This window comes from Gobius niger (genome assembly GCF_951799975.1).
Source record: "Gobius niger genome assembly, chromosome: 18".
Taxonomy (NCBI): domain Eukaryota; kingdom Metazoa; phylum Chordata; class Actinopteri; order Gobiiformes; family Gobiidae; genus Gobius; species Gobius niger.
Window position 1 is genome coordinate 25,189,384 of NC_136869.1, and position 71,348 is coordinate 25,260,731.

The 71,348-nt window shown below is 41.0% G+C and overlaps 4 protein-coding genes across 4 annotated transcripts in view; 3 read left to right on the plus strand and 1 right to left on the minus strand.

Moving 5' to 3' along the window:
• Nucleotides 1–8,050: 8,050 nt before the first annotated feature.
• On the minus strand, nucleotides 8,051–21,098 carry impa2 (inositol monophosphatase 2). The gene is made up of 8 exons (XM_079575981.1): nucleotides 20,969–21,098; nucleotides 18,495–18,628; nucleotides 15,651–15,755; nucleotides 15,410–15,455; nucleotides 15,105–15,213; nucleotides 13,308–13,416; nucleotides 13,092–13,243; nucleotides 8,051–8,560 (listed from the first exon to the last, which is right to left on the minus strand). The coding sequence occupies exons 1-8, from the start codon at nucleotides 21,029–21,031 to the stop codon at nucleotides 8,448–8,450; spliced, it is 831 nt and encodes a 276-aa protein (XP_079432107.1). The 5' UTR covers nucleotides 21,032–21,098; the 3' UTR covers nucleotides 8,051–8,447.
• Nucleotides 21,099–26,981: 5,883 nt separating this feature from the next.
• Nucleotides 26,982–36,758, plus strand: LOC306977607 (ADP-ribosyl cyclase/cyclic ADP-ribose hydrolase 1-like). Its single transcript, XM_079576002.1, has 9 exons — nucleotides 26,982–27,082; nucleotides 27,180–27,303; nucleotides 29,707–29,833; nucleotides 29,932–30,067; nucleotides 32,383–32,465; nucleotides 32,557–32,630; nucleotides 32,705–32,797; nucleotides 32,873–32,959; nucleotides 36,650–36,758. The coding sequence occupies exons 1-9, from the start codon at nucleotides 27,064–27,066 to the stop codon at nucleotides 36,726–36,728; spliced, it is 822 nt and encodes a 273-aa protein (XP_079432128.1). The 5' UTR covers nucleotides 26,982–27,063; the 3' UTR covers nucleotides 36,729–36,758.
• Nucleotides 36,759–38,398: 1,640 nt separating this feature from the next.
• Nucleotides 38,399–53,497, plus strand: LOC306977586 (ADP-ribosyl cyclase/cyclic ADP-ribose hydrolase 1-like). Its single transcript, XM_079575980.1, has 8 exons — nucleotides 38,399–38,614; nucleotides 42,262–42,388; nucleotides 42,469–42,604; nucleotides 47,337–47,419; nucleotides 50,837–50,910; nucleotides 50,983–51,066; nucleotides 51,210–51,293; nucleotides 53,229–53,497. Exons 1-8 carry the CDS (start codon nucleotides 38,427–38,429, stop codon nucleotides 53,284–53,286), a joined length of 834 nt encoding a protein of 277 aa, XP_079432106.1. The 5' UTR covers nucleotides 38,399–38,426; the 3' UTR covers nucleotides 53,287–53,497.
• Nucleotides 53,498–64,689: 11,192 nt separating this feature from the next.
• LOC306977582 (TNFAIP3-interacting protein 3-like) overlaps nucleotides 64,690–71,348 on the plus strand; it is a 7,213-nt gene continuing 554 nt past the window's right edge. Inside the window, exons 1-9 of the mRNA XM_079575975.1 lie at nucleotides 64,690–64,732; nucleotides 65,770–65,845; nucleotides 65,940–66,034; nucleotides 67,625–67,687; nucleotides 67,765–67,830; nucleotides 69,481–69,582; nucleotides 69,689–69,811; nucleotides 69,907–69,984; nucleotides 71,114–71,239. Coding sequence (XP_079432101.1) covers nucleotides 64,730–64,732; nucleotides 65,770–65,845; nucleotides 65,940–66,034; nucleotides 67,625–67,687; nucleotides 67,765–67,830; nucleotides 69,481–69,582; nucleotides 69,689–69,811; nucleotides 69,907–69,984; nucleotides 71,114–71,239 — 732 coding nt within the window. The 5' untranslated portion in view covers nucleotides 64,690–64,729. The remainder of the gene's footprint in view (nucleotides 64,733–65,769; nucleotides 65,846–65,939; nucleotides 66,035–67,624; nucleotides 67,688–67,764; nucleotides 67,831–69,480; nucleotides 69,583–69,688; nucleotides 69,812–69,906; nucleotides 69,985–71,113; nucleotides 71,240–71,348) is intronic.

A 71,348-nucleotide genomic window follows, 5' to 3' on the forward strand; every position in this document is an offset into this window, starting at 1 on the left:
GCTGCGGAGAATGACTCGCTCTGAGACCAGCCTTCAGTGACCGGCTAATAATCCACAGAAAATAGTCCCGGTCGTCTGGCATATTTAGTGAGTTTAGTAAATGAAACAAATATTTATTATAAATGTTACGTTTGTGGGACCCTGGTATAAGCGGATTAAACAACGAGGAGCCGCATTAGACGCTTATAATGTTACCACATTCCGCTACGCGTCGTGGTGTTCTTGACTCCGCGTCGTGCATTATAACCGTCGAATGCACGGCTCCTCGTTGTTTAATCCTTACGAAACCAACGGGGACTTTACACGCGTCAATAACAACTTAAAAACTGGCTCCTTTTTTCATAAGGTTGGTATCATAATTTAAACATGATGTCTTTTGTTACATGGAATTCAAATGCTTTAGCTCGGGGCTTTGAATAACTGTGGAGGCTCGTCGCTGCTTTTTGCCCTTTTAAAGAGCATGCGGGTCAATTCACAAACCACAGCAGCCCATATCCACGTAGGGTAACGTCTATTTCTATAAAATACTGCATCTATGGCAGGGTTTATACAGGTCGCAGGGAGTCAAGTGGAAAACTTTTTAATGCCCAAACACTGTGTTTGAAATGCTACAAACATCGGTGCAGATTTAATTTCTAAAGATTTGTAAACGTTCCATCAAACAGAGGAGGACACTTTGTCATCCAGAAGCAAATTGGGAAACTTTTGAGTAAAAAATAGTGCGTAATTTCAGCCAAAAACTGCATCTGAATGTGTGTCAGATCAGAATTCTTGTCATTTGGACAAACAAGCAGAAAAAGCTACGTTAGAGTCATTTCCCAAGAAGTTAAGATTTAATGCCTGTTTGAATCAAAATGCTTTTTTAACAACATTACATGCCTTACTTTTGGCACAAGTCATTTACTGACATAACCCCTTTTATGTTTTTAATGCAGGCTACTAGTTACTTTAGACATGCACTAGCCTAGCACTAGCCTAGCACCACTAAACTCTTCAAATACAAGGACTGCATGAATTAAAAATATGTATATCTCCAGAAATCAACAACACTCTGGATAACAAGGACATGAGGCCCTAAGTCAAAATCCTGATATACTGTATCCCTTTAAGCGTTTTTGCCGTGTTTTGGTCACCTGGGACTACAGATTAGCTTGAAAAAGCTATAGTCTGGTACAAGCATCTTTGCCCATGAGCATAATGTAACTGTACATTGTCCTGATGAAATAAATCAATAAAAAATGAAAAAATGAATAAATAAATCAAATAAATAAATTTCATCGCATATTCGTCACCATTTTGTCACTCCTTTGAGGCTTTGTTGTGGATTTTTGGTTGCTTTTTCATCACTCTCTAGTCATGTGTTTTGGCCCATTATGTCTTATTTTTTGTTGTCACTTTTTCATCTCATTTTTGTCAACTTTTTGTGGTCTTTCGTTATGTTTTTGTTGCCTTTTAAAATTGTGTTACTGTTGCTTTTCCGACCCGTTCTTGTCACTCGTTTGACACTTTCTTGCTTTTAGATTCGGGTAAAGCCAAACTGGAGAAAATACGCTGGGTCCGTGTGTGTGGGGGTTAAAGGAACAGGCCACCGTTTTTCCATAGTGAAATATGTTCTTACCTGAGCTTAGACGAGTTGATACGTACCTGTGTTAGATGTTGTTAGCATTTGGCCTCTCCCAATGTATTCCTATGGCTCCAAACGGGTGGTGACCTTGGAAGCCACCACGCTCTCCCACGGGCCCACACACAGACCAGACAGGTACGCATCAACTCGTCTAAGCTCAGGCGAGAACACATCTCAAGTGTTGAAAAACGGTGGCCTGTTCCTTTAAGACCTTAATGAAACCCTGTATCAGAACAAGTGCATCCTCCCTCCTCCATGTGGCGCAAACGTACTTTCTCAAATAAAATGGTTGGTCCTTTTCAGCCAAAGTACATCCCATTGAAATGATGTGTCTGCCTTCCTTGCACGTCACAGGCTAACGCTAGTACATAAATACAAGGCCGATACGTCTCTGTTGCAGATTGCCATTACCGTCGCTTTATTGCCGAAAGTTCTTTTTGTGACCCGGAGCAGAAGTGCGAGTTGTCAACCTGTTGTCCCCGCGCCGCTCTAAATATAAAGCGTCTGTGGGGGGGGGGGGGGGGGGGGGGGAACGCCGGGAGACGAGCTCGGGGTGGCGATAGGACAGGCAAAAAACAAATACATCAGTCCTGCTGTCGGGCTGGCAGGTCTGATATGAATAATTTATCCCTCCTTGACGGATGTTTTGGATGTTGGGATCTCGCGGCTGACGGTTTGGGAGATGACGCTGAAGTTTGCTGAAGGTCGACGGAGCACACACACAGACGGATGATTGCGAGTTTGAACTGAAGACGTCGGGGTCGGCGTTGCTAAAAGCTGACAGGAGAGCCATGTTTCATCTCTCAAGTCTGTCAGTTTTTCGAGGTCGTTTTCCCCCCCACACGCGCGGAAAGTTTACAGCCGGCAATTAAAAACGGGGAGATAATCTTGTATTATTTATCTGGTCTTTCGCGTCATCAATCACAACAGGGGAAAATGTATCTGGAGCCGAGGAGAGGGATGAGTCTGAGCTCGGCTTGTGGGAGCTGTGAGTGTAGTAGGGCTTGTCCCGTGAAGTTTGGTTTGGATCTTGGATCTTGGTTTGGATCTCTTTTCGTCTTTACTTCAGCTCCTGTAGATTTTCTTGTGTGTTTTGTAGCAACTTAGCGAGCAGCTACAGCGTTTTCATTGTTCTGCTGCAGCTCATTTTGGCTCAATATAAACATGCTGTATCTCTTTATTTTGGATTTTCTGGGTTAGTTTTTCAAATGAATAAACCCCTGGGCATAAAACGGCGTCAGAATGGCCAAAACTGTTAGCCGCGAGTTAGCAACGTTAGCCTGTATGTTGTAAACACTGCAGACGCTGCAGCTCTAACAACATTTAGCTCTGGTTAAATCCAGCTCAGACTCTGGTTTAGAGAGCGCAGTCTGTAATAAAGTCAGCTCTATGTGGATTATTGTATTTACACTAAAGAATTCTCCAGTTTGTTGCTTCTTCTCTCCTCAGCTGAGAGGTGCGCCTCGTAGCTGCGCTGGCCGCACGTCAAATGGTATTGGTTCCTGGTATCGGGACCTCATGAATGAGTACGAGTACGAGTACAAGCATGTGGTATCGGCCCAATACCCGATACTGGTATCGGTGCATCCCTATCCAGCACAGATGCTTTAGATTAAAACAGCAAATTGGGCCAGAACGATTCACTTAGCCCCCACCTGAACCCAGCACATTTTCAACAGTTCATCTAAAAGCTTCCTGAACAAAGCGTCAAGAAATGAGACGAAAACGAGGAAACGCAACAAAAGAGCAACAGACAAGTGGCAAAAAAGTTACAAAAATGTGACAAAAAAAGTAACAAAAACGGCCCGAAAAAGAAATGAAAAGAAACGCAGTAACAATGCAAGGAAAAATATCTGTAACACATTGAGTGCTGCGCTGTTTTGGGGATTTAGCTGTCGAGTGCTAACAATCCAGACCATTTTTCATTGTATTTGTAGCACCACAGCGTATTCTATGTTATAACTATGGACACATGCTATGGCTCGAATGAAAGGAGAGACTCTAAGTTCTCTGTAGGCGAAAACAGTTCAATTCTATGTGTCTCGGTTCCTGAGAAATCCAAAGCTAAACAAAGGCTAATTTGGATCAAAATCACTTTTTTTTTCTACAAACGGAGATAACGTGGGTTTTATGAAACAATGTCCTTTCTGATTAACTCCTCTCTCATCTCTGGACAGACACTAACGTTATAGGCAAATGCTTAAACATCTCCTTTTCAAGTCAATTTTCAATGACAACATTGTTGACATGTTTTGAAACACGCGTGTTCTCGATCGCTTTTTATGGCGTGTGCATTTAAACAGCCTGGTTCTCGGACTGAAGACTTTAACAGGATGTTTCTCATCGTCCTTGGACCGATTTTAACCATTTAAAAACTCAGAGAAATTTTAAAATCTCAAAAGTTTGGATATTTCCAGAGAGCGAGAGAGAAGTGTCGGCTTTACAGCTGTTTGCTACGCAACACCACGTCCCTCTGGACAAAAAAAAAGAAAGAAACCTTATTCACCTGATTCTGGACGTTCGCGTGGGCGCTGCCATGAATTGTGCCCGCCCCTTTTCTCCTATCAGTTAACATGGGACTGGAGAAGCCAAGCTAAAATCAGGCGCTACATGAAATCAAAGCCGATTTTAGGCCGTGCAGAGAAACTGTGCAGTGTTGACATGTTGTTTCCATCGTTCTCCGTTTAATAAATGGGCTTCGCGCTCGACCGGAAGTGTCAGGACAACGTAAGTGCGGAGACAGAGCAAAAAGAGGCAGACGTGGCAACCCGGATTACCATGGAGGGATGGAATTGAAAAAGGGCTGACTGGCCCGGACATAAGAAGTCTGTAACTTTAGCAGTTCTGTTTGTCACTCTCTAAAATGGTCTGAATTTGAGCGGCTGTATGTTACTGGGAGCCAGTCAGTCATGGCTGGTCAAAGACTGGGGCCAGAGTAGCGTGTAATTATATTGTGCATGTTATATTAAATATCAATGGTCTGTCAGTGTTCGTGGGGGGGCTTTTTGTCTGTGTTGAGCCCCTGGCCCCTGAAAAAGCCTGTACACGCCACTGATGCACTGAAATGTAAATGATCCGATAAAGGATGGAGGCGGTAGAACAGAGAGTTGGTCCCAGAACGCTTCCACGGCCTCGCTTTAATAAACACACGCCACTACAGTGATTTCAACAAATGATCTCACACACAACCAAAAGGTCTTCTCTCCGTGCTCTTCCTGCGACCCGTCACTTCGCATTGGCATCGCGTTTTGATGCAGCATAATCGCTATTGAAAAAGCTTGTGATTTCATAGAGCGCGTGTGCCCGGGGGGGGGGGGGGGGGGGGTTTGGGTACGGCGGGCGGTAGTATCTTTTTCCACCGAGCCGAGTGAAAGGCCAGGGGAATATAACGGGCTTTTATCTCGACACTAAATCACTGCGGCGGGGGGTTTATGGAGTGTCACAGCCCTGTTTGCTCTTTATTACGTTTCCCATTTTGGATCTTTTTTTAGGGTGTTGTTTTAAATTTACTGGAGGAAGATGAGGCCCGATTTATTATTGTTCTCGGTCTGAAAATGAGCAATTTGTTTGAGTGCACAAGCTTCCAAAACGCTACTTAAGAAACAGCAGTGGAGACGGTAAAGACAACAGTGAAGAAGCAAGATCACAGAATACTAATTACTGTGCCTTTATAGAGTGACTCTCAGTAATGATTAGCATTGGTAAGAATCCGACTGCTGCAGATACAAGACGACTGATGTAGTTACGCTGCTTTCTGTTCAGTTTATGATCAATTCAAACATTGTCCAGTACATTACACCAGTCTGGAGTAGGGCTGGATACCATTAAATGACACCAGTCTGGTATTGAAAAAAACTAAAGTATCTTTTTTATCTCTTAAGGTCCAAGTTTTGATGCTGTTGGTTCAGGGATTTGGTTGTTTTAGTTCAAATAAATGATTTTCTATTAATTTTACCCTATTTTTTTTCTAGTTTTTCCAATTTTTATTTAAGAATAAAAAATAAAATAAAAAGTCTAATATTTTCCCATTTTTTTCTCATTTCCGCCCATTTTTTTTTAGATTTTTTTTTCATTATTGTTTTTCTTTCTTTTTTTGTATTTTTTTGTATACAAATGTTGGCAGCACAAATAGTTTAGCTATGTCATTGAGCAGGTTCCCCCTCTAATTTTGAAAATTTTGATTTAATGCCCGTTTGAATCAGATCGAAATTATTTTTAATTACTTTTAATGCATTTGGGCAAAATTTATTTAATGACTTTTAGTGTTTTTTATGCCCTGCAGAACAATGTTGTAGAGTATCTTCCTTCCATCCATCCATCCATCCATCCATCCATTTTCTTCCACTTGTCCGTTGCCGGGTCGTGGGGGCAGCTGTTGGAGTTGCCCAAATCACATTGCACCAGCCCCTATGGCTCCTCCTGCAGGTGGTGGGTCTACAGAAGGACGGCCTCATGGTTCTACCCGGGCCTGTTGGTCTCTCATAAGGGGCTTCTGAACCGCTCTTTGTCTGACCCGTCACCTAGGACCTGTTTGCCCTGGGAGACCCTACCAGGGGCACGAAGCCCCCGACAGCAGAGCCCCCAGGATCATTCGGGTGCTCAAACCCCTCCACCACGTTAAGGTGGCGGTTCCAGGAGGGGGTAGAGTATCTTATGAAGACATTTGCCCAATTTGCTTCCTTACTAATAATAATATTCTATTGCCCATTTATTATTTTAAAATAAATCAAATCTGTGGTGTGAAAGAAAAGAGACCACTGCTGTATAACTTTGCAATCATGAACCTGTAACTGACAGGTACTTTGGGCTCGGAGGATCGGCGGTTCGAATCCCACAGGTGCACACTGTCACTGTGTCCATGGGCAAGACACGTCTGCCACCTTGGCTCCAGTGTGAATGAGAGTGAATGGGTGACTGGGTCCTGGATGTAAAGCACTTTGAGCACCTAAAGCAGGTAGAAAGGCGCTGTATAAATGTGAGCATTTACCACTAGCTCACGTTTTTGGTTTGCAAACAGGAGTGAGCTCTTTAAGAAGCTCTTCCACACAATGTAGGAAGTGTAATATTTTCCCGTGCCGGTTCATTATCTGGGGCTGCAGCTTTTGTTCTGTGAGAAAGTCCTAACCACGTGGAAAGTCATGTTGATGCCTGTTCACACACACCGTGCAGACAGATCTGTGAGAGCAGTAAAAACATGGCCATTAGCAAGAGCTGCTTTTCCCGTTTGTAGGCAAATTTATTGCATAAGAAGGAAAAGAACAATGATTTAAAAACATTACATGATGAGTTCAGTGCATGTTAAAAATGGGGCCCATTATCCGTTGGTACATCAGAGAAAACAAGCTGCGTCCTTCATGGTTAACACAAGAACAAATCCTTTCAAACTTCAGCGGATTATAATGACCCTTTGGTGGTTAAGATTTCATAAATAATAATAAAAAGGATTGAGATTCTCTGGTGTCTGGGTTTAAGAGACAAATATTAAACTCGTAATCGTCACACGCTCTGCAGAAGAAAACTAAGCCTTTTCTGTCACAATATACAAACATGGCACAACTGTCATTGCATTGCTTAATATGTTTACGTACATTGCAATATTTCTTTTTAAAGGGGACATATCATGCAACGTTTTTTTACTTTAGAGATAATTATCTATTTTTCAGTCTTGACGCAATCTTAATTTTGGCCTGGAGGTCCTTGGACAATCTAGTAGATAATTCCCTCAGCTGCCATCAGAGGGAGCTCCAAGCAACATACAAGATATTTTTACTCCTTTAAGTGCATATTAGACAATATTTTTGCAAAACGTGTTCAACACAAATATGTTAAAAGAAAACTGGGTTTTTCAAAAAATCTTAGCTGAAAACTATAAACGTCACAAAAATGGTCCCCAACTGCTTATTGGACACTGACAGGAAGTGGCATACATAGTTCAGCAAACAATAGGCTCGTTCGAGGCAGCTCCTCGCCTGGCTGATCACTGAGCCCAATGGGGGGGGTCACACGTTTCTGATCACGACAGACTCATGTCCAATCATCTGTAATATTTTCCCATCATGCACGGGGCCATGTAGCTGCTGCAGTAGCTCTTGGAGAAGAGAGCAGCTGACCCAGACGACTGGTCTCGTTGGGGTCTCACAAGCTTCTCGTGCCCCACGTGCCCGTGACATCAGAGCGAGTCTGGAGCAAGTCGGACAGAAATCTAACCAGCACCGTGCGTCTGCAGACGGCTGTCAAAACCGCGCCCGTCTGGCTCGACTCCAACGAGCCTAATTATAAACGGCAATGGAACTTTACTTTTATCTATGTCACTTCCTGTCAGTCGTTCATTTGCTACGTCACTGAAATAAAATGAGTTATCCATCGAAATAAGTCATATTTACAAAAGCATTATAGCCTGTCATACACTTCAAGTCTATTTTCCATTCAGTTAAATGACAAAAAGTGAAATATCAATGCTGAGAGGCTCAAGAAACAACTTTGTAAACCACAATGATGATGCATGATATGACCACTTTAAATCGCTTCGTAATTTACGCTCAGAACACGAGACCTCCAGATAAAGCACTTGACAAAAGATAAACACATAACATTTTGCAAAATGGGCTCACATATGTAAAATATCCGATGTGAAGGTAGTGGAAACATAAATAAACACACACGTGTGGCCCCTAATACCTACTGGGCTTGACTGATTCCAAATGGACGATACTTTTGTGACTGTCAGTGCAAAACTACAGAATACTGCTCATTTGGAGAGATTAAGGCAGAGTCCTGAATGAACTGTTCAATACAGTACGTGATAATCAGGCTGCGGAGGTTTTCACTGGTCGTCTCTCCCGACCGGAAACTCCCGGATCTCCTTCACCAGGCGATCGGCGATGGCCCTGCTGCTGGCTATGATCAACCGCCGGGACATGAGGTCGAACGGCCCGCCTGCGAGGAGAGGAGAAAAATAATCATTTTAATATTAGCTGTTACATATTGAAGTAACAGCCATAGAACTCAACAGTGCCAGCCCATGTATGAACCTGCTCTGGAAGGAAGGAAGGAAGGAAGGAAGGAAGGAAGGAAGCAAGGAAGCAAGGAAGGAAGGAAGGAAAGAAGGAAGGAAGGAAGCAAGGAAGGAAGCAAGGAAGGAAGGAAGGAAGGAAAGAAGGAAGGAAGGAAAGAAGGAAGGAAAGAAGGAAGCAAGGTAGGAAGGAAGGAAGGAAGGAAGCAAGGAAGCAAGGAAGGAAGGAAGCAAGGAAGGAAGGAAGGAAGGAAAGAAGGAAGCAAGGAAGGAAGGAAGCAAGGAAGCAAGGAAGGAAGGAAGGAAAGAAGGAAGCAAGGAAGGAAGCAAGGAAGGAAGGAAGGAAGGAAGGAAGGAAGGAAAGAAGGAAGCAAGGAAGGAAGGAAGGAAGCAAGGAAGCAAGGAAGGAAGCAAGGAAGGAAGGAAGGAAGGAAAGAAGGAAGCAAGGAAGGAAGGAAGGAAGCAAGGAAGCAAGGAAGGAAGGAAGGAAAGAAGGAAGGAAGGAAGCAAGGAAGGAAGCAAGGAAGGAAGCAAGGAAGGAAGGAAGGAAAGAAGGAAAGAAGGAAGCAAGGAAGGAAGGAAGGAAGGAAGCAAGGAAGCAAGGAAGCAAGGAAGGAAGGAAAGAAGGAAATAAGGAAAGAAGGAAATAAGGAAGGAAGGAAGGAAGGAAGCAAGGAAGCAAGGAAGGAAGGAAGGAAAGAAGGAAAGAAGGAAGCAAGGAAGGAAGCAAGGAAGGAAGGAAGGAAGGAAAGAAGGAAGCAAGGAAGGAAGGAAGGAAGGAAGCAAGGAAGCAAGGAAGGAAGGAAGGAAGCAAGGAAGGAAGGAAGGAAGGAAAGAAGGAAGCAAGGAAGCAAGGAAGGAAGGAAGGAAAGAAGGAAAGAAGGAAGCAAGGAAGGAAGGAAGGAAGGAAGCAAGGAAGGACGGAAGGAAGGAAGGAAAGAAGGAAATAAGGAAAGAAGGAAGGAAGGAAGCAAGGAAGGAAGGAAGGAAAGAAGGAAAGAAGGAAGCAAGGAAGGACGGAAGGAAGGAAGGAAGGAAGGAAAGAAGGAAAGAAGGAAGCAAGGAAGGAAGGAAGGAAGGAAGCAAGGAAGCAAGGAAGGAAGGAAGGAAGCAAGGAAGGAAGGAAAGAAGGAAGCAAGGAAGGAAGGAAGGAAGCAAGGAAGCAAGGAAGGAAGGAAGGAAAGAAGGAAGGAAGCAAGGAAGGAAGCAAGGAAGGAAGGAAGGAAGGAAGGAAAGAAGGAAGCAAGGAAGGAAGGAAGGAAGCAAGGAAGCAAGGAAGGAAGGAAGGAAGGAAAGAAGGAAAGAAGGAAAGAAGGAAAGAAGGAAATAAGGAAGGAAGGAAGGAAGGAAGGAAAGAAGGAAGGAAGGAAGGAAGGAAGGAAGGAAGGAAGGAAGGAAGGAAGGAAGGAAGGAAGGAAGGAAGGAGCACTACGACTGGCATGTGTCTCGCTGTTTACAACTCAGAGCTGACAGAGGGACAAAGCCAGTTTCAATGATATAAATTAAACTCCACAGCGGTAAGATCTTGTCACACACAAACCGTGCGTTCATTTGCACTCGCCGCTGCGGGACACAATATCCACCTTTTGCTTTGGCGCGCACCGCCCTGAACAGGAGGGAGGAGACAGGTATCCCGCATACGTCGCTCTGTTTGTTTGTTTGTGTGTGTCCTTCACAAAGCACATGGACCAAACAGAGTGAGTCAGTCTGTTCATCTCAGAGCTCCCAAAATCACACATAAGGTGTATTAGAGTGTCTAAAAAACAAAACAAAAAAAAACACAAAAACTATTTTTTTTGTTTTGTTTTGGCACTCAATGTGTTAAAAGAGCTTGCAGTTACAGTAGACCAATCATAAGTTGATAAAATCCATCCATCCATTTTCTTCCACTTTCCTGTTGGAGCTGCCAACCAGCCCCAAATGGCTCCTCCTGCAGGTGGTGGGTCCACAGAAGGACGGCCTCACGATAAACCGGGCCTGTTGGTCTCTCATAAGGAGCTTCTGAACCGCTCTTTGTCTGACCCGTCACCAAGGACCTGTTTGTCATGGGAGACCCTACCAGGGGCACAAAGCCCCGACAACAGAGCTCCCAGGATCATTCAGGTACTCAAACCCCTCCACCACATTAAGGTTGCGGTTCCAGGAGGGGAAGTTGATAAAATGTAAATTCTTATTCATGCTAATGATATGTTCTACTCCTAATGCAACAATATTGATGCTTTGTTCATTCTTATCGGATGTAACAGTATTTAAAGCACCTGTAGGTTTCATATGTGTCCTCACGTTTGAGCTCATGTGTCCTACTTTTCAGTGTCATAGACCTGGTTCCCTCGGTGAGGACCATGCAGCAAGGAAGGCTCACAGACGGGGAGCATTGACCTTAACACAGATATTATTGCATTTTCTTTAATTGTTGAAAAAAAAATTAGGGCCTGGAATCGATAAAAAAAAATGACCAAATTAATCGTAAATCTAAATTTAAATTAATCACAATTAATCGCGATTAATTTAAATTTAGATTTGCAATTAATTTGTACATTTTTTCAATCGATTCCCAGTGCTAATTGTTATTTTTTTCAACAATTAAAGAAAATGATTTGACCATTGACTCCAACGTGATAAGACAGAAAGGACGAGAGGCGTGTGAATGCTTCCTGAGCCCTCTCCAGGTCTAAACACACATATTTGCACCATCTTGAAATTCAAGGCTGGTTGGATTTCACAAAACGTTGCCTTAATTTCTCATCCTGTTTTGCAACAAGCCCTGGCTACTTCCTTTTTTTCTTCTTGTTCTTCATGTACAAAGCCACCAGCTGCTGCCTCTCGCTGCGTTTGCCGTGCAGCTGCGCAAGGAGAAAAATCCAATAACAAGAATTAGTCAGGATAAATAATTCATCCGCATTAATAATGTGTTTGCACTGAGGGAGCAGCGGGGTCCTCTCGCCGCTTTGTTCTCCGTAAACAATCTCCAAATGCCCACCGCTCGCTGTTTTTTAACATTCCAACGGTTCCTCTGAAAAGTTTGTGAAGTTCTTTCAACCTAAAGTGAAGTTAGGGCGAGCTAAAGAATACGTCTGTGGTGTGGAAACAAATACAATACAATACTGCGGGCGGGTGGCCTCGCTTCTGTCAGTCTAACCCAATAGTAGCTTTCAACACCACTGAGAACGGAGTGAATGAATAATGACGACAGAGCGGCGCGTTAAGAAACTTGGTAACGCAGGCTTGTAAAGTGCAATACAAGCGTAAGCCATGATGATAAGGAGTGCTCCGTCATAAACATCTCATATTTATCATGGAGGGCCGTCCGCTGGCAGCTGGGGAACCATGTAAACACTAAAAACAAGCCTTCATTTTTGGTCACAAATGTCACATTAAACAAAGGAATAAAGGGGAATTTGAGCAATGGAACAGGTTTGACCAGAATTGTGGTATTTTTTATGCAAAAAGTCATCTATAAATTCGTACAATTTCCTTGAAAAAAGTAAATTGGTCCTTGATTTGAGTAACCGATTTCAAGAAATCTGACCATGAGGCAAGTTTTTCTTATTCTTATGGTCTTTCTATTAACCACATTTTACAAAAACAAGGATGAATATACAACAACAAAAAGGTGAATGAACAAGACGGTGGCAAAAACATGATTTGAAAGTGATGAAAGGGCAAAAAAGAGCCACAAAACACAAGACACAAACACAATTGACAAAAATGTGATGAAAACACAACAAGCAGTACTAAATAACTCTTCCCCCTAGAGGCCATAAGCCCAACTGCAGATGTCGTAGCAAGTTATGATTTTTTAACTTATTAAGCGAAGGGAGAGAGGGTTACTGTGCATCCAATTATACAATGGAAATATTTTTTTTCACTCAAACTTGGCTGTAAATACTGTTTAAAGTGACGTTAGCCCGCAGTTAGCTTTGCCCGTTAGCATGTTAGCTTCTTCTTCGTGATTCCATTAGTGTGTATTGGTGGCTCCGCACCGGGGGCAGTCAAGTTGCAAACCTGGTTTTCTGGCCAAAGACACCAGGGGGAGATGAAAGACCCTCCAATCATCCCATAAACACTTGTATTACCCCCACAGGGACTACGAAAAGGAAAGCAATCAGAAAGCAAGGAAAAAGTGATGAAGAGAGCAAAAACACGACAGACAAAAAAAACAACCTATAAAAACAAGACAAAAAAGATGAAAACACATGAAAAACGCGGCGACAACACAACAAAACAGTTACAATCAGTTTTGTAAGTCTTAGCTTTCAAATGAGGCCTTACTCTGGCTTCAGTCGAAAAGCTTTTAGATTTGGGTAAAGTGGAAGTGGAGAAAATGCACACTGTAAGGCAGGGGCTAAAAGATTAAGGACTAAAATCTCATTGCACTCAAAATAACTTTCAAAAATGCAGACCAACCAAACATCCTCAACAACAAAGATGAAAAGTGAAATCAAAAGTGTGTACCTGAGATGTCCATGATGACTCCCCCCGCCTCAGTGACCACCGCGGCCCCTCCAGCCATGTCCCAGCAGTGGATGCCCATGTGGTAGTAGGCGTCTGCAGAGCCACAGGCCACCAGGCACATGTTGAGGGCGGCGCTGCCAGGAGAGCGGACTCTGCGGAGGAAGGCGGTTCAGACGGGTGCTAACAGAACGCTCTGGGACACGGCGCCACACTCACCCGTGCACCGGGATGCTCAGGATGGTTTTCACATTGGCCAGCATCGTGTTGAACCGCTCCACGTCCTTCTTGAAGTTCATTTCAGTCAGCACCATGGATTTGGTAATATCTGGGGAGAGAGGAGCGTTTGAAACTTCAGTCCCGTGTTTCGGATGGTTGAGTCAGCATCTGGCTTTCAAAGCTTCCTAAACACAGTGTGATGTATTTACGTGGTAGCGGGATCACAAGTCATTAACTTTGCAAATCCAGTGACTACTTAAAGCAGCTTAATCATGGAGAGACTGGCAAAACGGATGTTTCCTTCTTCTAAGACACCGGGTTGATACAGGTAGCAGCAAGTCTTACAGGCCTTTTAATGCAAATTCCATGCACAAACACAAGACTTCAAATGCCACAAGTGCGACAAATCTATGAATGAGTAAAATGTGGATATTTTTAAGCACATTTTAGAAATTGGGCAACTTTAAAGTAAGAATTTGTGTTTAATACACTAATCGGAAGTAATTTGTCAAAACAAAAACACAAAACACTAAATCGGGAAGAAACGAGGCCAAAAGTGTATGTGTATGCAGTATGTATGTGCATGCAGTATGTATGTGTATGCATATGTATGTATATGTATATACTGTTGCCCATAAATACCCTGCTATTGGTGATGTTGTCCACCCTGCCTCTCCTTGTCATGTGTGTCATGTTCTGTTTTGTTGGTTATTAATTTGTGCATGTATATTGCAAAACATCTAACGTTGGCAAATAGCTGAACATGCTTTAAAACGTTAAATAAAATTTGGACCACAACTAACAAATACATAAATAAATAACATTAGTTGAACTAAGTTAAATTTCCTTGAAATAAGTAACTTTGTCCTCGATTTGAGAGTCTTATTTCAAGAAGTCTGTACTTAGGGAAAGATATTTATACTTCAAGTTGTTTTATCTTGATTCAAGTGTAAAAACCTTACCTCTCTTAGCCTTTCAAAACAAGGACAACATTACTTATTTCAAGATTCCTTTTTGCAGTGTTTGAGTTTGAAAATGTTTTTTGTTGTTGATGTTGACTGGTGTATGCTTGATGTGTACCAGGGCCTGGGCATAGGTGACCCAGGCGGCCGCCATCAGCTGGAGAGGGCGCTGAATTGCGCTTTTATTTTTGAACCCAATGCATCCGCCGTCTACAACATCCCAGATTTTCAGACATAACTTTGGAACAGAAATAGAAATAGAAATAGACTTGCGGAAACTAGAAATTCTCAGCATTCAGATGCCCCTCCCTGGTCCTTCTACACCTCCGCTGTGTAACATCGCAGTAAAAATGTGTACATTTACTTCAGAAGTAGAGGTTCTTCTTCCAATAGAACACATGTTCTGATTTCTTTTAATTATTATTAATAGTAATCATAATATAATATAACAATGATAATAATAATAATAAAAAATAAAAAAACGAAGCCTTTTCCATATCCAAAGTGTGTCAAAAGAATTGGACTAAAGAATGCTATTTGGGTCAAGGAAATTGAGAAAAAGGTTTTGTGCATGTGTGGCACAGAAACACACAGAAATATAGATTAATACATTAATATTAATGGGTTTATTTTTTCAGGGGGGGTTCAAGCCCCTGATGTAACCAACGTTTGTCATTTCCTTCAATATGCCGACACATAAACCTATGGGATTTAACTTGGAATTCAAACTATGTGAGTGTGCACAATGTTGAGCTCATCAGGTGAACTTCCATGTGCTCTTGCCGCCCCCTGCTGGACTCCTTCACCCACTGCGTCGCCTCCTCAGCTCTGTTACCTTGCTGCCCGGACACTTTGATGGGAACTCCGTTGCAGAACGCGCCTTTGCCTTTCCGGGCTGTGTACATCTTATCCTCCACGCAGCTGTAGACGATTCCAAACTCTATCTGCCGGAGGAAAACACCAGTAAGTCGGCCGAGGAGGGCTAAGAATAGTCACGTTTTAATGAGAGAAAAGTGTGTTTAAACTGGGAAATGAAAGAAGAAGTCTTGTGTTCTCCACTGCCATTACCGCCTAATCATTTCACATAATTACAGATACAGCGTCATGTACTTTCATATGTTTGAGAACAATGGGACCTACCACTTTCTGCACAGTGAAGCCGATGGACACGGCCACGAAGGGAAACCTGCACAAAAGCAACGTCGAATTAACGAAAACTCGAGGGAATCCATTTCTATTACCGACTCGGTTTCATCAAGCGCGGCTAATTTCCCCGACGCGGAGCTAATTAAAAGATAAAAATAGTTGGGAGACGAGCGAGAGATGGGATAAAGTCGGGCGTTATCGCAGTTGTTAATACGATGTCGCGGCGCGTTTTTACCTGTGCACGAAGTTGGTGGTGCCGTCCACGGGGTCGATGATCCAGGTGGGGGCGTCGGTCAGGATGCTGGGGGCTCCCGCTGCCACGGACTCCTCGCCGATGAAGCTTGGAGGAGAAAAACACACACAGTTATTGGGGTGTTTATATCGGAGTGTTATGTGGTTTGGGTAGATGAAGGAGCTATTTTTGTTGCAAGTAACAACAATAGTATGAACCCAGTAATTTGGTAGATATTAGGTTTTGGGGATTCACTGAGAAGCAATAAAATTAAAATTAAATGTCTCTGGAGAAATTATTACACATTTCCCTTTAGGAACCATCAAGTCCACAGTAACTTTGACAGTTTCATAATGACTGGGCCGTAGACTGTAGAACAGCGATGATGGACTAAGGCTGTATCCGAATGTCCACACTATCCCCTAACCCCTCATTCACTACATAGGCCCGCACTATATAGTCACTATATAGTCATTGATTCTGTTGGCGATTCGGACACAAGCCACTACTTTCCCCGCGCTGCGTGACGTCACGCGCGCTGCGGCGTGCAGATGTTTTTTTTATTTTTTTTTATCTGAATTTATTTATTGTTACAAACGTTTATTTTATGAAACAGAACGACTGTTTTGGCACTTTTACAGGCGTTACTATCATCACCAAAAAGAAAGAAAAAAGTCACCCCAGCGTGAGCTCAGAGACGCCGAAAGTCGGTCACAGGCCGGTGTCCGAAGCGCCAGCAGATTGAGTGACTACATCTGCTAAAAGTTCGTGAAACTCCGGGAATAAAGTATTTCTGCGATAAAGACCAACCAGACTCAAGAGACAGTGGAATATTTATGGATAAATACGAGTCAGATACGCTTTTACTTCACATGGATTTTACGTGAATGGCTCTGATTATTCGAGAGGAAGCTGTCGGTCATTTAGCAGCTCCAGCTAAAGGTTAGCAGCTAACGTTAGCATATTTTCACCGTAACCGTTTATATTTTGGTCGTTTATTCATGAGAAACACAAACACACGACTGAAACAGCTGATTTACTTCAGTCGTGTTGTTTAATTCAAAGACCTGTCGCTGTCAGGCTCTTCTCCGACTCTCGCAATGCATTGTGGTCTATATTGACCCGTTTAGTGACCATCGATGCTCACTACTTTTCGAGATGCATTGTGGGAAATTTCGAGTGCACTACTTTTTTCTCTCTGGACATTCAGACACCCCTACAAAATGGCGTGAGCACTATATAGTGCACTATATAAGTGCGAGTAGCTTCACCCCATACCCACAGCGTTCAGCGCGAGCTAACTAGGTTTATTTAGAATAGGGTGAAATTAAAAATGGGAAAAAAAATCTGACCATGTTGTGAGTGTTAAGAAACGCAAAGGTCAGCGTAACGTCCAGAGCCAGTTGCCATATCCTACTCGGGTTCCTGCAGCTAACATCTATGCTACGTCCATGCCAGTGGTTCTCAACCTTTCGCGCTGGTGCAACACGACACGTACTTCCCCTAGCTTTCACTAAAATGACTAAATCTTCCAACATAAATAAAGCATATTCAGCTTGAAGTTAAAATAAGAATTATCAGTATGTTGCAGAATATGCAGAAAGACCAATGTCACGCTCTCCCCTCTGTCTGCTGTCCCAAACGTTATGTGAAGAGGCTAAATGCCCAAATACCTTCTTTTCAAGTCACATTTCAAGAAAAACATTGTTGACACGTTATGAAACGCGCCGTGCTTTGCCGCTGATCAATCACTAATTATTGTGTGCACATGTAAACAGCCTATCCCTGAGTGCAGACTTTAACAGGATGCTTCTCAGCCGTCCATGGGCCACTTTAAGCCAAATAAAAACTGCTAAACTCTCAACTGTTTCAATCTTGGGATGGGAACTCACAAACATCTATTATTTTATTCCGTGGCGAAACCAACTTAAACTAGTATCTTACTGGTCTTATTTTTGATAAGTTAGCCCTACTTGGGTTTGTCATATAAATCATACATTTTCCCATGGTGCCCCTGGACTTGCCCCAGCACCTTGTTTGAAACCCCTGCAATGCCACACAACCTGTTACTTTGCAATGAAACAGTATAATGCCTAGAAAATACTGAATTTCTAAATGAAATGATTAAATTGTAGCTTGAATGTACTATGCAACTTTCTGAATAAAACTTTCTGAATACATTACATTACTTGCATCATCAATTATGTAGCCAAAAAGTGAGAAGAAGTTAAATTGAACCCAAAAGTCAATTCTTCTCCCCCGTGAGTCTCTTTTTGGAAACAAAAGTGTCAGAAAATGACTTATGCTTCGAAGACACTTTTGTAACTTTGTAACTGAGGTGGAGTTGACCCTGGAGAGTGAGTAGCCACGGTAATATTTCTACGCAAAAGAAAATGTCTACGTTTCTCAACTATCCTAATACTAAATTTAATTCAACACACAGAGCAAAAAGATCATCACACTTCTGTAGAAATGTAAAGTCTTGGGGGAGCTGCTCGACTCGACTGCACCGGAAGAAAACTGACAGTCTTTTGCAACTAAATGTCCAGCAATTGCAAGTTGTCTGAGACATTTTATTCAGTAATTCAGAAATATATATTGTACAGCCTCCTCTAACTGTTGAGAAATGACAAACATGCACCAGTGAATCTGCTTGTAATATCAAAAATGCCTTTGTAAACACTGCACCAGAGCACGGAATATGGGATTTGTTTTTCTTGCTTGAACAGCTCCTTGAAGAATGATACGACTCCATAATGTAAGTGAGAAATGCGAGAGTTGCACTTCTTGTTTTTTTCCCCCCCACTAAGGCGCTGAAAGCATCCCGCTCTCTGCCCATATTTGTACCTGTGAGTGGGGTACTTTTCTCGGATGGATGAGATAATGAGCTGCTCCACTTTCTGATCCGTCTCCGTCACCAGGTCGACCGGTGAACTCTTCTCCATGATGGTGATGTCCTTTTCCAGTGCGTCACGGATCATCTGGGGAGGGGGAAAAAACAGAGAGAAAGGATTTAGCGCTTCACTGGACGTGGCCAAAGCTGCGACTGAAAGCGGGATTGAAAAGCCAATGGCATAACCGGCTGAGGTATATACACATTTCTATATCACGCTTTGTAGGCACCTTTTGGAAAAATGCAAAGTCATGAAAACTCTTTAAATACAGCTGCACATGTAACTGAATATGCCGTCATTTAACTTTATTTAATACAATCATTACATTCCAACAACTACGTATAGCTGTGAACTCCTAAAGAATATTCGATTTTTTATCCTTAATCATTATATCTAGTTATGTTCAGTGGTGGGTACTCAGATACAGGTACTCAAGTAGTACATGTACTTTTTGAGTAACCTTTTGAAGATATTGTACTTCTTACAGTGGTTTTACCATGCGGTGCTTTTTACTTCTACTTGAGTAAAATTATAATGAAGTAACGTATTCGTACTTGAGTAAAAGTAATCGTTACTTTTTCCACTGTGACTAAATATCTTATTTCCACCGGATAGGGCTGCTCGATTATTGAAAAAATAATAATCACGATTACCTTTGTCATAATTGAAATCACGATTATTCAAACGATTATTTGTTGCCTTTAAAAAAAAGACTCTCTTTATTTTGTTTATTTATTAATCAAAACACTATGATGATATTTTCTGTTTTCTGGACTGTCATAAAAGTACAAATGATTTCAAGTACGCCCTGTTTCACACCTGCCCCCTGCTGGCCGGCCCTCACACCTGCGCAAGTAAACTGAGCAGTGCGGCCTGATGACATCATCACACAGCGCCGTTTGTTTTTATGTCAGGCAAAAGCATGAGCCATGGCACGAGAAAAGCGAAGGGAAAATAATCCCAGCGCCGTGAAATTATGCAAGTCTGCTTGGCAAAAAAAAAGAAAAATTGGAAAAAAAATATATATATATATATAATTGATTTTTTGGCGATTATGCTAATTTTGTAATCGTTTACTGTTGTAATCGAAATCGTAATCGAATTTCGATTAATTGCACAGCCCTAACACAGGATTTTATGTTTTGCTTCACACAATTTACAGGGTCATAGAAAATAAATCAGACTTTTTCACTCAAACAGTTAATACTCACAGTACTCGAGTAACAATTTCTCCAAACACTTTTTTACATTTACTTAAATAAAAGTGTTTGGATTACTACTTTTTAGTCTTACTTGAGTAAGAGTTTGATCAAATCTGTTCGTCTTTGACATCAAATTACCTCAGGAATAAACGGCCCAATCACACTGCTCTGCAACACTCTGGCCAATCAGATATCAGACGATAAATATCGAGCCCAAAGATATATCGTTTATCTGTAATGTATTGAACGATAAGTCGACATAGTAATTATCGTGACAGCCCTATATATCGATATCGAGATATCTGGCATGAAAATCGAGAATTTTTCCGCATTGTTCAGCCCTAGTACGCGCCCTCCATCCCTGTGTACTGCGCATGTTCATGTTAGAAGCGCCCTTAACTTAAAGATCGTTAAATGACGCCATAGCTGCTGAACTCTCCCCTTCCCTCCCTCTGCTGCCCCGTATTGTAACACATATTTATGATATAGCCATATAGTGTTATTCTTAAAGGAACAGGCCACCATTTTTAACATACTGAGATATGTTCTTACCTGAGCTTAGACAAGTTGATACGTACCCGAGTCCCGCAAAATGACCAAAGATGTTGTTAGCATTTGGCCTCTCCCAATGTATTCCTATGGCTCCAAACGGGGGTGAAGTTGGAAGCTACCACGCTCTTCCACGGGCACGGACAAAGACCAGACAGGTACGTATCAACTCGTCTAAGCTCAGGTGAGAACATATCACAGTATGGAAAAACTGTGGCCTGTTCCTTTAACTATTACTTATTTGCACCTTTGGGATAAAACCTTTTTGATTCTTTGTAGCCTACGCTTCACATAGCCTGCAGGGTTCATACAGGCAGCGGCAAGTCAAATGTAATGCTTTTTAATGACATTTAAGGTCTTAATTGTGACTGAATTCATGTAATGACTTCTAATGCCCCGCGGAAACACTAAGTTTAAGCTTGACTATGTATTTATTTTTTCATTCTTTGCTTGAATAGAACACATACAAAACATAAAAACACATTTTGCACAGATACATTTACTGCTGTTTCTACTTTATTATTTATCTGACAGTTCGATGGGAAACAGAGCAAGGTTTATCAGCTTTGGCCAATTCTCAACTCGCAGTAGTAGTTGAACTGAACGCAAACTAAACTATCCCCCCACATGCCCTGCCTTTTTTATGATGAATGATGGAATAAATGGGCGACTTCACCTGGCCAGCCCTTTTGGTCACTTCCACACAGAAGTCCATACACTCCTGCCAAGGGTCGCTCATCTTCACCGGATCCGCGAAGCTTCAGAGAACCTGCCTTGTAAATTATAAAATGAAACAAAACAAAACAGCAAATGCTAAAAACTAGCTTGCACAGGTTTAGCCGGAGGCGCGGGTTATACGATAAATAACAACTGCGCGCTCAAGTGGTTCAAAACGACGACTGCAATGAGCACAATGATGTTCAAAATGTCAAAATGCAAAGATATTTAGCAGCGGGGGACGAATTCATCATAAAGTTGCCGCAGCAGTGAGCTCAAGCAGTGTAAAAAAACTACAAGTGCGCGGGGGTGTGACGTGCACTCTCATTGGTCAGCCAGCCGGGGTCACGTGATAAGACCGCCGTTTCCTGGTTGTTTCAATTTTATTTTTTTATTTTATTTTTTTATTTGTTTATTTATTTATCTATACCTTTATGTTCTTACCATCCAGTCACCCATTCGTTGATTTAAATATATAATTTTCTTTTACATGATATTAGGTTGTAAACGCAAACTTCATTATCGCCAGCAGATGGCAGCATTGAGTCCCCTAGTTCAGGCTGTTGCTGGACGCGCTCATAACGCTACTGGATGCGGAAGTTATTACTCGACCACAAGCCCCGTTTTGGCATGTATGGCTTTCAATTTTTAAACTGTACCGTGGCTGATCTGAAACAACACGTCATGCATGATCAGTTACACTTTTCCTCTGAGGAAATTCAAACTATATTAACGTTTAGGTCCTATTATTAAGCTTGATTTTGGGTTAACAACTTCTATGCACCCTTTTTTTTTCATAGTAAACTTAAATATTGTGTGTATCAAATTGTATTTCTCCTCATGCAATAGTTTATTTATTCATATTTTATTTTTTTTCACACATTTTTCTTATAGCACGTAGAGACAAAATGTTAAGTTTAAAGGCAATTTAGTCATTATCTCGCTCTGCCCTGACAAAAACCGAATTAGTCGAAACGTGTTGGTGTCCCTCCATATAATAAAGGATTTCCGCTTTTAGAAGTCGGTTGCGCCTCGGACCTCCTTTCTCCTCTCAAAAGAAAGTTTACCAAATCTAAACGCTTCTTGAACAGTGACAAAAACTAGACAAAGAAAGCAATGAAAAAAAATAAAGCGATGAAAAACTAAAGAGCTACAAAAGACCAGCAAAAAAGGGATGGCAACACGGAAACAAAAGTGAGGAAAAAGATCCATTTAGCTCAGTTGTGTAGCTTTCACATGAGGCGTCGCACTGGCCTTTAGGCTGTAAACTCTCCAGGCAAGGTTTTAGATTTGGGTAAAGCCGAAGTGGAGAAAATGCGCTCTGTGTAGGTGGGGGTAAGAGGTTAAAGCCACGCTACCACGAGAGCAACTCGTCTGCTTCCATACTTTTTTTGCAAAGGGCCAATCAAAAGAAAGCATTTGGAAGATCAACTCCCCCTGGTGTCTCTGGCCAGAAAACCACACTTGCAGCTTTCCTGCACCGGGTCAGAGGCCCCTGTCACCACCCTGGCCGTCCCGGAGGCACGATTCTATGCAACGCCCTGAGGCATTCACGTGACTAGGTAAAATATAGTTCAATGGGTGAAATGCGAACATTTGATGATATTAGTTAATTATATTTAAGGAGCCTTTCAGGTCGGGCAAATCGAAGCCCTAAAAGTGATATGCAAGAGTAAGTTTTTATTTTTATTTTATTTATATTATTTATATTATATATGTTTTTAGGTCAGTTTGCTCTCACCTGGAAACAAATAGATGTAATATTTTATTGTATTTATTTATTTATTTATTTGATAGGGACAATGCATATTAATGAACAGTTGCACATGAGCACTGTAAATATGCTAAATTATAGCAGGAATGCTAGTTTCCATCTGTAGTAGGCAGGCAGCAATTTATGGCAGCAACACTCCAATTTACAATAAGGAGTGTATATTCACTGATTCGCCGTTTCTCCTGGGGGAAATTGTAAGTTCAAACTGCATTTTTCACACATTGTGGTGAGCAGAGATAGGTCTATATCACAAAGCACCACAAGAGGACAGAGAAGGGAAAACAGAGCAGAAAGATGTGTGTTATGTTTGCATTTCACCGAGTCACTTGAACGCGTGAGCACATTCGCTGCTGATTCTAATGCTAGCAATGGAAAAAAGTATTCTTGTCGACATTTTGTTTTTGCCCAATATTGGCCACTAAATAAAGAAATATCAATTGAAATCACTGTAATGAACATTATAATTAAAAATAATGTTTAATACAATAAGTATGGTGTTTATGCCTACAGACCGGATGCCCATATATAGAACTTCTGGACAGATCGCGCCTCCGGGACGGCCAGGGCAGTGACAACCCCAATACACGCTAATGGAATCACTAAGAAGAAGCTAACAGGCTAACGGGCAAAGCTAACTGCGGGCTAACACCACTTAAACAGTATTTACAGCCAAGTTTGAGTGGCAAAAATGATCTCCATTGTGTAATGGGATGAACAATATCCCTCTGTCCCTTTGTCTTTTCTTTCAGAGTAGTATTTACTCTCACGGACAATTAATAAGTAAAAAAAATGCAACATGCTACGACACCTGCAGTTGTGCTTATGGCCTCTAGGGGCACGAGTGACTTAGTACTGCTTTAATTCATTTCATTTAATCCATGACACACTTTTAAAAACTTAACATGCATGTTTAAAATGCTTAAAATTCACATTGGCTTTTTATCAAAAGGATATTTTTCATAAAGCGATTCTATTGATTAGAGCTCGTTCACACCGGTTAATGACCAACTTTTTGACTGGAGAACAGAACAGAAATCAAGACTGGGCTCTAAAGTATTTGTTCTTGTGTACAAAGGTTGGTGACCCCTGCTTGAAATCAACATGCACGTTGTTTAAAATAGCCTTTAATCACCTCACAAGTTTGTCAGCAGATTGCATCTTTTCACAGGCATGCAGTCAACAGTGTATTTCCGAGGCTACGGAAATTTGCCATTGGTTCCACCTTATTAAAGACTTAAATGTAAGTCTCTATGCACGTCCGTCAATGCTAGGCTTTATTGGTCCTTGTGGGAAATGAATAAATGCAATAAATCGATACTTATCTTCAAGCATATAAAGCACTGCAATAAAATAAAAAGACAAATACAACAGATTTGTAAACATTAACAAACTAGATAAGTCACACAGTCATTAGGGTCAGTGTTTATGGAGCCCGTTTGCCTCAAAGAAGCCAGAAGTTGAACACTTTTAAATGAAACTGGACTGAGTCACCACCTGGGTCTGGGGGCTGCTTAACCTCTTAACTCCCGCCTGAACCGAGAGATCTTTTTCCTCACGTCATCAGATTTTTTTGCCATCATTTTTTTTGTTGGGTATTCTACTCATTTTTGTAACTTTTTTTTGGTTCATTTTTTGTCAATTTTTCATCACATTTTTGTAATTTTTTCATCAATTTTTTGTAATTTTCTCGTCAAATTTTTATCACATTTTTGGTGCATTTTTTTTGTCACATTTTGTCACATTTTTGTCATTTTTTCGTCACATTTTTGTCATTTTCTTGTGACAAAAATGTGACATTTTCATCATTGTTTTCGTCTCAGTTTTGTTGCTATTTTCACACCTTTTTACCAGAAGCTTTTGGACTGGGGTAAAGCCAAACTGGAGAAAATGTGCTCGGTTCAGGTGGGAGTTAAGGGGTTAAGGGCCTCTCTCACTGGAGAGAGAGGTTGTGCTTAGTGGTTTATTTGAGCAGTATTCCTTCATTCTTGATTTTAAAACCCCATCATTACATAGTCATGAAACCTGAAAAGGTGTAGACCGAAGTAAGAAAGCTTAAGTGCCTATATTCACATTAACATTCAAGCGAGGGCCAATACAAAGCACCTGTCTATCACTTGCACAGAGAACAGTCCTCTAAAGTTATTCACTGAGTATTTACATGACTGACGTATGTGTACTGCCGCAAGCATTCTCATAAAGTAATAGTACTGCAGCATCTCGTACTCCTAGTTTTAAATTTCATAAACACTCACTGAGTTAGTTTGTATCATCAAAACAAAACAAAAAGACCAAATCGATTTTTCACACCCAGGCACCTACACAGGTACCACCGAACAACGTCTTTGCAAATCAGACTCACTGAGACAGGCCTGTGAGGTTCAGCAACACTATGTGCTCCAAAAAAATGAGATCGGCTGACGACCTGGACATCCTGAATGACCTGGTTACCAATGGACTTCTTCTTCCCTGATGGCAGGGGCATATTCCAAGATGACAATGCCAGGACTCATCCTGGTTGTGCTGTGATTAACGCTAAAGGCGCTCCAACCAAATATTAGAGCGTGCAACTTTTTTTTTGTGTGGCAACTTTGTGTGAAAAGTAGCGCTGAGCATTTCTTAGTATCTCTGGATACCTCTTTGGTGGAGAACAGTGCCCATCCTTGTCCTGAGCAAACACTCTTATTAGAGTCATGTGGATCCACACCGCATGCAGCCGGACGCTGGGTCAATAGCATCTTGTGTCTGTAGAGAACATAAGCGGGGGAACTGCAGGACAGCGGTGGATCAGATGGAGACCACTAACTGAGCGACAGAGCGGTTCTAGTCTACATCAGACCACAGCTGCATTGTACATGCTCCATGTCTGACCTCAACATGCTTCTGGGACCTTAGACTCGTCCATATGGTAAGTAGAAGCTGAGGGATTTACAGTTTTGTTCTACAAGTCTAGGTAACTGTGGTTTGCAATATCCCTTTCCAAACTAAGACTGGAGAGATACAATGATTATTAACAATTCCCTCTACAACAATATACATTTACCTGTTTATTTGCCATTCATTAATTAGAATTCCTTCGACCTATAGCTTTGTTTCAGTCACATGCCTTTGTCCAGTTATGGGCACTATTTGGAGTTTGGACCTCTTTTCTAGGAATCTGTGGGACACTTTGGACTGTTTTGGGTTTCCCTTTAGGGTTCAGTTCAAATTTTTTATTCAGCCATGGCGTCATTACAGACATAATAATAACATCAACAGCATCAGCAAAGTATTCAGTATCCTTTTTTTTTCAAAAATCTGAGCTGGCTCTGAACAGACGGCTCAACGTTTTTGATTTGTTTTAGCCTATATCGAGGTACAATAATACTTTACATCTAAATGACTGTTTCAAATTTGTCAAACATTGGTTCTTATGTTTCGTTGCCTCCGTATTTTCCAAGTACATTTTTTTAGGCATTTTATTGAATTGAGTGATTGTGTTACATGATTTTTGAACAATGTCCAAAGAATTCCATAAACTGATCCCTTTTACAAGAAACCCCTTTTGTTTTTGTGAAGTGTGTGAATATGGTACCCAGAACTATCTGTGATTAACATACATTAGTTTTGGATATGTACTGGCACCAACTTATTTTTCACTCTCCACATAATTTGTAGTATTTTAAATTTTAAAGGGTCCTAACCTCAATGTCAGGAATCACAGGGCTAGGAAATTTTAAAAACCTTAAGATTTAGTTATGTTTTTCCATTAGAGCCCATATGCTAAACTTTATTTTCTTTTCTTTTTTAGAGAATTTCACTTTCTTCACGAGTGTTTCCTCTGTTTTTGCTTTGTGGTCCAGAGAGCTTTGATCATTGAAGAACTGAAATTGCAACCACTACAAGTACACTGTTGTCTTGCTGATGACTAGCAGCTTTTCTTCTTATCTTATTTAAACAAACAGCTTCACTGTATTTTTGTAAGCAGTTTCACATGCTCATAAATTAGGGCTGGATGACTCTTGAAAAGATGGTGCTAAGTGATTGTGTTGCCGTCTTTGAACTGCAAGTCGCAACACACTATAACGCAGGCAGCCGTGCATTACAGTAGTCATTATCTTAAACCCGTTTGCGTGAAAACATCCTGGCTGACATTTAAGACACATATTTCCTTGACATTTACGCTTTTGATAATAACCGTGACATTTCTGTTTCACCAAAGCCAAACCTGGCGTGCTGCAACCTGCTCCATTTGTATCGTCCAATGCCCGGCTGCGAAACTCACCGCGAATAGAAGGCAAGCCATGTCCCGCGTGCTAAAGCGTGAGTATTGTCGTCTGGTCCTGGGAAATTTTTCATATCTTTTCATGTGCCTCTCCCAGAATTTGATATGTGGTTCTTTGTGTGTCCCTTTTCAAAGATTTCATAATGCTCCTGCTCGGCTTTTGTCCATTGGGAGACCAGCTTGGGACTACCCCCAACATTAGAGACATTGTGGTGGGGCGATGTTACAATTACATGACGCTCGTTCACCCGGGCACAAGGTGAGAGGTGGGAGCGGTGATGAAAGGAATCTGAGTATCGCCATATATTTCATTATGATGAAGATGAGTTTCCAAAGATCACATTAAATATAAATCCAACACTGAGTAAAACATTGGCCGTCACATTTTATCAGGATCCTCTTTTGTTTAAACCAATTAGCCCCAAAACAGGTATTAATTATATCAACTCAAAGTCAAAAACATACACTTCGATACGATGCGTGCATCACCACAAAGACAATTTTCTACCCCAGCCCTAGAAGAAACAGTATTCAGTACTGGGTTGTCTTTAGCAGTAAGGAAGTTTCACTTCTCATCTTAAAGGCTCTGTACCTCATTTTTTACGTTTTTCGTCAGATTTTGACTAAAAGGTATTATGCCAAAATACTTTATTAGCCAGTATTTGACAAGTCCCAAGTAAGTGCTGTATTTGTCATTGTAGAAAACAAAATTGCGTTCAGATGTTGGGTTAGTCCTAGCCTGGCAAACGCCAGACTGAAATAACAAGTGAAATTTAGTCTGGGGACCATCAATTCATTTTCTCGTAGGAGAGGTGTGGTTTACGTTTATTGGGCGCTACAAATGTCTATCATGCGTCTGCACGTAGCCATAGCCAATCGAATCATCGTATCTGATGACGTATGACGTGTCGTACCCTCTGTAAACTTCCGAGCGAAACTATTTAGAACATGGTCTAAAGCTTGATCGTCGGTGTTGTGTCTGCTGCTGTCATGTTTGATCCATAAATAAACCTTTTTCTTTTATACGTAAAAAAACTACAAGCTTCCATATATCGAATAGCGCGTCATCATCTTGCCATCCCTCCTCGTTCTGTGATTGGTCCCAAATCCATTTGGGAAAATTTCAGCCATTGAAATGATTCGAGCGCACTCAGCAGTCTGCCGTTAGCCAGTCAAGGCTCGTCCTACCTCATATGGAAATGTGGGTTGACCATAGACAACTCAATCAACAGAATCACAATGTTATGCATGCATCTGTTCTTCTTTCCCCACAAATTTACCTTTTCAATATAATTTTTTTGGGAAAAACGATTTCCCCCTTAAAGTAAAAAGGGAATACAAGCTGCTTTATCATCAACAAGCAAACTTATATCAACAAGCTGGATATATCTTGATCACATTCACTCTGATCTGTTCTGATGTATTCTGGTTTCAAGAGTTCTGTTTGCCCTGACCTGATATCTCTCTACCAGTCACTTTTCTCTTTGACTCTACCAGTAAAGTTCATCAGTTGCCCACGATGCTTCTTAATGTGAGAGATGAAACGCTACAATGAAGGACAGTGTGAGAACCTCTGATGAAAAGCTCTGGCATTCTTGTTTGTGTATGTTATATGAAATTGTGCAAAATTTGGGGTCAGTAGCATAGTCAAAGTATGTTACGTCACAGTGAGATTGCATCTAGGAAAGTGGTTCAACAAGCAGAAGGGAATCGGTGTTTGAGAAACAAAATCAAACGGCATTTTAGGATTATGCAATTTCCCAGGATTTGAGATCCTGCGATTTCAAAGAAACAAATTAAATGGCCCGGTTTTGCCATCTCACAGCAAACTTGTGATTCTCATCCACGGCACCAATACAAAGAAATGGAAAGCCCTTCTCGGATGTAATAATTCAGATCAAACGTAGGACTCGGGTCAGTGTGCCGTTGTTTGAGTTTGACACAAATTAAATTACAACCAGGTGGGGCAGACTCAGACCAAAGACCGAGATGAGACAGATCGTTCTCTGGGTGGATAAAGGTTGGTGCTGTAGGATGAAGGACGGGAAAGCGAGTGTCGTAGTATAAAGAGTACATGAATGAAGGTGATTCGTTGAGAGTTAGCGTTCGCAGGCTGTGATTGGCGGTCAGCAAAAGGTAGGATAGTAGTAGGACTTGGAAAATACAACTGAAGCCTTATGATGAGCTCACAAAAAGTAGAAGCTTGACTGAGTTAGCATTTAGCTCAGAGGACACTTTTATACGCTAATTTGTATCGTAAGTAAAATCCCAAAAGGTCTGTGCATTCATGAAGGATTTCTAGTGAGGCTTTAACCTACATGTGGTGCTGTAAACTGGATTGTTCCTAATTTGCGATGTTTTGGTGGCTAATGCTAACGGCTATAGGAAAAATACATCAAGCAGGCTAACTCTGAAAAGCCTCCGGGACTAGCCTACTTGCTAACTGTCCGCATACGTTAGGATCGAGCACCGTTCCTCCGTTTTATTTCTATGGTTTAGATCGATATAACATTTTCTAACTAGCAAAGATAGCGGTCATGGAGAGGCATAAAACAAGATATCAACAGTTGAGGAAGCCTTTCAGAAGAGAGAATAGATTCAGTACTGATGACAACTGACTTGAAAACTTTCTCTGCAAGGCTTTAAATTGTCATCCTCACAGGTACGACTGCGAAGACATCTGGACGCACTTTGAGGACACCGTTTTACGCCAACCGTCGTGCAACGTCGCAGTGGAGGACTACCGTCAGATGTTCCGCTCCATGACACAAGCCCCGCCTTGTCACACGGTAAACCCCGCCCCTTGTCATCTGTTTACTGCTGTGTACGCGTGGTAGTAACTACTTGTCTGGAGGGTCTGTAACTTTCCATGCTCTCTTGTGCTCAGTCTCTCTTCTGGAGTAAAACCAGGCCATTGATGCACAGCTACGCCGCAGTCATGAAGCACTTGTGGACTCTTGAGGACACGCTGGCGGGATACATGTTCAATGACCTCGTCTGGTGCAGGCAACAGGAGGACGCTGGTAACTTGTGCATCTGTGAAACGTAGCACACCGCGAGAAAACAAAACAAAGACAACGGAAACGGGATAAATGGCTATAATTCGGAATAATGCTTCTCGGGCCAGGTGGGGCCGTTGTGGGTGAAGTTTGCAAACATTGTGTCCTCAATCAACCTTAAACATACAAAATTAAAAATTAATTGAGGTACTTCTGACCAATTCTAGCTCAAAATCAGGAGATGGTTCCCAAGGCATTACGTTCCTGACATTCACTGCAGTTACATGAGGCAGGGGTAATCTCCAGCCATGGTAACTGGAGAGATAGGGGTGTGTGATTCGACTTTTCCCTGAGCCGATAATGACCTGCCGGGGCAGATTGTAGTCAGACTAGAGCAGCATGTAACAGCGGAATCAAAACATTGAATTAGCTCAAAGTTTCTGCGCATGCTGTCCCTGCCCCAGAAGCCAAATATCAGGCTGCTGAAAGGAACATCAGGACAACACTGCGTTAGCTACCTCGAAGAGGCCGTGATCTGTGCAATATTTGTTCAATGTGGGCGACTGGAGAGCTAATTTAAAGGCACTATAAGGAGTTTAAAAATGTTAAAATTAAGTATTTTCCTCCACCTACATGTTCCAGCCATGTCCTAATGTGTAGAATGAGCTCAGACCTGTTCACCACAACTGCCTCTAAAATCCTGTACGGTCACTCAAAAATGTGTCACTTCGGCCCGAATTGCCGTCATGCACGAGCTTAATATAGAAGGTGCAGTTACACATATGGCCTGAGGTGGCAGTAGTGAGTATAAAAGGGCGAACTTGCTTCCAGCCCCTTTAAGATCAGTGCAGAGAATGTGTCTGGGGGCATTAGACAGACAGAAGATTACATCAGCTAACATTAGCCCAAGCTACAGCTAACATTAGCTCCAATAGATCATAAATGATAAGCAACAATAAAACCTACGACATATAAACATAGCTGGGTGGTAATGGAATACATGTATTTAAAATACATATTAGAATACTCAAATTTCAAATTAGAATACTCAAATTTCAGCTTCATCCAACAATGCACATGAGCGCCGTATATGTCATGTTTAGTTTAGTTTAGTTTATTTGAGCAACAGATCCATACAGGTATAGTATACATATAACATACAGAATTTTTCACAATATAAGAGGTATTAGTGCTGCACAAAGATAGTAGGAAGAAGTTAGTTATAACTTATAAGGCCCTACCCCTCCTTTTAGACTTAGACAACTTAAACTACTGCTCACGGCACAATCATTTTTAATATATATTTAGGCTTTAACCATGAGATCTATGCGGCAATTCCAGTCTGAGGAATCACCTTAGTAGCGAATTAAATCAACAAACGGCTCCTCTTAGCAAATCGAAAACAGTAAAGTCATTAGTTCATAACATTCTTGTGTGTGCACTTGCATAAGGTTGAAGGTGCACATTCTGGACATCACATAATAAATCCGGGTTCATAACGTTCATAATGTGATCTGCCTCACCCCGGTGTGCATTTGCAAAGTGTGTTTCTGTGTTTCTATTAACCATACCATACCATACCAACTTTATTTATAAAGCACTTTAAAAACTGTACAGTTGGCCAAAGTGCCGCACACAGAAACAGATACAAATATTTACAGTAAAAAATATGAGGTAAAAAGTACAACAACAGCAGGCAACATCAATTTGCGTTAAACGCCAGAGAAAAAAGGTGCATTTTTAGGAGAGATTTAAAAACAGGAAGGGACTGGGCCTGTCTGATCTCTAATGGCAGCTGGTTCCACAGCCGCGGGCCAGCAACAGAGAAGGCCCGATCTCCCCGAAGTTTTAAGTGGTGAATAAGTTCATAACAGACATAGGCTACACGATTTTAATCTTACCCTACATATATACATACATATATAATGCAAATCAACGTATTCTCAGTATTCAGAATACTATGAAAAAACTCAAAACATTCTCCCCAACACTGCTCAACAACAAAGAGCCATGGCCTGGTGTAGCCTATAGCGTCATATCATGCAGCCCACTGACCGGAGACCCTGGCATGTGAGTAAAGACCCAGAGGACATCGCAGTGCAGTCTGAACATTAGTTTGTTTGCTTTTTGCCCAAAATTGTGTTGCCCTAGAATGCACATGACAATTTTTCTTATATATTCATTCAAAAGACCATTTCATATAAAACAATATGAGTTTTATGTTCTACAAATAGCAAACACAATATCGTAATCTGCACATTGCTATACTGATGTGAGACAATACTTTGCATACTCCAGTCTCTAGTGTTTGTAACTCACAGCTGTATCTTTGGGCCCAGGTTTTGACTTCAGCGCATGTCCGGAGTGGTCGGCCTGTACAAACCATCCGGTCTACTCCCTTTGGAGACAGGCTTCACAGAACGTAAGACACATCCCCAGCTGTGTCATGGCTCGACACCACAAAAGTCTCTCTATGCCGGCGCCTTGTCTGATCTAACTAATGCTTTCTTAAGTTCGCAGAAATGGCTTGCGGCAACGTCACGGTCCTGCTGAACGGCTCCATCAGTGACGCCTTCAACCGGAGGAGGTAACCCGACAAAACCAAGGTGATAATGTGCATCTCAAATCGAGCGTGTCTTCCAAATCCTTCTCATTTCACAGTATGTTTGGAAGCGTCGAGTTGGACAGCCTTGATCCACAAAGGGTGCATTATGTCAATCTTCATGTGGTGGCCAGCCTTGGGGGACCACAGATGTGAGTAGGAATTCGGAAACGTTGCCGAAATAGTGTTAGGAATATAAAAGTGACTGTCTTCTCGTGTGTCTGCAGAGAGGCGTGTGGCCAAGGATCCGTGATGGACCTGACCCGCACACTGCAGACCAGGGGTTTCCGCTGGACATGCACGGATAATGACCAGTACAGAGTTTGATTTCTCTTCAAAACAGTGGAATGGGAACACGGATACTTGAAAGTCCATTAGTGGATAGGTTTAGATTTGGTTTAGTCCACATTAAAGTCCAGGTTAAAGATGCATCATGCAATATTAACTTTTTATATGGGGGTCAACAGTGGTCTTTATAATAACATAAAATAATTTATATGAGGAAAACAGTGTTAATTTTGACAACATATTTGAATTTTTAGTTTCAGTTTTAGTCTTTTGACAATTTCAGTCAAGATTTAGTCAAATAATTCTCTTCAATTTGAGTCTACTTTGGGTCGACTAAAGTTGCATGTAAATATTGTCAGCTAAATCTAAGATTAATTTAGTCGACTTTGCATTTAAAATATGAATCATATTTAATCGTGGTCCTCAGCTTTATCCCTTTAATACTTTGCTCAGCCGTTTGGTAGAGCCCACTTTATCGAATCATGTGTTGTTTCTAATTCTGCCTATCACTAGCTTTCGGTTCAAGTTTGTAATACTCAAAATATCCAGTTTGGACTAGCATAGGTTGGGGTTGGGCTAGTTAGGGCTGATTTATGCTGGTTTAGAGCGGGTTTCAGCCTGTTTCGACCTAGTTTGGACCGGTTAAGAGCAGTTTTGGACTGGTTTGGACTGGTTTAGAGCAGTTTAAGACTGGTTTGGACCAGTTTGAACTGGTTTGGACCAGTTTAGAGCAGTTTTGGACTGGTTTAGCCCTGGTTTGGACCAGTTTAGGCCAGGTTTGGACTGGTTTGGACCGGTTTAGAGCAGTTTTAGACTGGTTTGGACCAGTTTAGACCTGGTTTGGACCAGAAGGAGACTAGGTTTGGACTGGTTTAAACCAGGTTTGGACCAGTTTAGGCCAGGTTTGGACTGATTTAGACCAGGTTTGGACTGGTTTAGACCAGGTTTGGACCAGTTTAGGCCAGGTTTGGACTGGTTTGGACCGGTTTAGAGCAGTTTTAGACTGGTTTGGACCAGTTTAGACTTGGTTTGGACCAGAACGAGACGAGGTTTGGACTGGTTTAAACCAGGTTTGGACCAGTTTAGGCCAGGTTTGGACTGGTTTGGACCAGCTTAGGCCAGGTTTGGACCGGTTTAGGCCAGGTTTGGACTGGTTTAGACCAGGTTTGGACTGGTTTATGCTGGTTTTGACAGGTTTAGAGCTATTTTTCACTGGTTTAGAGGAGGTTTTGATTGGTTTCGACAAGGTTTAGAGCAGGTGTGGTTTGGACTGGTGTGTGCTGGTTTAGATCAGGTTTGGACTGGTTTAAGGCAGGTAACTCAGAGGTCTATCAAAAAAATAAGTTTGATGAAGGGCTAAGACCCCGAAACGTCACTCTGCCGGTGTGAACAATAAAACCTGGTGAGCATTTACAGTTGTGTGGATCTCCTTTCCACTTTTCCACTATCAAAAATATAAATAAACATAAACTAATTACATTGATGTTTGTCCTCCAAATGCTTAGAAAATACCAAAAAAAGGGTGTAGGGAGTAACAATAAAGGGTTATGGAGCTTCTCCCACAAGAACACAGCACAGACCTGTTCCTTTGACAGCAGCTTTAAAGGGGGCCTATTATGCAAAATCGACTTTTTCAAGCTTTACATCATGTTATTAAGTCATTCCCTCATTAAAACCATGCCTGAAGTGTTGCCTGGGCACATTCACGTATTTTCGAGTAATCTGTAGAAACTCTGATGGCAGCCATTTTAGGGATAAAACGCCTGATTCCTTCAGGAAACGCCCTCGACCTCCAGGATACGCCTCCGACCTTTCGTCACCAGCCGAGTAACCAACCACTGCCCCTCAGCAGAACCCCCTCCCCGCAGTGTCTAGCCCTAAGATGTAAACAGAGTCATCATGGAGGATTAGCTTCATGTGTTGTGAACCGGAGCCACAGCAGACTTTTACAAAGACACACGTCAGTGTTTCTGTTACCGAAACACCCAGGATTAAAACCGGTGACAAGAACGCTTATTTCAGTGTCTGGTTCTGCGCTGGGCCTTGATGATGCACAGAGCCTCCGGAGAAAGCTAATGCTAAGCTAAACCTCGAGTCATCGCGTGAAAACGAAAAATATGCACAAATAAAGTCAATAAAACCACCACACACATAAAGAACCGTTTAACAATGATCACACACGGAGCCAGGCTTGTTGATTTGGAAGTTTATTGCTCACATTTAATCTACAATGGGTCATAGCCGAGTGGTTTTCTCCCGGAGCTAACAAGCTAGCCGCGACAAGCTAACGGGAAAATTCACTGAATACAAGCATATTATGCATTGAAAACGTCACTAAAACAGGCAACTGCTTGAAGCAGCCTTTATGATGATCACACACTGAGCCGGGCTTGTTGATTTCGTAGTTTATTGCTCACATTTCATCTACAGTGAGTCGTAGCCGAGTGGTTTTCTCCCGGAGCTAAGGCACTATTAGCCGCGACAAGCTAACAACCTTCACCTTCACAACATTCATTGAAAACAGGCAGCATATTATGCACAAATAACGTCTATAAAGCCGGCAACTACTCGAAGCAGCCTTTACGATGATCACACAATGAGCCTGGCTTTACACATTTGTGGTTTATTACAGACTTTTCATCAACAATGAGCTGTAGTCGATTATAACAAGCTAATGGGTAACCTCGAAAAACCACTGTCCACCTGCACAGATAATGTCCGTCTTTGAATCGTATGGGCTCCTGCAGATCCTGGTGTCGTCCATGGGGGTATAGTTAGAGATCCATAGGGCATGGCAGATGCAAAGAGATAGCCTCCAAACAGCAGTTATTTTTCAGGCAAGAGCCCCTTCCAAGCGTCCGGTGTGGAAGGTTTGTCTCCAAATAATATCCTGTGTGGCCATTGTTCACAAAGTGATAAACAGTAGCTCCTTTCCAACAATAAAAATTAAAATGCACCGATCGTAGTTTCAATACTGTTGAGACGAGCGCAGTGTTGTTGTTATGCCACAGACAGCGTGTGGAGGGGGCGTGTCGGAAAGGGTCAGAGGTTCTTAAAGAGACAAAGGCCTATTTCAAGTCATTTGCTAACGCCATTTTGAAAGAGCAATTTTATACAAGGCAGTTATTCTAATTTACTGCATTGACAGACCAACAGAAGGTTTCGTCATCATTGTAGTGTGCTATAGACTGGTGCTATGTGGCTGAAAAAAGCATAATACCCCCTCTTTAAAGACTTTTTCAAACTATCATTGGACGTTTCGATGATTAAGTTTGCATCTTGTATGTTGGCTGGAGCGCCCTCTGCAGACAGCAGTGGAAATAATACGTCTTCAGGCGGACAATATAAGCTTTCATCCAATCAATGCCACCGTCAGGAACGGCGTTTGAAGACAGACCTGCTCAGGACAGGTTAGATGATGGTTTATGGACTCTAAGAAAAACCTAGGTTGCCGTTTGGCCCAGACCAAGTCGAGTTTTAGTCCCAGCTTTAGTCCCAGCTCTGTTCTAAAAGAATGATATTGACCACATTTTGTCCCAGTTCCAATAAGTAGACGTGTTCAGCCAGTGAAGTTCATCAAGCAGCAATTTTCTGAGATCAATGTTTGTGTGATGATTAAATAGCAGATGTAAATCATTAAATAAGGGGTTCCCACGACACTAAATATTTCCAATTTTTAGGCTCAAAGTAAGACTGCTGTTTTTCTTTCCCCACAGGATGCTCATGGCGCTTCAGTGCATCCAGAGCCGCTCTTCCTGCAGTCCGACAAACCTGAAGAGCATGCTGTTCAATTAAGAGTTATATAGTAATGTTAACAATTTGTACCGCCTGTGTTGAAAAGCTATTCAAACCCACACAATCCCACAGGTAAGGCGGGGTAAGTGCCTTGCCCATGAACACAATGACAGTACGCAGCGGTCAAAGCTGGGATTTGTACCGTTAAACTTTGGAACTCGTGTCGTCCCATACTGTGTGTTTTTACTACTTTACATTTTTGAGATTTTGTGAATAAAAACAATAACCATCCCCCTGAGAACTTTCAAGCAAGTGTTTTAGTCAATTCACCCCTAACAGTGTATGGATATTCTGATGCCGGAGTCAGTATCAAAAGTACTGATCGATTACTCATCTTAAAGGCACACTGCGCAACATTCTGGACTATGCTGTTGTCGGCAAAACAAAACATGCTCCTAATGACCAGCTCAACACAGAAAATGCTGTTACTGCAGTGGGTGATCAAAGAATGGATTTAGATGAGACACTAACCTGTTTAAATCTCAAATTCTGCATCTCCATGGTGACGAGCTGGAGACGTACCCACTCCCGGTAAAGTTTACAGTCACATCTTAGGAGAGGGGAGCCTCATAAATGTTTGTTTGTACATTTATGAGGTGTTTTTCAATGATGAAAATATCTGTCATAAAATAAATGCTTGAATTTCAATTTTATTTATTGGGTAAAATTCTACAGGGTGTGGCTTTAATACTGATCCTTTAATACTGATCCTTTCATTTCTTTCAAATTCTTTACAAATGTGTTGAAATGATTGATTAAAGTTTTGATGTTCTGCTGATGTTTGTGTAGGCTCTCAGTCGTCCAGGAATTATAATTCCATTAACTAAAACTACTTTATGACAGTGAGCAGTCAGTGTGAAAGATAATGGGCCTGCCCTTAGAAATGTGCATAGTTTCAGGATCTGAATTGTGAAAAGGAGCCGTATCTTTTTTTGGTCAATTTTATCCAGAATGCCCCTGAACGAACACAAGAATCAGCCGAGCAACAAAGGCAAGGCAAGGCAACTTTATTTATACCGCGCATTTCGTACACAAGGCAACTCAATGCGCCTTGTGCAGGCCACACAAGTGAAAGCTAAATGCACTAAAATGATTTGTCAGAAAGTTGCAGCCTCTTTATATTATGATTTCTTTAGAGATATTCACAAACACGTGTTCAAAGTGTAATTATCAGTCCCATTGTCATTTTAGATGATTTCAATAAAAAATGGCAGCCATTATTCAAATTTTAGCCATAAATCCCATTACTACCCTTATATCTGCTGGGTCCTCTACCAGAGGCCTGGGAGCTTGAGCGTTCTGCGCATATATATATATATATATATATATGTGTGTGTGTATATATACACACACATACGAAATGTTTTGTTTAAAAAAAGTTTTACAAAAAAAAATGTTTCTAAAACTTTTCAAAAGCTTTATGTGTGTGCTTTATGTGTGTGCTTTATGTGTGCTCATGTATTTTCACAATGATTCTATTAGGTGTTTATGAAGTACAGTTAATAAACAAGTCCTTAACGGTACTTACGACTTACCTCATTGGCCTGATAGTAACTCTGCTTCATTTCTCTCTCCTGATTGGCCCAGCTCAGCCGCACGCGCTCACCCCGCTCCCGTCCTTGTAAATAAATATCCAGAAGCGACGTGAACCTCGGTCAGGGTGCACTGACGGTCCCACAGCTGCGGCGGCTCATTTCAATGGAGGAGCAGCAGCAGTACCGCCAAAAGTCCCACAAGAGGAGATTCCGCCGCGCACTGATCATTGCCGTGGTGGTCGTGGTCCTCATAGCGATAGTGGCTTTGATTTTGGGGCTCACACTCCGCGCAAAGTCGGAGCACGACACTTTCAAGCAAGTGTTTCTGAGCAGATGCGAAGCGTCTCAAAGGTACGTGCGTGGCTCTGATAATGTGACGGCATGACGCTGTAAAGCGGCCTCTGTGTGCGCGTGGAGCTCCGTCTCACATATCGTTACTTATGAATAGCCTATATGTGCAACAGTATAGCCAGGTCACGTGGGGTGTCGCTAGTGCAAATGTGGGGAGAGTAAACAAAACATTTAGCCTACTCGAGTAAGTTAGACTAACGTTACTTTGATTACTTAAGTAGAAGTAAATGTAGGCTAAATAAATCCAGATAATTACATTAAACTCCTATTTATAGGCTACATAGCTTATATAGCCTACCATAAACGTTACAGGTTGCTTTTACTCAAGCTGTAAAATCATTATTCAAGTATCCCTGGTCCTATCTGTGTAATAAAAATACTCTAAGAAGTAAAAGTTACTCAAGTAGGAGGAGTACATATGCCATCTATCCGCCTGTGTTACTAGGCAGGCTGGTGTTACTGAAATCTGTGATTAAAAAAAAAAAAACTTTAGATACCAAAAATATTTTTCTTTAGATACCAAGTTTTGATGCGTGTTGAGTCCTGAGACAACACTGCAGAAAAAATATAAAAAAAATAAATAAGAATGTATGGAATTAGCTTCTGCCCTGAGGCGACTGCTCCAGCTGCTCCAAAACTGAACCTGACGAAGATCAGAGACGGCCTCCTTTTTCCTGTTCAGCTGATCTGCTTTTATGAGCATCTCAGACCCTCGGGAAATAATCTGTTATAATAATAATAATAATGCATCAGTTTTATATAGCGCTTTTCAGGACACTCAAAGACGCTTTACATTGCATTATTCGTTCACGCCATACTCGGTGGTGGTAAGCTACTATTGTAGCCACAGCTGCCCTGGGGTAGACTGACGGAAGCGAGGCAACCAGTCTGCGCCATCGGCCCCTCCGACCACCACCACTCACTCACTCACTCACTCACTCACTCACTACATTCGCTAGGCTTCCTGGTGTTACCAAACGGTCTCCCATCCAAGTACTGACCAGGCCCTTCCCTGCTTAGCTTCCAAGGTCTGACGGGATTGGGCAGAGCAAAGGCGGTATGGCCACAACTGTTAACTGTCCCAAGAGTCCAAACTAAAACCCATGGTCTAACCGGTTTTATGTAAAGCACCTTCTGCTTTGACTGATTGATAAGTCAAACTAGCTCCCCCCCAGGTGGACACACTGAGGAGTTGTCTTTGACTTCTATGTTTTGGCAGCTGGACAGTCCAAAAGACAGTTTCATCACATGATATGGGGTAGGCAAGTTTTCTTTTCTTTCTTACACTGGAAAAATGACCATCTTAAATGGGATAAATGATTTGAAATTGCTTGAATTAAAGTTCTTCTATTTCTCCTGTTGAATTTCCGTCGGTTTGAACTAATCCAAGATACAAATGCTATAGCACCAATGGAACAAGAATAAAACCCGCTTGAAATCAGACAAGTAATTGTTTTTCACTTGAAATGACCCAAAATTATCTGAATTTATTATACGGCTCTTCACAACGTAAGTAGAAGCTTCGTTGATTTGAATGGGATTTCCCAACGTTCTACCGGTCATTATTTTCTGATAAAGGACCTCTGAAAAAAATAATGACCGCTGCCAATGGCAACGGAGTTGGTGCTTTCATATCACTCCGCACGTACGTAGTAGCGACACTATCTGTCCCGTCACTGAGAGAGAAGTCGGGGGAATCGCTCGTGAAGTTAGCGTGAGTCTGACTTTCAACTTACCCAGAGATTCACCACCATTCCTCCAACTGCGCCTTCAGCTAAGTAGCTAGGCTAGCTACTAGCCTTGCTGCTTCTAGCCTAACAAAACGTTGCCGAGCAACGCGCAAACTTTTGGGATCTATTTGTCGTGGAAGTCATTAAATAAACCTTTCGACCTTCATAAAAGTGTACGAAGTTTATGTTGTGTGTGTTCAGTTGGCAAATGGCGAAACAAGAGTCCGGTTCGCTCTGCCGGTGCTTATTTTCCCGATAATGACCAGCGTTCTATACATTATCCCTTACTAAGAGAATAACTGCTACTAATTCAAGTAGATTTATGTAATTTCCTCCTTAAAACGATTATTATTTTTCTAGTGCACTTCTTTCAAATGCCAGTGTTGTACATAATATATGACATAACTGGGTGCATTGACAGTATTTCTACCCTTTTTTCTCCCATTTAACTCTAATAATGTTAAAAGTACTCTTTGATGTGTGTAATAATGTTTCTCCAAATCATCTCGAGGGCCAGAGGTGCTGTGCTGGAGGGCCAGATTTGGCCCCCGGGCCTGACGTTGCCTACCCCTGATATACTGTATAATGACATGCACATGGTATACGTGTGTGCGTGTGCGTGTGCGTGTGTGTGCGCGTGTGTGTGCGTGCGTGTGACGGATGAAAGTGGGCGGCCTGGTAGCACTGCGGTTAGCACTGCTTCACAGCTTTTTGTGGAGTTTGCATGTTCTCTCTGTCTCTGCGTAGGCTTGTCCCTACCACTAAAAACATGTACAATAAGCCAGGATGAGTGTGTTTGAGAGTGCGACTGGGGGACAATGGATGCAAATGAATCGGGCATGGCGTGTTTACATGAGATTGTTCGGATAATTGAAGTTACGCAGGTTAAGAACCTAACATTTAACAACAGACAGGTCTCCAATTGAGTGGTTTAATATTACGATATATATACGACAATCCAGACCCAAACAAAGGTCTGACTACACTGTGCTGCTGTCACAATGGTTTCAGCAGCTCTGAGGTGAGTAAAGGTCACAACATGATGAACACACTTCATCATCTTAGAGCACAAAGTGTCTCACTCAAATCCAGGCCACATTGAGCAATAGCTACATTCTAGAAATCACAACTAAATACCCACAAATCTGAGTTTAGCCATTTTTTTTGTTAAAGAGGGGGTATTATGCTTCTTTCAATCACATAGCACCAGTCTATAGCACACTACAATGATGTCTGTAAATGCAGTAAATTGGAATAACTGCCTTGTATAAAATGTCTCTCTCAAAATGGCTGTAGTGAATGTCTTGAAATAGGCCTCTGTCTCTTTAAGAACCTCTGAGCCTTTCAGACACGCCCCCTCCACACGCTGTCTGTGGCATCAGTGGGGAGGGGGTTCTGCTGAGGAGCAGGGGTTGGTTACTCGGCTGGTGACGAAAGCTCGGAGGCGTCTCCAGGAGGTGGGGGCGTTCCTAGGAGGACTCAGGCAAACCTATCTCTAAAATGGCCGCCATCAGAGTTTTTACAGATGACTCAAAAATACGTGAATGTGCCAAGGCAACACTTCAGGCATGTTTTTAATGAGGGAATGACATAATAACATGATGTAAAGCTTGAGATGTAAAGCTTTGCATAATAATTGACTGCACCTTAGAGTTAAGAGGTACTTTGAGTCTTTGAGTAGAAATGAAGGACTCAAGGGGTACGCCAGACAAAGAAGGTTGGGAACCACTGGTCGAGATAACAAATCATTTAGTTTAGGTATCAGAAAAAGTATGATTAATGCATCAAAAACAAATTCAAAGGGTGCACATCCCTACCCTAGACCTGCAGTCAGTCGACCATGAGAGCGATGAAGAAGTTTGTTACGATAGATGCAGATTACAGATAAATCAACCCGTGCCGATGATTCTTTTTCAGTAATGACTGCCCGAAGGTGTGGAGCGCCTTTGAACAAGCCTATGTGAGTAAGGATCCCTGCACGGTGCCCCCGGAGGCCTACGCCCCTCTGCTGGAGGCCGCTCCCTTCACACCTGCCTGCAACCGGGTAACAATCCACGGCGTCATCGGGCCACTTCACACACGACACGCGTCTGACTGCCAGTTTGCAATCTTCCCCGCTCCTAGATGCTGTTCTGGAGCAAAACCAAGGATGTGGTCCACGATTTCACGGATAAGAGGAGCTGCCACGTGACGCTGGAGGACACGCTTTTGGGGACGGTGCTGGACGGGCTGACGTGGTGCGGCAAAGAGGGAAGCAAAGGTAGGTCATATGTTGTATGTTCAGACGTTGATCTCCATTCGGACGTGTCTTCTGTCCATCCCAAGAGTCAAAGTTACAATGCTTTACACAACAAACATAGGCTACATAGGCGTCTCCTCTGTGGTAAAACCCGGTGCCTCGGGGTAATAGTTCATTTCCGTCAGAGATGAACGCACGAGCTAAAATGAAAGTAACTCGGGGTGAATAAAGGAAGCTGTGGTCCAAGGTTAGCGTCATACTCTGTTCTTCAGGTCTGCAAACTCTGTGCTAAATATTGTAGAGAAATCGATCTGCCACTGTTCTTTACATTAAGTCCATTACTGTGATGGACTTTTTACTGGGATCACCACCAGAAACATTCAAGATTGCAGTACATTCCAAACAGCGCCGCAAGAATCCTGATGCAAGTACACAGCGTTCCAAATTATTATACAAATTGTATTTATGTGTCACTTTTTGTTTTTTGATTAAACTCATGGATGGTTTGTCAGGTGAAAAACTACTGAAGAAGAAGAAGCCTCTATATCAGGCGTCTCAGACATGCGGCCCGGGGGCCAAATGTGGGCCGCAAGATAATAACTTATTTATATTATATGCGGCCCGCCGGTAAATGGCATTAAACACATTAGAACAACTACATTTCCCACCGCGCGGTCGCGGCAACGCTGTTGCGGACGCGACAATGTCAACATCAGACGGGGAAGGAGATGCAGCGCTTCTGCAGACGACTTACCAGCTTTTTTCAACACAGAAACAGACTAAAGGCAGCGACTGAGAGAGAGAAGCTTCTGAAACACGTGAAGATGTCAGAACGCGAGGAGAAACTTCAGCTAAACATGTGCTGGAAAAGTTACAGCTCTGCAGCAGGTCAAAAAGCACCTTTACCAGATTTACCTCTAGGACTTTGCAAAGCAAACAGATTGTATTAGTGTTTAAAACAACAGTAAAGTGAGGAGCCTTTTCTCTCCATCTCTCTCTCAGAGCTACATTATCAATGAATTTAATCTTTACTAAGGACACATGTGTGAACACATGATTCATAGTTAAATTAAAAATAGAGAGTATGGAAATGTATTAAAATACTGCAAATAATTATAGCAACATTGACAGTAAAAAATATAAGCCCCGTCAGTTATAATGTCGGTCACACAAAGGCCTGAGGTCAGAGGTCAGTGACTCCACATTATTTACATGAGCTGAATCTCACTGAGCTGATCTCAGACTCACCAGAGTCTGGACAAGTGTCCAAGTCGACACATTCATTGATGTATTTATTATATGACAGGTCATTGAAAATGAACACAGTAAAAACAAGTTTGAAGCTGATGCTTTTTGCTGGTGCTCATGATCAGCTCCAGTCCCTGGTCGGGATTTTCTGCACTAAATTAAAATGACATTTGTTTGTACATTTTGCATTTTTTAAAAGGCTCACAGACAGAAACTGGACCTGACTCCTGAAACATCACTGATGCCCTCAACCAAAATAGGATTAATTACAAAAAAAACCTAATTGTCTAAGTCTGTAATTTCAAATTTAGAAGCTCAGCAAATGTTTGGCTGATTGGAAACCTCTGGAAGCTTAAACATGTGCAGATAGATAATGTACAGTCTATTTTATGTTATATTATAGCAAACAATAAAAAGTTGCTAAATCATAATTGATTTAATATAAAATGCTTCGTCAGTTGTGGCCCCCGACCAACACTGGGTTCGCATTTTTGGCCCCCAGTCCAAATGAGTGTGAGACCCCTGCTCTATATTGATCGGGCCCTATACAAGCTCCGATCAATCACAGAAAAACCAAAAATAACCACCAATAATCCACTTAAACCACCAGCTCCAGCTAAAGCAGCCTGTTAAGCTGTGCGTGTTGAATTGATAGTTTAGTGCACAAAGTCTTCCACAAAGAGCCGTAGCCTAAAACCGGGGGGAAACCGCGGCGTAAACTGTGGGTGTTAACTTAAAGAGACTAAATGCAAGTTGGTCATTTTATACTCACTACTGCCACCTCAGGTCTTACGCGTAACTGCAGTCTCTCTGAGCTCATGCATGACGGCACTTCATGAACTTTTTGAGTGACAGTGCAGGATTTTAGAGGCAGACGTGGCGAGTAGACACATTGTAGGGGAGGAAAACACTTAGTTATAACATTTTTAAACTCCAGATAGTCCCTCTAAAGATCAGTATGACGTCACAGTTAACCACAAAACAGCAGTTTAGTCCGAAAGCACCTTGGGCTGAACGGGGCTAGCTCTTTGCTAAAAACAACATAGCAAAGGTGAACTGGAAATGGTGCAGAGCCATTAACCCCCTGCCCCCTGCTGGCCGGGAGTTGCGCCGCACCCCTGCTGCTCCAAAGGACATTTGAATCGATGTCATGTACCTGGGACAAGACTGGTTTGACAGGTTTGGGGAAAAACGGATATGGGTCAAATCTTTAGCCTAGTCAGATTAGATTCCACGTGTAAACATTGTGAGCGTGCGTTCAATTTAGCAAGTTCTGTTGAAGGCCATGAACCTGATTTACAAGTACTGAACGAGGGATGGAGAGATGTTAGTCATGGTCCAAAGTCATTTTAAACGTTCTCACCACATTTCTGACGTTCCGATTCTACACAGGCATGAGTTTAAAAAAAATGTTTCACAACTTTAAAGCAGTACTAAGTAACTCTTCCTCCTAGAGGCCATAAGCGCAACTGCAGGTGTCGTAGCAAGTTACACATTTTTAACTTATTAATTGTCTTGGAGAGTAAATACTACGCTGACAGGAAAGGCGAAGGGAGAGAGGGTTACTGTGCACTCAATTATACAATAGAAATATTTTTTTTCACTCAAACTTGGCTGTAAATACTGTTTAAAGTGACGTTAGCCCGCAGTTAGCTTTGCCCGTTAGCATGTTAGCTTCTTCTTCGTGATTACATTAGTGTGTATTGCTTTCTCCGCACCGGTGGCAGTAAAGTTGCAAACGTGGTTTTCTGGCCAGAGACACCAGGGGGAGATGAAAGACCCTCCAATCATCCCATTAACACTTGTATTACCCCCACAGGGACTACGGAAAGGATTTATTAAGGTAAATAAGTTACTTAGTACTGCTTTAAGGGAGAGATCACACCAAAGCTAGCTGCTAGTTCATAAACACTAAATAAAGCTTTAATAGTAAGAGGCCCAGCGCACAAAGTTCTTTTTTCACAACGTCTGCTTTTATGTTGAACTTTTTCTACACTAGAAAAACAGGCGGGCTCACGGTCTTTAAAAAAAAAAGGCCAAAGATAGAAAAACGAATCCAAGAATCCAATGGATTTCAGAGCATTTTGTACAGATCTAAAAAACTACAAGTTGAGCGGGTTTAAGAAAAAGAAAATCTACGGAAACTGGATAATTGACCTACAAAACTGCAAGCTGCAATTTGAGTATGTTTAAGTTGCAGCGAAAGAGACCTTTAATATGCAAATACAAGTTCATAACTACTTTAGTATTGCAAAAATCGAATGATTTTACACATGAACAGGTACTATCATTCACAGGGCAGTATTGCGCGTAAAATTTGCAAGTTACAACTCGCAGTAGAAATGGTGTCCAAGTTCAGATTATTATTGCCGATGTGGGAGTGTTATCACTTTGTTTTGTTCACTGGAGCCAAATCACAACCTTGACTTACAAACTCTTTCTGCCGTCATGCTTTTGAAAGACGAATACCACACCCTTATTCAGTGTATAATCAGTGTATCATTTACTACACACGTGGGGAGAGGGAGAGTAGTGTTACTTTGAAATCATTTTACCCAAGAAAAAGTAGTGACCAAAAAAACCTGTGGGAAATGTTACTGTGAGTAACTGAGTAACTGTTTAAGCGTAAAAGTCTGATTTATGATTCAGTCGTGACGGAAAAGATGAGAAACTAAACATGAAGTAATGTATAAACCCAAGGATTTCAATAAAATATAAAAAGAAAACTTTTTACTGAAGAATAAAGTACAGAAAACACAAACTACATCTATTGTATGTGTCACATGAAGCCTCTTAAAGGAACAGACCACAGTTTTTACATTCTGAGATATGCTCTTCCAGCTTCCAACTTCACCCCCATTTGGAGCCATAGGAATACATTGGGAGAGGCCAAATGCTAACAACATCTTCTGGTCGTTTTGCGTGACTGAGGGCACGCACAAAGACCAGACAGGTACACATCAACTCGTCTAAGCTCAGGCAAGAACATATATCAGTATGTAAAAAATGGTGGCCTGTTCCTTTAACCTCTTAACCCTCACCTTAACCGAGCACATTTTCTCCAGTTCAGCTTCACCCAAATCTAAAAGCTGTTTCAACTGGAACTTTTTTGTAGTAGGCCTATTTTGTAACTTTTTGTTGTGTTTTTGACCCTTTTTTTTGTTGCGTTTTCATCCTTGTTTACGTTTTGTTTTCGCTGCTATTTGAATCTTTTTTTTTTCAAGACGCTTTTAGATTTGGGTAATACCGAACTGGAGAAAATGTGCTAGATTAAGACGGGGTTTACGAGGTTAAAGATTCTCTCACTGAGTAACAAAAAAAGTAAGAGTACAGATACTTCATTAAGATATTACTCAAGTAGAAGTGAAAAGTGCCATTTGGTGAAACAAGTACATGTGCTACTTACCTGTATGTAACAAAGTACTACCCGTTTTGTAAATGTAATGTAAATAACTGCGATATAGTGAAGTAGAAAACATTCTGAGGAGCCTGTGTTTTGCCGCAGAGACCTTCACCTCCGGTTGTCCAGAGTGGGCCTACTGTGACAACAACCCCGTCCGCTCTTTTTGGAACAAAGCGTCGGCGTCGGTAAGTTCCAGCCCTGGCATTCAGGTTTTCAGAGCTTCAAACGTCAGAGAGAAAAAGAAAAGAAAAAGTCAAAGTTACCATTCCAGCTTCATCAATGAGGCTTTGTGCGTTTCCATGGAAATCCCTCCTGAGCAAAGAGCAGCCCACACTCTGCCAGAGAAGTGCGCGCAGACATTTGCTCGATTTTAGAATCAAATGAAGCTCTGATATCAGGCCGAAAACTCTCAGATCAATTGTTCAGGACAAATGACAAATGACCCATTTCTTAACGCCCGCCTGAATCGAGAGGATCTTTTTCCTCACGTCATCAGATTTTTTCCCCAGCATTTTTTTGTTGGGTATTCAACTCATTTTTTGTCACATTTCTGTCACTTTTTCGTCAATTTTTTGTCAAATTTTTGTCATTTTTTTGTCACATTTCTTTCATTTTTTCGTCAATTTTTCGTCAATTTTTTATCAAATGTCTGTCATTTTTCGTAAATTTTTTATCAAATTTTTGTTATTTTTTTGTCACATTTCTGTCATTTTTTCGTCCATTTTTTATCACATTTTTGTCATTTTTTGTCACATTTCTTTCATTTTTTCTTTCATTTTTTATCAATTTTTCGTCCATTTTTTATCAAATTTTTGTCATTTTTTGTCACATTTCTGTCTCTTTTTCTTTAATTTTTCGTCAATTTTTTGTCCATTTTTTATCAAATTTATGTCATTTTTTCGTAATTTTTTTTTATCAAATTTTTGTCATTATTTTGTCACATTTCTGTCATTTTTTCGTCCATTTTTTATCAAATTTTTGTCATTTTTTGTCACATTTCTTTCATTTTTTCTTTAATTTTTTATCAATTTTTTGTCATTTTTGGTCACATTTTTTTCATTTTTTCATCAAAATTTTATCACATTTTTGTCATTTTTTTTGTCACATTTTGTCTTTTTTTTTGTCATTTTTTTGACCATTTTTTGTCAATTTCTTGTGACATTTTTGGGACATCTTTGCCACTTTTTCATCAATTTCTCGTCACTCTTTTGCCAATGTTTTCTCACTTTTTTGTCACATTTCCATCATTGTTTTCGTCTCAGTTTTGTTGCTTTTTCACAGCTTTTTTTCCAGAAGCTTTTGGACTGGGGGTAAAGCCAAACTGGAGAAAATGCTCTCGGTTCAGGCGGGAGTTAAGGGGTTAAACTGGGATTTTCTCACACAGCAGTGATCAAAAAATAAATAACAATGTTCTGCTCATGTCCCTCACTGCCAGCAGGGGGCGACAGGCACATACTAACAACGATCGTGTTTCTGCAGAACTTTCCAAAACAAAGGTATGACAGCAGCATAATCAGATATAGGGCCAGTACTTCCTTTTCAGGCTCAATAAAAAGTCAAAAAGGAAGTACAGGTTTCACATACATGATCTATGATGCTAATTCAGAGATAAAGAATAACACGTCTGTCTAAAAATAGAACGGGACCTTTTTTTTTAATGAAATGTAAGGATTGCATTGCGTGAGCGTACAAAGCCTTCGGTGTTTCTCCCAAAACTCGGCTGAAATTCTGCTACATGGACCTGTTTTGTTCTTTCACCCCGAGGCCGAACTGCAAATTTCCTGTTGTGGAGGAAGTGCTTTCGAAGTGCTGGGTCATGTTCGGGATGCCATTTGTTTCTCACCTAGTAATTATGTCATTTCTGCTCCAGGAAGTGAAACTACAACTATAATTACCACCTCCACGACTGCTGTTACTCCTACTACTGTATTTGAAATAAAACAACGTTAAACAATTACATGCGCTTTTAGGAAGAATATCAAACCATACATTTAAATCTTAACTTTACTTAAAGGAACAGGCCACCGTTTTTTCAACACTGAGATATGTTCTTACCTGAGCTTAGACGAGTTGATGCGTACCTCTCTGGTCTTTGTGCCAGTGGAAGAGCGTGGTCGCTTCTAACTTCCCCCCCGTTTGGAGCTATAGGAATACATTGGGAGAGGCCAAATGCTAACAACATCTTTGGTTGTTTTGCGTGACTGAGGGCACGCACAAACACCAGACAGGTACGCATCAACTCGTCTAAGCTCAGGCAAGAACATATCTCAGTATGTGAAAAAGGTACCGTATTTTCCGGACTATAAGTCGCTCCGGAGTATAAGAAGCACTACCCAATCATAAAATGCCTAATGGGATGAAAACAACAGGCTGAATAGGCGTACGGTTTGCTAGCATGACACATTACACAACGAACTAAATAGGCGTCTGTTATGTTAAAGCAGTACTAAGTAACGTGTTTGCCTTGATAAATCCTTTCCGTAGTCCCTGTGGGGGTAATACAAGTGTTTATGGGATGATTGGAGGGTCTTTCATCTCCCCCCGGTGTCTCTGGCCAGAAAACCAGGTTTGCAACTTGACTGCCACCGGTCCGGAGAAAGCAATACACACTAATGGAATCACGAAGAAGAAGCTAACATGCTAACGGGCAAAGCTAACTGCGGGCTAACGTCACTTTAAACAGTATTTACAGCCAAGTTTGAGTGAAAAAAAATATTTCCATTGTATAATTGGATGCACAGTAACCCTCTCTCCCTTCGCCTTTCCTGTCAGCGTAGTATTTACTTTCCAAGACAATTAATAAGTTAAAAAATCTTGCTACGACACCTGCAGTTGCACTTATGGCCTCTAGGGGGAAGAGTTACTTAGTACTGCTTTAACGTCACATAAACAGTTCAGATAACTAAAGCATAAGGAACAAACCTCTCCCAACAGCATGTTTTTCAATCTCTCATTTGCGAAGTCGTCCCTGTGGCTGTGGCTCTAGCTTTTAGCCCGTGATTAGCTTTGTTTTGTTTTCTTCTAAGAGTAACCTCAGCTTCTCGCTCACTCCTATCTTTCTTTCTGTTGCTCGATTAGCCTGCAGTGCCCTCTAGTGGCATGTAAAAATATATATTGGAATTTAAGAAAATAAAAATAAAATCACATATTAGTCGCTCCGGAGTATAAGACGGTGCCCCCTGCCAAACTATGAAAAAAAGTGCGACTTATAGTCCGGAAAATCAAGTAAGTTGTGTTTTAATCACACAGATCTTACAAAAAAAGCGTCAAAAATGTAGCAAAAACGTGTGGGAAAAGCGTCAATAACACAATGAAAAGGCAACAAAAACATGACGCAAAAAGCGTGATGAAAAGGCAACAAAACAAGCCCCAAGAAAGCGACAGAAATGTGTCAAGAACGTGACATAAACGCAGTGACGATGCAACAATGTCAAGGTTACGAGGTTAGATCTAACAATGCATTATTCTACTCTTCCTTTTATGGCTCAAGTTAATGGACTTGTTCTCTGAAAAGACGTCTGAAGCTGCTGAATGCCTGCATGTTCACAGCACCTTCACCTTGAGTTTGAATATGGTCTAACTCTGTTGTCCATGTGGTTCAGTATGCAGAAGTGGCCTGTGGAAATGTCTCTGTGATGCTGAACGGATCCATACTCACGCCTTTCAGTCCGGGCAGGTGAGCAGCTGTGAACATCTGTCACTGTGACTGCGTTTCCCCGTGCTAAATGTAGGCTGTTTCGATTTCCAGTATATTTGCGAGCGTGGAGGTAAAGCACTTTAACCCAGACGTCATGAAGAGCCTGAATGTTGTTTTGGTCACACAGGAGAAAGTGTAAGATACATTGTTTTTACTTATATATACGTGTATATATATATATATATATATATATATATATATATATATATATATATATATATATATATATATATATATATATATACGATTCTGAGTGTTTTATGTTTATTCTCCAATAGCTCAAACTGCACAGATGCATCATTAAAGGACTTGCAGAAGCAACTGGCAAAGGGCATTGCCTACAGCTGCCAGGAAGTGCCAGAGTGAGTATAAACACATAGCAACCATTTATTTAAAGAAGAAAAATTTAAAAAAAATATTTAAAGCTTTATATTACACTTTTCTTTATTATGACCAAGAACAGATTGCACTAAACTTTGGTAGTCAGTAAAAAGTTCGGCTCATGATTTTGAGTTTGTAGTGTCAGAACTGTCTTGTAGCACGATGTGGCTATGCTAGTTCCACTTACCTGACGTTGTTCGTGTAAGCACTTCCTCTTCCTGTTTATTGTTTATTAAGTTTCAAGACAAAGTCTCTAACCTCTAAACGCAGACGTCTCCTCCGCTCAGTTGGAGAGAATACTTTGAAATTGTATTTAGTTACTGAATACTAAATACTAATGTATTTTGTAACATATTCCGTTACTTTGTCTAATCAGAGTACTGTATTCTGAATACTTTGAATACTTTTAGAATACTTTCACAATGATTGTCATTACAAAAATGAAGACTAGGATTGTTGGAACGCCGGTTATAAACTCACTGTTAATGTTAAACTCTCTTGGTAAATGGAGCAGCAGATCCAGCATCATGTGACCCATGTGTCGTTTTAAATCTTTATTTTATTTTAGGAGGAAAAACAGGTCAACATTAAAAGTTATTTCTTAATAACGTTGGTCAATATGGAGCTAAAATGTAATGGTTGATTCTGGGATGTATTTTCGTGATATTAAGAAAGTAAATGTCTTCTAAATACTCTCAAATTAAAGTGTAAATTTGCCAGAAAAAAGTTACTCAAAATGAGTATTCTAAATACATGTATTTAGTTTCTCTCCAACACTGCCTCCGCTGAAGTATTTGCCCCCAAGTAGGAAGTACTCTTTAGGAAATGTGATTATTTGAACGGAGCTGAGCTAATCCATAGGAAATGACTGGGACGAGTGAGCAGAGGAAGTGCAACGACCAATTACTCTAAAGTCTTAGAGACATAATTACTTTAAAATCATAGTTACATTTAAGCTCCTAATGGCACCTTTAAAAGTCCTGCAGTTATAAAGTGCAGGCTATAACACCTGTGTGTCACCCAGTGGAACATCTGATGGGACTTTACATCTTCTTTTGAAGAAGAGAATTGATGATTCTCAAAACAGTCAGACACATGAGTGACAGTAACATGGCACTCAACACTTTCAGAAAAGAACTTCAGTCTGTCACAGACCCACAGGGGAAGGAAGAAAGCAGCAAATCTGTCATTTCACCCCAAACAACTTCTTAAGACTTCAACTGGAAGTTAGAAGGAAATGGTATTGTATTTGTTAATAACTGTACTGTATTCTGACTGTGAGAGATAAAGATAGTAAGTTAAAAGAAAATGACGATGTAAGGTTCTGTCCCAGTTCCTCTGAGTCATGGTGGAAATGACAGTTGTGAACAGGACTGTGGTAGATCTTTAGTTTGAATTTGGAGAAACGTAATAATGTAAATGTTTCGGATGAAATGATCCAGCAGTGCAGTCTGCCGTGTCTATATATATATATATATATATATATATATATATATATATATATATATATATATATATATATATATATATATATATATATATATATGAGCTGTTTTTCTTCCCGTCACTATTACTAATTATCAACAGACCCTGAATTTTACTGCTTCACCTTCGTCCCATGAAGTTCTGCTTAATTCAAAACCCATGATATTTCTCCTCCTGAAAATACCTAAAATACAGAGCACATTGTGTTTAGTGACACTTTACTTACAGTTAACTCTGAAGAGTCAGTTCAAAGTAACTCTGTGAAGAGTGGGACCATCTGGAGTCTGAACATTTACTGTGTGAGAGTAAAACTTGAGTCTGTTTTCAAAATGCAGCCCAAGGCCACCCAGACTGAGTTTGGATGATCACGTGTATGTTCATATGTACTTCACCTCTCGTGTTTCTGTTTCATTTCCGTTTCCTGGTTGCAGATCACAGGTTGAAGAATGTGCGTCTGATCCCACCATACCGTGTGGAGCGTGCTGGTGAACGCAGAAACAAAAGGACTTTGTACATTATATTTGTAGTTTGGTGTCGTCTTACATTATGCAACTACTGGATTCAAAATTTTACACTTGATTAACACTTGCAATCAAAATGTGAAAGATTTGATGCATTTGGGTGAAATGGGGAAGCTTTTTAACTTTTTTAACTGTTTGGTGAAAATACCTCTGCCTGTATTTACTGTGAACTGTCAATCTTGGGGAAAAAGTCATGTTTTTAGTAATGGTTTCTTAAAATGTATTCATATTTTTACATAAAATAATGTGTGTGCTTTTTTAATTGGTCTGAATGTTTTATTTTTCCTGTACATTTGTCAGCCTATATTTACAGTAACATAGGACCCAACCCAAACGTTTCAGTTTCACTTTCCCACACTTGACACTCTTGGCCAAGAGTCCTCTCTGAGCAGGAAGCAGGACGTTATAAATAGTGCCTGTTTCTTATTTATTCATTTCTCTTCATTTGAGCTGCGTTTGAGATCTTACAAAAGTGTCACGGCTGTGACGAAAAACTGTACTGTCGTTTTCATCACTTGCGGTAATGTCCACAGCTGACGGTAAACTGTGGTTCTATTATAGGCAAACATGTTCTGAAGAAGCATCTGCACAGGTGTCCACACATTGTGAGAAACAGGCCTTGAGTCAAACCTAAACATGAGTATGAGACTTAGGAAAGCTCTGTCATCATTTCAGTCAGGACTGATGCAGCAGAGTGAGCTCTCGTCTTCATGTGAGACCTGAACCTGAGCACAGTCATAACACCAGGGGTCAAGAGGTTGTGTTCACATGACATCACCACGTTCTAGAACAGGAATCAACCTGTTAAATGCAAGCAAAAAAAAGCCAGAAAAGATGGTATTTCACAGCTGACAGTGACCAAATGGAACACATCCATATGAATTAGAAGTGGTTCTCTCTAGTTTTTCCTCTTGTAGGGGAGACCAGGGCTAGTCATCACACCTTTATTTTTGTAGAGTATACTTCTCATCAACAGAACATGCCACAAAAGTGACAGTTGCATTAAATGAAAGCTTAAACCGTTGACTTGAATTTGGCCTGACCTCTGACCCACAGTGAGAACGGATGGGTTTGTTTCGGGTACACCGGTTTCCCCGTCAACTGAAAACATGCATAAAAGGTGATTCTTACCTTTTACCTGGCTCACCATCTGACCTGCACTGCTGTCGCCCACTGCTCCTGACGAGTCGCCCCAGCCGCATCGAAGGACGGCTCAAATGCAGAGGACGATTTTGAATACTGGGACAATCAATCAATCAATCAAACTTCATTTATAAAGCTCTTTTCATAGAGAGAGAGAATGGGGCGGACTCTGGCTATGTTCTTTATTGATGGTGAAAACCTATCTTTGTGATATTCTTAATGTGTGGAATAAACGCCAGCTCAGAGTCAAAGATCACGCCCAGGTTCTTCACCTGTGAGGAAGGATTAATAGACAGTGACTGTATGGGTAAAAGTCTCTCTCTCTCACATTTCAGTTTTGAATAACGTTATAACATCATAACCTGTTACCTCCCGCCCCCTCTGATCAGGGGTCAGGGTTAGAGTCAGGCATTAGGGTCATGATTTGGGTTAGGAACGGCAGATGTGATGTAAATTGTGCTTCACTCCCACACATAAGAGGCATCACACTGGCATATCGGCTGTAAGCTCTTCTGTCAATGCACTTTGAGATTTGGATAATTGTTAACTCTAACTCTAAGGTGGCAGGTAACAGGTTAACCATAACAAGCTCCATCTGACAAACGGTATAAGCTGCTCTCACACGGCTCTAGCTTCAAAGCGCAATAATCGTTCAATATCGTTCTAGAATTTGAAGATGTCATAATGTCAGTGGGAGGGCAGGGGCCAACACAACTCTATGGGAGAAATACAGTTTTTGAAAGAAATTTCCGAAAAGCAAATGTTTTCCCTGATCATTATTTGACAGTGATTGGATTCACAAAACTGCCACATTATTCTTATGGCTGAAAGTGCCTTCTACTGACCGTCTACTGACCGACGTCACGCTCATGCTTTTGAATGTTGTCTCCACTTGTGGACGCCTCTCAGAGAAAATCATTTGTGACATCACCATTAGTATGGTGATGTGTGACGTGTGATGTTCTTGTCTCCCTTGTGCTCCTCTGTGGAACACCTTTGCCTAAAATAAATGAAAATCAAATTACGAACAAATAATGACACTCTGGTAAAATAGCACAAAGAGGGATCAGTGCAATAGTGATCAGTGCAATAGTGATCAGTGTAATAGTGATCAGTGCAATAGTGATCAGTGCAATAGTGATCAGTGCAATAGTGATCAGTGCTCTAAGACTGCTTTAAGAAGTGGGGCTCTGTGCAATAGGAGGTTGTGCAATACATGGTATCAATAAGTTCCATCTCACATGTTTACTCTGTTTCCAGCTGTCTTTGTACATGTCCTGTGCATCTACTGTAACCTGTGTAATGCTTATTCCATCCATCCACTTGTCCGTTGCCGGGTTGTGGGGGCTGCACCAGCCCCTTATGGCTCCTCCTGCAGGTGGTGGGTCCACAGAAGGACGGCCTCACGATTAAACCGGCCTGTTGGTCTCTCATAAAGGGGCTTCTGAACCGCTCTTTGTCTGACCCGTCACCTATGTTCTGTTTGCCCTGGGAGACCCTACCAGGGGCACGAAACCCCCGACACCCCTCCACCAAGTTAAGGTGGCGGTTCCAGGAGGGGCATAAATATATTGTTTTTGTATAGTCTGTGTTTTATGTTTTCTGTAAACATCAACCTGCCAGAGGGTCTGCACATGGAAATTAGCCCAAGGCTAGTGTCTGGCATATGTGCATTTGTTAAATGTTCATTAATAAGCATAATAATCATCAAAATATATTTTTGTCTACATGATCTGGTGACACCTCAAATCTTTTTCTCGACGCCGAGGGGGGTCCAAAGCCCCAGGTTGATTTGGGCAATAAATGGCGTATTTTTCTCTAATAGTAGAACAATTAGTTTTGTATGTCATAAAAGCAGTCGTGTGCTCTGTGCATATAATAATAAAACCTTTTTAACAATCATGAACCAGCAGCTACTTGTACTACATTACCATTACAGCATTGCTCCCTGAAAACTATAAAACGTGTAGCCTCTTCTACTTGTGAAGAATTGGGTCGCTATAATGAAAGATATGACTTTGGACCACATCTACCAGTTGCCTTGTGTACGAAATGCGCAGTATAAATAAAGTTGCCTTGCCTTGCCTTACCAGTGAGTTTGTTGTATTATTATTTCTCTTGTCTTACAGGCCTGTTTCTAAACTTGGTGGTCCATGACCAGCTCCAATTGCACCTTAATGCAAATGATGTTTTTTAAAAATTCCAGTCTGGCTTCAAGTCCTTGCACAGCACAGAAACTGCGTTGCTCAAAATGTTTAATGACCTTCTTTTAATGTCTGACTCTGGAAACACATCTGTGCTCGTGCTATTAGACCTGACAGCTGCGTTCAACACAGTCGACCACAACATCCTTCTTACCCGCCTCGAGTCATGTGCAGGAGTTAAAGGCACAGCGCTCAGCTGGTTCCCATCGTACCTGACTGACCGGTCGTTTTCTGTTGACCAGGGTTCTTTTAACTCAAGAAAAGCTCCTCTTGATAGTGGAGTGCCCCAAGGCTCGGTTTAGGACCTGTTTTGTTTTCACTGTACATGTTGCCGCTCGGATCTGTCTTTAAAAGACATAACATATCATTCCACTGCTTTGCTGACGATGTTCAGATTTATCCTCCATTTAATGTAAAATCTAACTCAATCCAAGCCCTGCAGAAATGTCTTGCTGATGTAAAGGACTGGATGTCGCTCAATTTTATAAATTTAAACAACAATAGGATAGCTGGCATGTAGCCACCTCTCCTCTTTCTGTCGTCCATTTGCAAAGAGTCTTGGTGTTTATTGTGATGGTGCTTTTAAAATGGACAAACAAATAAGTTCTGTGGTCAGAACAAGCTTCTTCCAGCTGAGGCTTTTGGGCAAGGTCAAACCCTTCCTACCACCATGCCAACCTGAGAGAGAGGTCCATGCGCTCATAACGTCACGGCTGGACTATTGCAACTCATTATATCACGGCCTTGACCAGTCGTCCATCGTCTGCTCACAGGGACCAGACCACAGGGACCAGACCACAGGGACCAGAGCACGGGGACCAGACCACAGGGACCAGACCACAGGGACCAGACCACAGGGACCAGACCACAGGGACCAGACCACAGGGACCAGAGCACAGGGACCAGACCACGGGGACCAGACCACAGGGACCAGACCACAGGGACCGGACCACTGGGACCGGACCACTGGGACCAGACCACAGGGACCGGACCACTGGGACCAGACCACAGGGACCAGACCACAGGGACCAGACCACAGGAGCACATTACACCTGTGCTTTCCTCTCTCCACTGGCTTCCTGTGACTTTTAGAATCCACTTTAAAGTGTTACTGTTTGTTTTTAAATCTCTTCATGACTTGGCGCCTTCGTACCTAAAAGACTTGCTGGATTTGCACAGTCCCAGCAGATCATTGAGGTCCTCGGACCAGTTGCTCTTAGACTTTAGCCCACGGTCCAAACGAAAAACCAGAGGAGATGGAGCCTTTGCTGTTGCTGGCCCTAAACTCTGGAACTCTCCGCCTCTGGCAATCAGAATGGCCTCCACTGTTGACAACTTCAAGTCGTTGTTGAAAACGCATCTCTTTGCACTGGCTTTTAATCCACGTTGAGCTGGACATTTGATTATGCTGCAGTTTTTATTTTTTGTACATTGTTGAAGCAATATGTTTTTTGTGTGTCTGTATTTTTGCACTGACTATGGAAAGCACTTTGGGGCAGTACTCTGTTTTTAAATGTGCTATATAAATAAACCTTGACCTTGACCTTCAGGAGTATAAATCTGTAACATCATTGTTAGAATATAAACAAAGGTGTCTGAGAGGACAGATGTCTGGATGTCTTGTTTACCATTGGTGGTGTTGATCATTCCTGGGCTGAGGGCAGGTGCCTGAGCACCACAGTCAAGGCTACAGAGATAGTACGACTGCACAGCCTGTCCCAGTGTGATAAGTAGAGATTCATTTTCCTAACTGTCAGTGTCACTGCATGATGTCAGCATGTATCTATAGTTAGTCGAGCCGTAATGTTAGTTTCACAATAGAAGCGATGTTTACCTGTGAGAACCAGTGGCATCACCGCATGTGGGACATCCCTCCCGAAACCGGCAATATAAAAAATGGAACTGAAAACTTCTGCAAATATTACATCACCTGAATGAGAGCCGCAAAATGCACACGGTAGCAATGTGACTTTGATACCTGAATAATAATAGTAAACAAGGGGAAACTTGGAGCAAATATAAGAAAAAAATGTGTGGGGAATAAATGTATAAAAGTATTTGAGCTGAAACTATTTTTTGGTCCAGAAGCAATTTTTGCTATTCTGAATTTAATTATCAATACATTAAAAGTCCAAAACTACAACCCAAGAAAGTCGTAGTGATTTTTCCATCCAGGCACTGATACCCACACGAGTACAGTGGTGACTTATGTATTCAGAGATATTAAAATGATGTCATTCTCTGTGCTTTGTGGTCATAATGTCACACAGGGAAATCAACAAACCTTATGCCGAGTCATTCATATTAGTGTCTAATCATTATGTTACTTTACACACTTTTTCATTACAAACAATGAAAGCAGAAGCTTCTAAATGAAAATGTTGTCATTGCACAAACTCATTCCTGACTTTCCTCACATATTTGCAGCCTCATAAATCTGAAGAGGCGTGAGACGCACATTTCACAAGTCGCAGGGACACTTTTCTAGCTGACCCTCCATGTCCTCTCGTTCAAACTGCCATCGTTGGCCCCGCCTCAAGTTTCGATTTGGAAATCGTGTTCTATTAACGCAATTCCAGCCTGTCTTTAAATGTACTTCAGAGTCATTTTCACAGAAATGTACAAAACTGATCAGCAAGTTCCTGAAATTGATGCAAATGCTTTATAGTTAGTGTTTGTTTGTTTTTTCCCCACAATGCTCTGCGTTAACAATATTCTAAAGGAGGACTACACAAGTTTCGTTCCACAAGTTTCGTTCTCGTGAGCTTTACCCAAATGTAAAAAAAAAGCGTTATGACAAGGACGAAAAGACAAGATTACAAGTTTCTCTGTCTGGCTGTAAGCTCCAGATGAGAAGCGTTTAGATTTGGGTAAAACTGAACTGGAGAAAATGCTCTGGGTTAAGGCGGGGTAATGAGTAGTAAGGGGATTACATTTCTGTCAGTATATTGTAAAATGCAGATGTTTTGACCAGGGTTATAGTTAATATCTCTGGAATTACCGGTTCTATCCACGTGAACCAAAAGTTGGGAGTTTTCAATTGGCACAAATCAACTGTTATTTATTATTTCTTAACCTCTTAACTCCCACCTGAACGGATCCCATTTTCTCCAGTTTGGCTTTACCCTAATCAAAAAGATTCTTGGGAAAAAAGCAAAAACGTCACAAAAACTCAACAAAAATGTGACAAAAATGATAATAATAAAAAAAAAACATACAAAAGGTGACACAACACAGCAACAACGCGAGGAAAAAGGTCAGTTTTGCGGGTCTTAGCTTTCAAATGAGGTGTTACACAGCCAAAAGAGGACAGAATGGATTTGGTTTAGGTTGAGCAATCCCAAAATGCTATTGTCAATGCATTACAAGTCATTCTCCAAAACTACAACCCATGAAAGATATGTTCATTAGTGATTGTTCATCCTTGCTCACCGCTTGATCTCCGAACACCTCATACCTCAGCTTTAACTCATTTATTTGAAAAAAAAAAAAAGACCATCTGTACATCCAAATGATAAACGCATGGTCAATCTGTTTCATGTTCTTTTCTAATGCCATCAATCCACACAACTTCTTGATAAGCATCTTCTTTCGTTTTTTTTTAACCTCTTAACCCCCGCCTGAACCGAGAGGATCTTTTTCCTCACGTCATCAGATTTTTTTCCCATTATTTTTTTGTTGGGTATTCAACTCATTTTTGTCATTTTCTGTCACATTTTTGTCATTTTTTTTTTATCACATCTTTGTCACATTTTTGTCATTTTTTTTTTGTCATTTTTTTGTCGCATTTCTGTCATTTTTTCATCAATTTTTTATCAAATTTTGTCTTTTTTTTGTCAAAATTTTGGCGTTTTTTTTGTCACATTTTTGTCATTTTTTTGGTCATTTTTTGTCACATTTCTGTCATTTTTTCGTCAATTTTTAATCAAATCTATGTCTTTTTTGTCATTTTTTTGTCACATTTTGTCTTATTTTTGTCATTTTTTTGGTCAAATTCTTGTAATTTTCTGTCACATTTTTGTCATTTTTTCATCCGTTTTTTTTATCACATCTTTGTCACATTTTTGTCATTTTTTTTGTCATTTTTTGTCACATTTATGTGATTTTTTCGTCATTTTTTTAAATCAAATTTTGTCATTTTTTTGTCATTTTTGTCACATTTTGTCACATTTTTGTCATTTTTTGTCACATTTCTGTAATTTTTTCGTCAATTTTAAATCAAATATTTGTCTTTTTTTGTCCGTTTTTTGTCATTTTTTGGTCACATTTTGTCTTATATTTGTAATTTTTTTGGGTCCAATTTTTGTCATTTTTTCAACCATTTTTTGTCAATTTCTTGTGACATTTTTGCCACTTTTTTTGTCAATGTTTTCTCACTTTTTTGGTCACATTTCCATCATTGTTTTCGTTTCAGTTTTTCACAGCTTTTTTCCAGAAGCTTTTTGGACTGGGGGTTAAAGCCAAACTGGAGAAAATGTAAATCTGTCCAGGTGGGAGTTAAGGGGGTTCAGTATAATTGGGTATTACATCTTTACCCAATTCCTAAGCAAGTGTGTACAAATACAAACCTCTTCTGAACCAGAGTCATTTGAGTTCACGTACTTCAGTCTTCAGCTGCTACTGGAAGGATGACGTTATTTCCCCTCCGCGCCGCTTCCTTGAAACGCCCCGTGCGTCAGCCACGTTCAGAGACGCCGCTGCAAGAGATGCGTTCAGATGATTTGGTTTAAAACGACCCATTTGCAGAGTATTGTCAGTCACATTTACGCAAGTCCGTGTCGTGCTTCTCGAAAAAAAAAGGATTTTTATCACACGACGTCTACTCGAGTACAGTTATTCCAAAGTTACTCGTTGGGCTCCTCTCCCCAACCTCTGCTCATTTGAATGTTCATATTCAGGCTCTTATTAGTCACTGCATCCGCTCTGCCGTTTACCGCAAGCATGTATGAGTTCACTGATGTAAACTTTGAGGTACAAAATACTGGAAGCAAGAGTAATAGTATCTGGTATCGCTGTATGCCTGTGCTGGTAAATAAGGATGATGAAATACAGACTTTTGGTTTCGTTATGAAATAGCCGAAATCTTGAGCAACGTTGCATTTTTTGCCACATATTTTTTGTCAATTTTTCATCATTTTTGTCCGATTCTTTTTAACTTTTTATAATGTTTTTGTGGCTTTTTTTGTTCCATTTTTCATCCTCATTTTCTTTTCGTTTTTTTTTTTTGTCGCTATTTTGACCAAGTTTTTTTCAAGAAGCTTTTAGATTTGGTTTAACCCCTTAACTCCCACCTTGAACCGAGCACATTTTTCTCCAGTTTGGCTTTAACCCCCAGTCCAAAAGCTTCTGGAAAAAAAGCTGTGAAAATAACGACAAAACTGAGACGAAAACAAGGATGAAAATGTGAGAAAAAAGTGAGAAAACATTGATTAAAAAAAATGACGAAAAATTGATGGAAAAAATTGACGAAAAAATGAAAAAAATGTGATAAAATTTGACAAAAAAATGACAAAAAAATGAAAAAAATGTGATAAAATTTGACAAAAAAATGACAAAAAAACGACAAAAAATGACACAAAAAAATGACAAAAAATGTGAAAAAAATTGACAAAAAATGACAAAAAATGTGAAAAAAATTGACGAAAAAATGACAAAAAAATGAAAAAAAATGTGATAAAATTGGACAAAAAAATGACAAAAAATGACACACAAAAATGACAAAAAATGTGAAAAAAATTGACAAAAAATGACAAAAAAATGACAAAAAATGTGAAAAAAATGACGAAAAAATGACAAAAAAATGACAAAAAATGTGAAAAAAATTGACGAAAAAATGACAAAAAATGTGACAAAAAATGAGAAAAAAGTTACAAAAATGAGTTGAATACCCAACATGCGCCCTCCCACATAGTTAATGCTGATGCGTAACTTACTGTGTTACTTTCTCACTGCCCAGGTAGAAGTCTGGGACAGGGGTCAAATCTCAGTTCCTGAACCCATTGAACGCAAGTGCCTTTCTTATTTGCAAGGTCTGGGCAATAAAGTGAATTCATTTGATTCATTGTGTGTTTATGCAGTGAATCATAAATGGTGAAAACAGGTTGTGAAATCGAGGACTCTCCTCTCATATGTCCACTTCAGGGCCTTTTAGAACTCCCAAACGATCGCTGTTTGATAACATGTCTTGAGAATGTGCGATGTAGTTTCCCTCCACGACAGCTCTCAGCATCTCCTCTATCTCGTATTCTGTATAACTGGGCCTGTCATACATTTGTATTGGGCTTCCCCTGTTTCAAAGACCAACAGGCACCACTGTTGAGTTCAAACTTGGAGCAAAATGATAAAAATACAAACAATATAAAAGAGATTTTTGATTTAATTTCTTCCCTTTGGAGTCTGTTAAAGACCAATATGCTTTTCGGTCTTGCCTTGAAATGGATTCAAATTTTAAGTAAGATTAATCATGTTTTGATTAAGATTTATTTTGGCCCTAGGTATATAGCTTCTTGCACTTTTCAATCTAAAAACTTCAGTAAATATCAAATGACTTTTCACACATTTTATGGTAAACATGTCCCTTATCATGATTATTTACTGCATTGCAATACGTATCGTATCGGCCCCTGGGTATCGTGATCGGACTGTGACAAAAGTGGATCGTCCCAGCCCTCATAAACACATCAAAAATACTGAAATATTCCTTTCGGAAAATGTCTTAGAGAATACACAGACCCTTAAGGTCCGTATATTGTACAATAGTATTTGTACGCAGGGGCGGACTGGCCATAGGTCCATTCTGGAGGAGCACAGAAGGGCTGCTGGCTTGAGGGCCCTCAGCCTGTAAGGGGGTGCTGCTACCCGGCCTTGCAATTGCACAGCCAAGCAGCAAAAAATAAATAAAAAAATCTCTATTCTATTTGTTTAACAGCTCTGTTGTTCATTGGTGACACAGCAATTGCGCAATAAAAATTAGGCCTATTATAAATTGATGTAAAAATATGTCATTGTGGACGCGTATGTTTATACTAACTTGGGGCTGGTCAGAGTCCAGGGCCGTTTTTTTAGTCCCAGTCCGCCCCTGTTTGTACGCAGTCAGTGTGAGGAGGTTTGGGGTAAAGTAAAAGCCTGCCATCCTGAAAATGTGCCAACCGTCTGAAATATGGTCAATTTACTATATTATGTGAATGTGACTTTAACTTCTGATACTTCTCGGCCAGGACACTCAATCTGGCTTTATTAAAGGCCGCTCTGTTCACAATTATCTACGCCTCGCACTAGACCGACTAGACTACAATTTCCTCATTGATAATGAAGGTTTCATATTATTCTTAGACTTCTACAAAGCCTTCGATATGATTGAGCACAACTTTATGTTCCAGGCTTGGCAATCCTTTGGCTTCGGGGATAACTTTGGCTTCGGGGATAACTTTATCAATGTTATAAAAACTCTATACAACAACAACAACAAAACTTCTTGGCCAGGACTCCCTTGAAAAACAGGTGTTCAATCTCAACAGGACTTTTCTCTTTAAATAAAGGTTAAATGTATAAAAAAGAGATACTGCAGCTTTTGTTTTATGCTTATATTCTAGCACGTGATCTTCGACCCTAGCTAGCTCGCGCGCAGCGTGTATTCAGAATCACAATCCTTTACCCTTAAAGGAAAGAGAAGCCGCGGAGGAACGGAAAAGGAAACTCTTGGTATTTAGCGCCTCCTCAGCTGCCTAAACAATCCGCCCATAAAAACTGTTGACTCATCGTGTTCCGTGCGTGGATAATATTTCACTACAGCGTGTTTTTTGCTCGTCCTCGCACATACCGTCAGGGCGTTTCGTCTTACCGCACGCGCCGCTGATCAATCAGCTCGGACTTTCCTTTACTCCCGCTCAGGCTATGAGACAAGCCCCTCCCCCCCCCCCCTCCCGAGAGGGAATCCCATCCGCTCATTGGACAACGCCGGGGGTTTTTACACGTGACGCACGCCTCCGCTTTTAAACTGCAGTGTGTCTGTCACCCGGAGCAGTCGCGAGGGAGAGACGAGACGGGAGAGCAAAACAACAGCACATGGTGAGTTAGTCTGACGTCCGAGCGCGCGCGTTATCAAGAGGACGTTTGTGTAGCTTACGTTTATTATTATGTTACGTCTTCCCTCGGTTTGCGTCAGTGCAAACCTGCACACGACAGGGAAAAAAATATAATAAAACGTTTATCAATGTTTTATCCAAATTTAGGAGTAGCGTTCATTAACAAACAAAAGAAAAGAAAAGGCTAATCTACATTGTAACTCTAGAATGTTCTCTTTCCATTGTGTATAAACTATTAGACCTTTGCAAAAAAATAATAATCTATATTACAGTTCCAGAATTGTAATAGAAATTATGCGTGTGATGTTATGCATTTTTTTAATTATTATTATTATTATTATTATTATTATTATTATTATTATTATTATAATTTACAGGTGTACATACATATACATATGCGGTGTCATATCATAGCTACAGCATGGCAGTTAGCATGCTATCATGGCAATGTCATTCTTAAATTTGCCATTCAATTTGCAATGTTGAAGGTTCTATGTCTTTATAGATTTAAAACGTGCTCATCCTTCATAGTGATTTTACTTTGGCTGTTTCGTTTTCTGGTGAGCTTGGTCAGTAAATAATTGTATCATTTGCCAAAAAGTTATTACATCATTAGCCTAGAGATTTTTAGAAGTATTCATATATATTTGTGTTGTAAAGTTATGTTACAACAAGTTACAACGACAGCGAGTCAAAAGTCAAATTTTAGGTACTTTTGCTTTACTTGCATTTCATGATTAATGCGCTTTACTTTTACTTTTAGAATTTGACTGAAAGTAAAAGTATTTCGCGTGGCGGTCCGAGCAGTGATATTTTTGGGAAGCGCCGTTTGATGAATCTAAAAGCTGCATTAAATTCGTTCTGATCCGAAGCATCACAATTCCACATAAAGATAACACACGTTAACTATCTCATCTGATGCTTTAACTTAAGTCAATTCTTTGCTCTTGTATCTCTGCTAAAGTCAACTTTTTGAATACTCCACCCACCACATAACAAACATGATTTTTAATGTTGCAGGACAGTAGCATGGACCGGTTTCCCACAGTGAGCTCCGGGATTGGCGATCAGACCGACAGACTCTATCCATCACTGCCCACCGACAGGTACACGTCCCTCCCCACACCCATATAAATCATATAAAAAGTTATTACGCTGTGCTTTCCACTCAAACTTACATCCCTTCATCTCCAGGTTGGAAGTGTGCGTCATGAACAGGCTCTCTGCAAACGCCTTGGACGGCGCCTCCGCTCATTGTACTGGAAACCCTCCGGAAAACACGCCGGTACGCTCACTTCGAGTCGCGCAACTTTGGAATATACGGTACACGAAGTCCGGGCTATAACCAGCGGGACAGCCGGCTCGCAACTTACCACATTATTCACACGGCCAGCGCGTTACTGGAAGCACCTCGGGTCAAAACTTCCCAAAATATGTAAAAAGGAAGTTCAATAGATGTATCCCGATTTCGCAACTGAATTGTAGCTGGTAGTACGTGGTGGGTTCAGGAAGTATTTCGCTCTGTCACACAGATCAAAATATTAAATACAGTCAGGGTTATATCAGAGGATGTACTTTTCTGTATCTTTGCCAATCAGAGGAATTTCTTTTACAATTTCTAATCAACGCGTCATACAAGCCTAGCCGAGGGGAAAGAAAACCTCTCATGGGAATCACAATTATTCACAATTTTTTAGCCGTTTCATAAACATATTTATCACACACAAATAAAGTCAAGTCAAAATCGGGTCCATGTGGATGTTTTTTTCACAGCAAATTGTTCAGTAGAAGCGAAAATCGGCACTCGTTAGCTAACTTTGCCTGAAGCTAGCGTTAGCTTTGCTAGCTTCCTGGTTAGCATTGTCCGTTTTTCTAGGTATTTATGGCCTGTTGAACCATTTTGTTCCTCGCCGTGTGTTTGTATTTTTATGTAGTAGAAAAGTATGTTCATAATTCAGCCTTTGCGTTTTAACCTTGTCTCGTGTACGTTCAATATAATGCACTGGCCCAAATAAATAAGATTAAAAACAGTATATTTCAGTCACATGACCCAAATATGAAAAAAGATTATCCTATTGGCTTGTTGCACAATGTGGCTACGCTAGTTCCTCTGAGCTGAAGCTGCGGGAGCTGGTACTTCCTGTCCGAATTAAATTCCAGTAAAACTAGCTTAGACCCGTTTGAATCTTCGTGTTTCCTAAAGATTCTGTGGTGGACGGTGAGTTCCTGGCAGATGATCACTTCCTGCAGGTTAACGAGTTGTTGTACAGTGTAAATATTTCCGTAGAGGAGACGTCTATGTTTATAAGGATCAGTGAGTTTGTCTTGAAGCTAAAGGCTAACATTCATTTCATGCATTACACAATTGGAAATAGTGCCTTTTATTAACTTTTTTTTTTATAGCATGTTAGCCTTTAGCTTCAAGACAAACTATCAATCCTTTATGATCACAGGTGTCTCCGATCTGAACTCGCTACATCAAGGTTTGAACACACAGTAAATGATCATCTACCGGGAACTCAATGCCCACAACGCAATCTTTAGAAAATATGATTATTATTCCAGGAAAAGAACACAGACAGGAAGTACTGGCGCTCACAAGTCCAGGTCAGAGGAACTAGCAGAGCCACACCGTGCAACAAGCCAATTGAAGCTAAATTTGAAATGTTTTGTAACCTGAAATAAATGCTGTTTACAGTTGATTTCGGGGGTCACAATCCTCGGACTGTTGTCACTATGAAATTTTAATTTTCTTTTTTTGCCTAACCATTCAAATGTATTATTGTAGCCTAATGTGGGTCGAATCACAACATGTCAGACTGCTACATAATACAATTGTACACTTTTCCTAAGTTTTATACACTTTTATTTGTAGGACCAGGGGAGACTGACGAGGATGAGAGAGCAGATGGACGTTTTAGAAATGCAAAAACAAGAGGTAAGCGCTGAAAAACGTCCAAGTCGTCTCAAAATGTCGCTCCATGTTCCTTAAACCTTATTCCTCTGCTCGCTCAGCTGCTCTCCATCAATGAGAAATGGGCCAAGGAGTACCACGTCATGGTGCGGTACTACAAAGAGAAGGTAAATATTTCGTTAGTTTTGGGGAAGGATTTGCCCGCCGCAAAGAGAAGCGGGAGGCGGGTTTGTTGTTTTGTCGTAAAGTTTTGGAACCACACTGGGTCGAGTTGGCGCAGAGGGGGAAGAGAGATACAGACCGTGAGATTTGGGCGTGACTGAAACCGACCGTGGAGTATTACAATAGATTTTACAGAAGGCCCTGGGATAACCACGCGGGCACTGTGGTTTCAGGAAGTTTTCAGAGCTCTTTGAATCATTCTCAAACTACACTCCCGTCGTGAGATATTGAAAATGTGCTGATGTCACTCTCGGTGCTTTGTGGTCTTCCTGAATTTATGATGAGGTAAAGTCATTGTAATACCCAACTGGGAAATCAACAAACTGCGTGCCTAGTCATTTATATTAGTGATGAAATCATTATGCTGATATACCGTTTGTATTTATCCAAGTGCACCCACAAAACCAGCAGTAATAGCAGTAGTGATGCCGCCCACACTCTAAGAGAGCCAGTACAGAGTCTTGATAACTGGGAGGATGTTGTGTCTTTGGACAAGACACTATACCCACTGAGTGTGGGAATGTTTGTGTAGTTGCAGCTCTTTCTCTCCCTTTAAATGCATATTGCCTTTGTCAGTTGTGGGTGTCTGCAAGAACAGTGGGCCTCATTCATGAACATCTTCTTATGAAACTTGTTCAAATCCGTGCTTACGAAGGCAGTGTCCATGGAGTAGTGCGCGCCTTTGTAATCACAAGGTTGTACTCCTCTTTATCAAATTACGTTAATGCAGCGGCATGCCAAAGTTTTAGCCGTAATACATTAGTACTTTACTTGCCATTAATAAAAGTACAAGTGATATTACCAAGTAATTCCTCAAAAAACAAGGTATCTGTGATTGGGTTCCATCAGGAGCAGATCGTGAACCCAACCGGAGACTTTTTTTGTGCGTAACAGTCCTCCAGACTGTTCTTAGGATTTGTTCTTATAGAGGAATGTTTTCAGCCAAGAACAAGTTTTGTGAATGCCAAAAACCTTCTTAAGAAGACGCTAAGAATCAATTTGTGCGCAGGAAAGTGTTGTGAATGAGGCCCAGTATCTCAGCTATGGATTGGCTTGTGCACCTCCCCTTGTAATAATATAATATAATATTTAAGGCCTTTACCCTCATTTCTTTTCAAGTAGTGGGCTTACATTTCCCTCATTATATTGTTATCTTGCTAGTTATTGTTTACATTTCACTGACAGTTCTTGTGAATAGTGGAAAAAGTACTTAGACCAATCAAACTGCCTTTAGTGGCCTTGCACCTGTGATGTGCGTATATTTATACTGCTTGTATGTTACTGACAGTACTTGTGAAATGTGAAATGGCTGTAAATCCATCCCTGTGAAGAAATGTGATGTTAGAACTGTTTTAGTAAAGTCAGGGATGAGTGTGAACCACAAAATCAGTTTAAAATCCATAAACATGTGATGTGAAAGCCTTGGTTTGGGATAGAAACGCAGTATTTTTTATCACAGATTTCTTTTTATTTGCCAAAAACAATTGTATCAAGAGCAGTTTTACCCCCTCTGTTTGTGTTAGAAAGCAGCACGTTAACATTTTTTTTCACGAGAACTTGCAGCATTATCTCAAAACTCTCTTTTCCTCTCATAGCTGCGCAACCTCAAAGCGCCTCTACCACAAGAAAGCGGCGGTGACTCGGGGGGAAAGGGAGTTCACGTGTGCAAACTCAACTTACTCAAAGACAGCGCCGCGGTGAGTCATTTCTGGAAAGATTTGCGCTTTTTTTTTTTTTTTTTTTCAGAAATATGCCATGTCGTTATTGTACATGACTAACTCCGGCGGCGCATCTATCTCTCAGGCAGGATGTGGCGATGACCCGGCGAAAACCCAGAGTGAGGCAACAAGACGGCTGCAGGAGCAGAACAGGGCGCTGGCCAGGAGGGGGCAGCACCAGAATGAAGAGATCGCACGGCTGAACAAGGTGAGACGACACAGCCGGGCAAAGAGGAAGTCAGCGCTGTATGCTTGAAAGGATGGAATGTTGACGTAGAATGTTTTCTTTTGTGTTTTTCCAAGGCTTTAGAAGAGGCACTTGAGACCTCTTCGTCTCAGGAAATGAGCAACGAGGCACTACAGGACATCTGGAAGCATCAGGTATGTGTACATTAGGGGTCTCTCTTTAAAAAAAAAAATATTACAACACTTTTTGGAGATTTATCTGAATCATTAGATTATTCCTTCTTCAACTTCTTTGTCTTTCAAACTGTATTAATGTGAATGATTAGGACTGCGTTCTGTATTGTTTTGGTAGCACAACACTGAGGTATTGGTTGCTCAATTAATATAAATGAAAGAAAAGCACTGGCTGAAAAGAGTGGTTCTCAAAATTTATTCCAAAAATAACAACTGCTAGTGTTTGCAAAGCCCACATTGCACGTTCACATAGAAAATCTGCCTCCTTAAAGGGATATTTCAGGATTTTTGACATAGGGATCTCATTTCCTATTCAGAGTGTTGCTGATTTCTGGACATATTTTTTTTGTAATTCATGCAGTTCTTATATTTGAAGAGTTTCGTGGCGCTAGGCTAGTGCAAGGCTAGCGCATGTCTACAGTATCAGCTAGCCTGCATTAAAAACTGACCCGCTCCACAGTGCACCTGAGGCAAATCACTTATAACACCAGACTAACCATATAAATGTCTGTGTCCATGAATAATTTCAACCATTTAGCATTTAAAATAGCTTATATTTGAGCAGCATCAGCTTCGTGGTTGTATAAGCTAAGCAGCGGTGGAGTGATCTGCTAGAAAATAGTCCCTCAAAATGTGATCATTCATGTGATGCAAGGTCAGTTATATTCCAAAAAATATTCTATCAACACAGACATTTATATGGTTAGTCTGACGTTATAAGTGATTTGCCTCAGGTGCTCTGTGGTCAGACTGTTTTTAATGCAGGCTAGCTGATACCATAGAAATGCGCTAGCCTTGCACTAGCCTAGCGCCACGAAACTCTTCAAATATGAGAATTGCATGATTTACAAAAAAGAAATCAGCAACACTCTGATAACTATGAAATGAGGCCCTATGTCAAAAATCCTGAAATATCCCTTTAAGGATCCTCCTAAAATGATCTTGCGACTCCCAGGCTGAGACCCACCGGTCCAAAGCTCTGACAATATGGCCATCTTTTCTATCTTTCTAGAACCTATCTAAGCCTCAGTATTGATCAGTTCTGTGGTTTGTCCTTTTCCTCAAATGCTTCATGTGTTGATTCACGCAGGCCGAAGTGTATAAAGAAGACTTCCTGAAAGAGAGGAAGGACAGAGAAGCGCTCAAACACAAGTACCTACAGCTGGAGGAAAAGTATAGAAGAGTCCGCAAAGAGCTGCTCACCCTCAGACCTCAGGTACAGCAGAATACACATACAGAATACACATACAGAATACACATACAGAATACACATACACATCATAACCCAGTCAAATCGACGGCTGAAATGTGTGATTATAACTCTT

Bases quoted from the DNA above. Each gene is read 5' to 3' on its own strand.
- LOC306977607 (XM_079576002.1), top strand. The intron at 29,834-29,931 runs GTAAACCCCGCC...TCTTGTGCTCAG, and splicing joins AAGCCCCGCCTTGTCACACG to TCTCTCTTCTGGAGTAAAAC. The intron at 32,960-36,649 runs GTACAGAGTTTG...CTTTCCCCACAG, and splicing joins ACATGCACGGATAATGACCA to GATGCTCATGGCGCTTCAGT.
- LOC306977586 (XM_079575980.1), top strand. From the start codon at position 38,427: ATGGAGGAGCAGCAGCAGTACCGCCAAAAGTCCCACAAGAGGAGATTC. The intron at 47,420-50,836 runs GTAAGTTCCAGC...CATGTGGTTCAG, and splicing joins GGAACAAAGCGTCGGCGTCG to TATGCAGAAGTGGCCTGTGG. The intron at 51,067-51,209 runs GTAAGATACATT...ATTCTCCAATAG, and splicing joins TTGGTCACACAGGAGAAAGT to CTCAAACTGCACAGATGCAT.
- impa2 (XM_079575981.1), bottom strand. From the start codon at position 21,031: ATGAGCGACCCTTGGCAGGAGTGTATGGACTTCTGTGTGGAAGTGACC. The intron at 13,417-15,104 runs GTAACAGAGCTG...CTCTCTCCCCAG, and splicing joins CAAAGTGTCCGGGCAGCAAG to ATATTACCAAATCCATGGTG. The intron at 8,561-13,091 runs GTACACACTTTT...CTCTCCTCGCAG, and splicing joins AGTCATCATGGACATCTCAG to GCGGGCCGTTCGACCTCATG.